The 51,053-nt window shown below is 52.6% G+C and overlaps 3 protein-coding genes across 6 annotated transcripts; 1 reads left to right on the top strand and 2 right to left on the bottom strand.

Annotated features, from left to right (window-relative positions):
* Positions 1–2,392: 2,392 nt before the first annotated feature.
* Positions 2,393–29,284, bottom strand: INTS1 (integrator complex subunit 1). Its single transcript, XM_065732889.1, has 47 exons — positions 29,227–29,284; positions 28,849–29,139; positions 27,868–28,064; positions 27,453–27,590; positions 26,606–26,765; positions 26,278–26,383; positions 25,833–26,019; positions 25,561–25,706; positions 25,126–25,267; positions 24,658–24,834; positions 24,287–24,395; positions 23,649–23,769; positions 23,339–23,416; positions 22,699–22,856; positions 21,490–21,586; positions 20,996–21,087; positions 20,667–20,727; positions 20,147–20,344; positions 19,821–19,950; positions 19,454–19,633; positions 19,212–19,361; positions 18,495–18,674; positions 18,217–18,321; positions 17,145–17,312; positions 16,682–16,793; positions 16,111–16,272; positions 15,445–15,591; positions 14,942–15,040; positions 14,537–14,661; positions 13,581–13,835; positions 12,751–12,910; positions 12,141–12,281; positions 11,651–11,831; positions 11,450–11,573; positions 10,818–10,936; positions 9,715–9,802; positions 9,004–9,230; positions 7,927–8,050; positions 7,314–7,447; positions 6,728–6,920; positions 6,345–6,472; positions 5,500–5,612; positions 4,863–4,976; positions 3,979–4,049; positions 3,380–3,471; positions 3,158–3,267; positions 2,393–2,755 (listed from the first exon to the last, which is right to left on the bottom strand). Exons 1-47 carry the CDS (start codon positions 29,282–29,284, stop codon positions 2,640–2,642), a joined length of 6,564 nt encoding a protein of 2,187 aa, XP_065588961.1. The 3' UTR covers positions 2,393–2,639.
* A 498-nt stretch (positions 29,285–29,782) lies between these two features.
* Positions 29,783–42,425, bottom strand: LOC136046349 (lysosomal alpha-glucosidase-like). 2 transcript variants are annotated; one of them, XM_065732895.1, is made up of 20 exons: positions 42,332–42,425; positions 37,649–38,201; positions 37,325–37,470; positions 36,257–36,422; positions 35,820–35,916; positions 34,908–35,027; positions 34,632–34,750; positions 34,432–34,563; positions 33,583–33,693; positions 32,815–32,928; positions 32,575–32,659; positions 32,167–32,284; positions 31,747–31,880; positions 31,467–31,618; positions 31,165–31,313; positions 30,930–31,071; positions 30,655–30,753; positions 30,341–30,505; positions 30,126–30,272; positions 29,783–29,953 (listed from the first exon to the last, which is right to left on the bottom strand). In XM_065732895.1, exons 2-20 carry the CDS (start codon positions 38,189–38,191, stop codon positions 29,891–29,893), a joined length of 2,802 nt encoding a protein of 933 aa, XP_065588967.1. In that variant the 5' UTR covers positions 38,192–38,201; positions 42,332–42,425; the 3' UTR covers positions 29,783–29,890. The 2 variants fall into 2 exon arrangements, with proteins under 2 accessions (XP_065588967.1, XP_065588966.1); XM_065732894.1 differs by lacking the exon at positions 42,332–42,425 and adding an exon at positions 40,327–40,401.
* On the top strand, positions 41,215–49,271 carry MAFK (MAF bZIP transcription factor K). Of its 3 annotated transcripts, none has more exons than XM_065732932.1 (3): positions 41,215–41,296; positions 47,621–47,700; positions 48,788–49,271. In XM_065732932.1, exons 2-3 carry the CDS (start codon positions 47,665–47,667, stop codon positions 49,220–49,222), a joined length of 471 nt encoding a protein of 156 aa, XP_065589004.1. In that variant the 5' UTR covers positions 41,215–41,296; positions 47,621–47,664; the 3' UTR covers positions 49,223–49,271. The 3 variants fall into 3 exon arrangements, with proteins under 3 accessions (XP_065589004.1, XP_065589005.1, XP_065589002.1); XM_065732933.1 differs by lacking the exon at positions 41,215–41,296 and adding an exon at positions 46,009–46,105; XM_065732930.1 differs by lacking the exon at positions 41,215–41,296 and adding an exon at positions 47,164–47,292.
* The last annotated feature ends 1,782 nt before the right edge of the window (positions 49,272–51,053 follow it).

The following is a 51,053-nucleotide window of genomic DNA, read 5'->3' as shown; positions in this document are numbered from 1 at the left end:
GAAGCTCTCACCTGCAGTGGCCTGTGGCAGAGGAGCATCCAAATGATCTTGCACTTCGGGACATGCCTTCTGGCAGGCAGGCAGCAGCAGCGACTTCCACTGGGTGAGTTTTGTGAGCTCCCCTGGGCTCGGATAGGAGCAATGCTGCAAACATCCTCCTCACTCCTCTTCCGAGTGAGTTAACATCTCTCAAAGTCACAGAACGTGGCCCCAGCCCCCAGGAGGAGCCCAGCAGACCTGCTAAGGATAATGCTGTCAGCTCAGTAGGGATGGGAGGAGAGAAGGTGCTCAGCCAGGCAGAGATGAAAGTTACAGAGCGCTGATTAAAAGGCAGGCAAGTGTCAGAGCATCTGCAATGCTGTCGCTAACCATTTCAGAGCTGTCACAGCTGCTAAGGATGGGCTCCCACAGCACTCCTGCCCTGAGCTGTCTCCTCACATCCAGGCACCCCTCAGCTGCCCCTTCTCAGCCATGATCTGGTTTCAGTGGCATACTCCAAGCCAAGGCGGCCTGCTCAGCTCCACTGCATTCAAGCAGAGGATGATAGCAGAGCAAATGCGTAGCAGGAACTTTCACTTTATCAGAAAACAGGCAGGGATACAAGTAAGAGAGGACACTTTTTCTATTGGGAGATTAGTAGAGATACCCTGCTCTACAGTGCAGCTTCTACTCTCTCTCAAACGAGCTCTTGATGATGCTGTTTCTACCTTCTCCAGCACACCTTGTTCCCCACTGCTCTGCAAAGCTCAGCTACCCTGCAGCAAGAGGTGGTTAAACAGTTCTGCCACCCCCCCCCCCCCGACAGCCCTCTGCTCCTCCAAACTTGGCCTCAGGCAGACACCACAGAGCTTGAGGCCAGCCACACCATTCCTTTTTACCCATAAACGTTTGTAGTTAAAGCCCTGGAGTAGGATATCTGGAAAGCCCCAACCAGAGGGAGGCTCTTCAGCAAAGAACTACTACTCCAATTCTGAGTCCTCGCTGTGATAACACTCCTGCAACATTTTTATTTCTCCTTAACTCCAAGTCCCATGAAAATACCTTTCCCAGCCAGTCCCATAAGTTCCCAGGGGCTCTGGGCACAGAGCAGCACCAAGAGAAATACTTCCCTGCTCTGACAAACTGAGCAGTGTTTTAATGATGTCTGATAAGAGACTACAGCGAGAGGAGCCAGTAATCTCACTGGGAACCCTTTAGACAGGCGTTAATCCTGCTGTCACTGAGCCCCTCAGGAAAACCATTTCACTGACTTGATCTTCTTCAGCTGTTCCTCCACATAATTTATATCTAGCTAATTGCCACAGTGGTGGCTCTGGATACGAAGCAGATGCTGCTGAGGAAGAAAGCATGTTGCATCCTTAAGCAATAGCTCTAATCTATTTAAAGGCAAGGCGAGGCTACTTAACAGTGGTTGGGAAGTTCATCTCTCCCTTTTCTCCTCCAATTCTCCACAAAGCAAGCAATCCATACAGCATAAACGTTCACTCATAGCATTTCTTGTTTGCAAGAATGGACAATACATCTCCATCTGGCCACCCACGAGGTTACAACTGTCTCCAGCAAGGATATAGATTTATTTACAGCTGTCCATGAAATTCCTCCAGGACCTTTGCACTTAGGATACTATTCTCTACTAGCAAGTGCAGTGTGAGAGGAAAAGAGACAAGCGATGTGAAAGCAAGCCAGTGAATAGAATAAGACTATGAAATGAGCAGTGAATTCACTCAGCAGAGGGATGGAAGCCACCGTCTTTTACTGCCAGCTGCCACGGGAGAGCAGAAACAATCACACTGATCAGCAGACAAGGACCAGGAGAAGACTCACAGGGAGAAACTGGCAGATGCCAAAGAGGAAGACCAGCTGCTCACTCAAATTCAGCTGCTGTGACAGATGTTTGCAGATGTACCAAAGTTCACTTTAATTGTTTTTATAGAAAAAGTTTTCTGAGAAACCTCTTACAAGGTCCCGTCAGCAGTCAGTGCTACCAAGACCCAATCATCAAATCCATCTCCCTTGTGCCACTGATCCTTCTAAACTTCCTTCACTATAAACTGTAAAAGGCCACGAGGGCTCTGTGTGCATTTGGCCACAGAGGCAGGTCTTCCAGAGAAGCTGTGTCTAGAACAATACAATGAAGAACAAGGAGAGAAGGATGTCAAGCTACACTAATGGCAGTGTGAAGCAGAAGGAACAATGGAAACGAAGATAATTTTAATTAGAGACAAAAAAAAACCCAAAACTACTTTGCCCCCTGAAAAAAGTCTCTCCCCCTGCACATATCCACATCTTCTTCCAACATAAAGTGCAGAGACTTCAGCTGAAAGGCCAATGCTCTCTTCTGCTCTCCCAGCAGCTCTGCCCTCTTGGAATTAGAAAACACTCCGACAAAGTAAATGTCAGCCACTGCCCTAACACTCCATGACAAAACTGGTCCCTGTTTGGCACAGCATTCAGGAGATTTTTCTCCTACAGTAGTGGCAGCACAGCCAGATAGATCTGTCCTTCCCATTCCTGATCTCCGTCTGGCCTGCTGCATCATCTCTTTGATCCTCCAGGACGTTGGCTGAAATACAGTGCCTTCCTCCAGGGTTCAGTGCAGCTGCTGAGTCCATGGAAGCGGAGCTCCCAGAACCACGTGTTCAGACTGTGGCCTCCATGTGCAGGACCTTCAAGGCCTCTGAGATTTGAGAGCTGGTGTCAATCTGGCTATACATCCCCACCAGGAAGGCCCTGTGCAGTAACACTGCAGCGTGCTCTGTGGAAGAGAAAGACAGCATGAGAGCAGCAGCCTGCCAGCAAACACCTGGATGAATGTCTGTAGCCATAGACCTCCTTCTGGTATGCCTCGACAGGGCACAATTCACCCTCCAACACTCCTGAGGGTATGTGATTATATGAGGGATCACAACTCAGAGAGGAAAATCGTAAAGGAGCAAATCTATTTCACGGAAGCCTCCCTTATCTCTACGTCAAGTCTCCCCTGTGATGCTCAGACCGAAGCTGCTGCTGATACAGATGACCTGCGTGTTTGACAGACTACTCCAGGCAACACTGACTCTTAGCAACTTCCCAGGGAGGCTGCTTTCATCCCAGGAGCTCAGTGCTGACCTCTGCAAGGCCGCCAAGCACGAAGCAGAGGAGGCAGGTACTGACATACCTTGGCAAAGGAGGGTGTACTCGGGCAGGTTCCTCAGTGCTGTCTGCACCACCTCGAAGTCTCGGCTGCCAAGGCAGTACATGAAGGTAGGAAGGAAGTCTGCAGCAATGCTGGAAATGAAGCATCACTGCATCAGTACAGCCTGGTTCACCATCAACAGGCACAGCGGGCAGTCAGCGGCCCTCAGGGACTCACAAGTTCCTGAGTCCCCACTGTCCTCACCTGGGGTTGTTCTGAATGGAGCGCAAAGCCAGGCTAAAGGCCAGGTTTCGGCAGGACTCCTCTGATGAGCTCATCAGCTTCTGTAGGTTTGTCTGAGAGAAGATGCACAAATAAGGATCACAGGGCCATATAAGGATCCGAACTGTGCAGACTTGCACCACTGCTCCTCCAGCATCAATCCAGCAGGTACTGGCTGAGACAGGAAATCCCTGAGTAATAAGGATTGTCCTGTTTCCGAATGCTTTAAAGCACCCTTCTGCAATCTTACATGTATGGGACAGCTGAATTCTCCCTGCATTCCTATGGCTTTGATGGAGCTTTTCTGCTCTCTCCTTGCCCCATTAATGTAAAGGGGACAGTTACTACTTCCTCGGATGTTAAGAGAAGTTTAAGGGGATGATGGAACTACTATACACTGGAGAGAAGACAGCAGGAAGGTATGCACTGCCTGCTGTCAGAAGGCCTAATGGGAAGTGCTGCATCTTAGGGAAAAGAAAAATACCACTTTCCCCCTGAAAAAAACAGAACAGCATTTAAGCTGGCTGTGCAACACACTCTAGTGAACACAATTTCAGTGGCATTTAGAGAATCATACTCACAGCAAAAAAGGAAAGAATTTCTGGCCTCCGTCTGGACATCTCATCAATGTCTGTGAGCACCTCCAAAATGTCTGGTGGGGGACACACGTTAATTAAAAGAAGTGACTGAAATTCACTGATTCAGCAAAGGACCTACAAAGCCAGCCTCCCAAACAGTCAAGTTTTCCTATTTTCACACAAAGCTAGAGTAATAAAGGCAGTTCCTCAAAAAGGGTGAGAACAGGCAGCTCACTTACTAGATCAGCGTATCTCAAAGTGCCCAAGGAGAGGCCACCAGCACTGTCACAGCATGAGCAGGGGAAGGAGTAGAGTGGGGCATAAGGTTTCAACTCCGGAGTGCTCTTTCCTTCCCCCAGTTTCTAGGGTGGAAGGATAACTGTCACCCCAATACCACAACTTTTGTCTGATGTGAACACTGCACATTCATGATTTCAGAACACTTCTGGAGAAGCAGCACGCCGCTGCCACATGCCATGTTAACATGATTTTCCTTCGTGAAAATAAATGGGATTTCAAATAAAATCATGCTTCTCATCAGTTTGGTATTTTTACTGCCTTAAAAAATGGCACTCCTATTGGTACTCCAGAACAGAGTCCCTGGATCAGTGCTGGCTGAACATGGACTGGAACACTCTGTGAGTTACTCATGCAAATTCCCAGAGCACCTTCAAGATAACCTAAAGAAGAGGTAGTTGCAGTACTGCTGCATTAAGTGACAACAGCATCATAGAAAGCCTCTCCACAGAACCACAGCAAGCCCATCAGAAACCAAACCAAGTTCTAATGCTGGAGACTACCAAAGTGAACAGAAAATATGCCTGTAGCTGAGAGCTGGGTAACAAGGTTGGCACGTGGCTGCATTTGCCCTATGTTCTTGCACTTACCCTCAACTGTTTGGCCTCGAGAGAGCCTCTTCATGTATGGGGCCATTTCAGCTGGTGTGAGAGGAGTGAAGAGAGACACGCTGACAAGAGGGAGTGAACCAGCTGCTGCTTCATCTGGTACAGAACGAGAACAGGTCACATTTGACAGCCTGCACAGTTTTAACAGGGACACAAATCCAGTGCTCCCTACCAACCATCAGCTGAGCAGCAATGCTTCCCAGCTCTCACAGCAACCTCCTGGAAGCCCTCAGCTGATGCAAAGAAAACAAACCTTCCCAACACGATTTAAGACTGAATAGTTATCACGTGCAAGTTGCAAAGAGAAGAGAATGTACCCGAGGGTCTCCTGACAGACTGATCCTGAAGCAAGGCTTCAGAAGTTAAAATCCACAGAAATGAAAATCACTCTATGAGCTGTTCTTCTGCACCAGCAGTGGTACCACTGACTGCAAAACAAGCTAACCCACTCCAGACACTGATTTCAAACAGCTCAGCATACAAGTGCCATTCTCCATTCTAAATGCCACTTCTCACTGTGCTGTCACTAGGAGAAACACTGCAGACAGTGCACAAAAACATCTGCACTTTAATGCAGGTTCACCAGCCAGAATTACTCTTGCATAATAGTCAGGCTCACCGTCCTTCTCCTCCTCAGAGCCCCTGTCCAGGATGCTGCTCCTACTAGGCAGACTCAGCCCAGCCAGGAGGGACTTCAGCATTGCTAGGTCACTGTTGTCTGATGACAGGTCACTAGAGGAACAGATGGCATGTTCAAACAGAAGATGTGAAGACAACTAAGAGCACATAAATTAAGCAGAGTAGAAACGGTTTCTTGGGAGAAAGATTTTCCCACTCAACTACAAGGGCTGCTCCAAAATTAATGCCTCCTGCTTTATTATGTTGGCCTACAACGTCAGGGTAGATGTTGGTGCTATGGCAGAAAGTTAAATCTCTAGTGCCAATTTTCTGTCACATGTTGCTGCCACGTGACAGATAGCAGAGGAGCAGTCTGACAAAATGCCATCTGACATGGAAGTGCATATGAAGCAAAGGGGAGGAACTGAATCCCCCCACCATTAATTGATGATTTCTGAACATTTATGACCAAACAGTGGATGTATGCAGAAATAAACAGGAAGCATTACTTGCAGAATGATCTATTAGAACTCAAATAACTTTGTCCCTATATCTGCAGCTGTGATCCTGCTGTTATTTGCTGGCTCTCTGGAAATGACTGCAGAGCACTAGAATACCTTATCAGGGCACTTAAGTCATTATGTGAGTTCAGATTATCACCCAACTATGTCAGGTTCAGTTTTCACCTATAAAAAGGGATATGCAGCTCATCTCAATAGACATTTAAGCAAGTTAAGGATGAAAAAGTGCCACGTTAACAACTACTGTCACATTGTCTTTCTGTCCCCTCCCTGTGCAAGCCCTCCATGAACTAACCCATGTGCTAACTGGAGTAAGAAAGCTTACTGTAGAGGATCTGAGTGCTTCTGTAAGAAGGAGACAGCTGCTTGTGCATTGCACGTGATGTACTTCTGGATAAACTGGACATATTTGCTGATGAAGGCAGCCAGGTGTCGTGAGGATTTCCTGTAGTTCTGAGAAGGGGAAGGCATGATGAGTTAACAAAAACAGCAACGATGCATTGCTCCATCCCACACCTCCGGGGCCCAGGAATTAGATTACTGATCGCTGGCCGCCCCTATGATCTTTCCAAGCTCTCTCTCTTTTGGCTCTTAAGATACACAACGGCTCTCCCTTCGTATAGCACCGCAGTGCTGCCCCTGTGCTACGTCGGCTTCTCCCTCTAGCGGCTGGCAGCCGCACACAACGCCGGCAGTGACGGTGCCTACCAACAGCAGACGGATGAAGGAGAGCAGACAGTCCCACAGTGCCGCCTGGTGCTCATTCTGGAAGACCTGTGGCTGAAGCAGCTCCAGGATCCCCAGGACGTGTATGAAGAAAGTCAAGTGGTTCTGCTGCCTGAACTCCTGGAAATTGAGGTGAACACGGCCATGCAGCAGAGCTGCAATCATCGGCAAGTGCCTGAAACACCAAACAAAAGAAGATCCAGCTCCAGCTTCCTCCTGGACAGTTACATGTTACACCTCAGAGGCTTTAAGCATCCCTCAAACTCTCTCAGGGTTTTGGGTTTGACCCCAGAATCCACGGAATCAGCAGTCACCATTTCCCACCCATTTTCTGCTCTGCAGGCTGCAGTTCTACGAGGATTGTTTTCTGACAAACGTGGAGCAGACAAAAATAGTGCTGCCTCCTTATAAAAGATACGGCTACACTGCCCTTTCTTTTAAGATTCATATATGAACACAGATCCTGCACAATTTACACGACTGCTCTGAGCTTGCTCCCCTTCTGTGGGGGAGGCCGATGCTTTTCAGTAAACTGAGTCACATGGATGGTGAAAGCAGAGAGCTGTACCTAAGAAGAAGGATAGGATGAGCCACAGCTAGCTTCCTGCACGCCATGTTGGCATCCCACACACGGCTTTCTGATGACTTGGAGTCACTGGTGTCTGCAAGGAGGTTAATGAATCTGTGAACCAGGGCATCGAGCTAGAAAGAAAAGCAGTGAGTAAACAGTTAAGTTTAAAGCACAAGCAAGCCTGTGGCTCTTCAGCAGCATTTCTCAAATACTTTCCAACTAAAGATGAGGTTAACAGAAATGATTCCCAGGTAGAACCTGCAAGCAGATGCAGCATTCCAGCTGGCACAGGATCTGAAGTCCACAGTCCCTACAGACATCAAAGCAGGATCAGACGCCTGCACACTTGTGCTTTACAGAAGCCTTTGGCACTCATAAATGTATGTAATCAGAGCTTCAAGTATTTTATGAAGAGACAATGCAAAATAAATCATACCTAAACTCTGCTCCTGAAAGTGAAGGCAGGGAAGGGGAAACTGAAGGGCAAGGTTAAGAAACCAAAATGACTCAACCAGCACTCTCCAGTCCTCTCCTTTTAGTCTGAGCATCAACATAGCATTCACTTGAGGTACACAACTGGAAAGGGGCTTTTCTGCACTTCTAAATTTACCTTGCAAGTGCTGCTGTCTCTGGCTCCTTCACTGGTGAGAAGCATCTCAGGCAGAGGCACAAGTTGCTCAGGTAGCTGCAGGTATATCTGAAGCAGAAGGTCCTGGCAGCATTTCCCCACAGAGCTGAAAGAAAAAGGGAGAGGTCAGCCTCTGGTTACTGCTTTAGTTCAACCAGTAAGCATCACAGACCATCAGATTAGTAACAGCTTTCTTGCATGTGACAAACAACTTTGTAAGGAAGCCACAACTAATCTGAACAGTGTCTACTCAGTCTGTGCTTCTTTTTGAACTACTCTCTCAAAACGTCCCAGGGATCCAAGCATGATCTATAGGGATCCACCATGAGGGCATTTCTAATGCTGGAGTTAGAAAACTGGTTACACAGATACCCCTGGATATAGGAGAAGAAAGCTTGTCTTCCATCTGCAGGGAGCAGAATTCCTCTGTGAAGTACTCATGGTCATCAACATGTCAATTGGAAAAGTAGTCAGCAGTACAAATACTCAGATTAGCCCGCTCACAATTAGCACACCTGCCTGAGATGCATTACCACACAACAGCAACTGGAATTACTAAGCATCTTTTCTATCACCATAAATGAGGTTAAAATTAGGTCAGTTTGCTCCACTGACACAAAGACACCATCTCCTGCTTTCCCAACAGTGCTAACACAGCTGTTAGAAAACAATCATCATGATCAGCACAGGGTGCACGATAAGCAATGATTCAAGGGATGAGTAGACAAGAAATTCTGCATTAGGAACTGGTAATTAAGAACCGCTGACTTAGGGAAAAAAAAAAAAGGAATGTTGAGCATTTTGTGCCAAAATTCCTGAAAGAAAACATGCCCTGCAATTTCACTTCTAAGATCACCTTCCTGGTTCCAGGAACACTTAAGAGTGATGTTTTATGCTCCTAAAACTTTTGGGAAGACGATGTGTGGTAAGCACTTGTTATATATGGGCTCTAGAGCACTCCCTAATGAAGACATGCTGTCAAGTCTCAGCATTATCTGGCTGCCTGTGCCCAAGTAACTACAATTACAGTAGGCAGTGCTTTCCATTTGCAACCCCCACCTGCTACCCCACTGCTGGATGCAGCTGGTCAAATACTCTGTTACTTTCTTCATGCTCTCAAGGTCCCCATGAGAACAACTGAGCAACAGAGGCAGTCGAGACTGGATGAGCGTGCAGGAAGCCTCTTCTGTGTTCTGGTATCTGGTTTCTGCTTCAGCCAGGATCAACTCCACCATGCTGATCAATTCTGATGCCTTCAGGTGGAGCACAAATTCCTCACGGCGCTTCTGTAATGCAGAAGAACACAAAATCCATCCCAGCTGAATCCCTAGATCCTTAGTTCTAGTCACACTTCCCCCAAACAGACAGGAGCACCTCTTGAGACTTAAAAACTGTGGAAACTCAAAAATGATTAAACTTAAATTTTCGTGGCAAAGTGGGAATTATCCCACACTGGGTTTCAGTTTGCTCACTGCTGCAGCCTTTTGACTAGATTTTTAATAGATACTGTGGCAACTCTGCAGGAGCTGCAGAGGAAATGTCAAGGAGGCAAACTTATGTGTGTTCACGTGAGCTTTTTGAACCCAAAATTGCCATTCTAATATATAATAGAGTAGAGCAGCTAAGTAACCAGCTGAGGTACAGGCAGCACATTTGGCACGATGCACCCGCATCACTCCAGTCATCTCTTGGCCACAAAAAGTCATGCAATGTGAAAGTATCACCTCTCACTCCATCCAGACAGGAAACTTGGAAGAACTGAACCACTACCTGAGGAGTTCTTTGGTCCCTTCCCTGCCAGATCCGAGGGATGTGAATACAGGCCCACAAGAAATCCAAGGAAGCAGTTGGATCAAACCTGCCAGAAGACAAAAGAAGACAGATTTGCAATTAGAGTCAACACAGCCCTCAGGCAGCACACAAACACAGTACAGTCTCTAAACATCACAAGTACTGTGAAGGAAAAACATCTGCAAAATGTAAAAATAGGATCCATTAAGTCCCAAGAAGGGGTTTGGTTCTGTTCCCAGATTATGACTAAATATTCGTTGCAAGTAAGCACAACACAGGTATGGTGCCCAACAAATGGCATTCAGCAACAGTATGGTGGCTGCACAGTCATGCTCCACAAGGCCAAAAGTCTGTCACAAACACAGACAGTTGATACAAGCAGACAGTGATCTTCATGTTGCACTGTGCAGAACATGCTGCCTGTTATCCCGGATTGCAGAAATTAAATTGTTAGTGAGCAAATCAATAAAGAAACTGAAGGAAACAAATATTGCTAGCTTTAGAAATACTGTTAGTTTAGCCATGCCCTGCCTTGCTACTATTGGGCATAAGTGCATTCTTGTCTACAAGAGTAAGAAATTTAAGCAAGACACTACTACTACAGCAGAACTCCAGTATCTGAGAGCTGGGGCTGCTCCCAAGATCAGAACTAGGCTGGAAAAAGACTGGTAACAGAGTTTAGTACAAGCAATAGATCCAGCAGAGCCTGCCTGGGTACACAGGTTCCCATCAGTTTGCTATCCAAGCCATCTTTCAATCCCCATGTTCGTAAAGATTATCAACAAGGGCAATGCTAGATGGATTACCTAAATGATTAGTACTTCCTATTTAAAACACAGCCAAATCTTTATGGGCTCTTTCCATCAAACAGCAGGTAATATTTATATCAAGGTACACAAATCAGCATGACTGAAATCAGCATCCTTCTCACAAAGCCTGTTTTTGGCTGAGCTGCATCGCTTGGCACACGCACCGTGGAACTCAGCAGCTCCACTTCGCAGCCTCTGATTGTTCTCTCTCAGAGAGCAGACTGCCCAACTCAAAACTCTGTGTTAGGCTTAAAAAGCACCACCAAGACTCACCTCTGTTCTCGGTTTCTGCAGAGCAGAAGCTTGATGCACTGGTGCAGCGTGGTCCAGCTGGACTGATGAGTGAGAAGAGCCAAGAGATAGGGACGGAAGGAGGGCACCTGGGATCCTGCCTGAGAGAACCAAAAGTTGAGATGTATCAACAGATTCTTGCTGTGAGGTGGACATAGGAGATACCACGCATTTTACATAATGATGACAATCCAAGAAAGCAGACAGCACAGAAGGGAACACGTGGATTTAGGGTTTGAACTGCAGTACTGTTTAAAACGTGGCAGAAGTCATGACATTCAGCTTTAGCCTTAGCTTTGGTATAGCACTCGTGGGCAGGCTACTTATCTGACTTCAGAAATATAAATGAAAACAGAGGGCTAGGCTATTATGGGACTACATTGTGTCCATAATGCTCTTTGAAGTCCTGAAAACAGGGTTGAAGAAATACAAAGACAAAACATGTGCTTTGTACTGAGGACGCACCAGAATCGCTCATAGACTGGGCTGCTTTGGAACTGGTACAGTAAAACGTGGCAAAACACAGAACTCCCCCATGCCCTGTTTCCAGGGGTAGGTCAGCACCCCATAAAGGGGGTTTCAGCACAGCAGTCTCTCCACATAACAAATCTTACCTTGTTCCAGGAGAACAGTAGTTTCTGCTGGAGATCAGGGCAACTGCTTATCACCTCTGGGTCCAACATCTCCAGCCAGTCATTCAAAAGGCCAGAGGATGGCCCCAGCCAAGCAGCTTCAGTACTGAAAACAAAGCCAGTATCAGATATAATGCCACGAAACCAGGCCTCCCATTGAGCTCCCATCATTGCCTAGGCTACCTGCAGCTATCCGGCTCTTTCTTCACTGTTGTGTCTTCTTTTTCCTGAAGCAACAAGGAGCTCACCACAGCTATTGGTTTCACGGCAGGAAATCTGGCAGTGGTCTCAACAGTAGCTGAGAAGAGGACTGTGAGAAGCTCCTCCAAGTACGGAGAGTGAGTTTCAATCAGACCCTGAAGGACTAGCAGAGGTAAAAAGATGTCACTAACCTCAATGCATGGTGAAAACTATGAAACATTTTAAGTGCACGATGAAGGCAGTCAGTCCAGAGTTCCCTAGAGAACAGTTCAGTAAGGAAGAGAGAAACTGCCTCTGAGATAGAAGACTTCTATTTCTTATTAAGTAAGCAGAAACCAACAGTTTGCTGCGAGACAATCCCATGCCTAGGTCACAGTTCACAAACCCACATACCAGCACACAGGAAGGAAGTGACACAAGATAGGCCACATTTAGATCAGTTTACATTTTCTGATCCACAAAGCAGCTTTACCTTTGCTGATGAGCTCTGGCTCCACGTTACCCTTCTCTCCTGATTTTAGGGTTGCAATAATGGCACGTACTGTGGAGCTGATCAAGTCAGGGTCATGGTGGAAAGTCAGAGCTTCTGTGAGGTGCAAGAATCCACCTCGAACTGCAAAGAAATCACAGCACTGGCATCTGAGGGACAAGCTACACCAGGTCTCTCTTCTACAGAGACACCATGTTGCTGCGGGACACAAATACTGAAACATGCACACCCACAACATCCCACTGTCATTTCACTCCCACTGCAGCTCTTTACAGCTCTCAGGGACAACGTGGATTAAGAGAATACTCTATAACCACAAATCACTTTCCACAGTGAAGCTCTTGGTGATAGTCTGCTCCCAAGAGATGGCAGATGACAATAACTACAAGTCATGACATGGTCACGTTCCGTGAGCATTTCTTGCACGTTCCAGGTCTACAGCCAGCACGGAACTCCTTACATGAGCAAATGGAAGTCTTCCCTGAGATCTGCTCTGCTGAGATGCTAACAAATGTCTACTGCAAACTAGTTTGTTTTGTTCTGTCCCTTTCTTAACCCACTTGGTCCACACAGAACCCCACAATGGCAGTACCGTCACTGATCCTGTGCCTTGAGGAGTACTGCACAGCAAAAGCCTTCAGCTGAGCACGCAGAGGACCATCTTCCACTGCAGGGTTGTCCAACCACTGCAGTATTTGCATGAGGACTTTGAAGAAGAGGGAGGAAAAGGCAGTGTCTTGTGGCATGCAGCGCTGGGGAGAGCAGCAGAAGACACCTGCTTATACACACTTCAAGAATACAACAAAGATAGCAGAAGGGGCAGACAGCAGCACATACTGTCATGAATACACAGAGTACACCTACTCTGCTGCACCATACCCCACTGAAATCAAGGCAGCAGTCTCTGATGTTGAAATGCAAGGCAGAAAACATCAGTCACAAACAAAATACCCCTCCAAGCACAATTAAGGATAGCTTTGTGCCTTCTTCCATTGAGATGAAAGGAATGAGATATTTTACTGGATAACTCTTAGCCTGCTCTGAAGTTCTCTCTAAGGAATTACAGATATCCTCTCTCAAACTGTCTGCAGATGCTCTGGCTCACAAGACATGTCCACGCTACAAAACAGCACAGACTGGAGATTCCAAAACAAGGAATTCACAGCTGCAACCCACAGTGCCACAGTAACCAGACTGGCTGAGGTTCACCTAGCCCTGAAGGTAAGCCCTAACTCTCAGCAGTGCTAGGTTAATGTTGCCAGCATGCATTCAGTTGTCTTATGTTCAGACAACTCAAGTCCCTTTGTATCGTGCTCCCCAGGCTGTGTTTCTAGCATGACCCAGGTAGGAAGTCTGCACACAGCAGAGTGGATGCACATCAGATTTTGTTTCCTACAGAGATTCTTGTCCTACCCCACTCACCTGATACTGGTAGAGCTGGCGCATCAGTGGGCAGGAGATGAAGTGGTTACGATGCATAGCCATCACCAAAGCACCGCTGTGTGGTGAGTTCATCAGTGCAGCTACTGCCTGGAGAAGCTGTGCTGTGATCCCAGACACCTGTGTGTTTCCTTGGCGGATGTGAGCCAGCTCCTGCCCCAGGGCCTGCTGCAATGCCAGGGCAAGTGGGCGCAGGCTCGAATTCTGCCACCGTGGGTCTGGATTTAGTGGGAAAAGCTGGCAGGATACAGAACAGAATAAGTCTGTGAGGAAGCAAATGAAAGGACTTGCTATACCATAAAGAGCCCCAAGGCAGAGGACAGATTTACCTCGTACAATCATACTGACTGTGAGCTAACTAGAACCTCGATAACAGCTTTTTCAGAACTCTAGTGCCCGGTATAGGAACAGCATCCATGCAATACCAACCCGACTGTCAATACTGACACCATGGGGGATCACCCCACTACCCAAGAGCAGGCAATCAACTTGTCCAATTCACTCCCTGAAGGTTAGTTTTGAAGTCAACAGAGAGGGAGGCTCTGCTAGCAGACATGCCAAAGCACAAAGGCTGTTTACACACAGCTTTGTCACCAGGGCCCTGGGAGCATTTCACAAATCCTCCAAGCACTGCTGAGACCAAAGGCACTAAACACAGAACAAACAAGGTGCAGAGATGGTAACATGCTAGTAGGCACTGACAGTAGTAGGCACGATCAAAAGCCACATCATGTTCAAACTACATGAAGAAAATCCATCCACTATCAACTCTGCCAGACTGTAATAGCACGGCCTTACTTTATGCAGGGCTTTCCTACTCACTGCCTACAAACAGAGCAGGAGGAATGGAGCAAAAGATGCAAATGAGCAATACGGATTTTTCAAAGGTACTGCAGGAAAGCAGAGGATGGACAATCAGCCTGAGGTTATACCAGTACCTGCAGGAAGATGCCTGCTAGGTCATCTTCTGGGCCCAGAACTCGAACCTGGCTTAAGGCCCGGATTCGGCTCTGGCCTTGACTGCTCTCAGGGCTAGATTTTGACTTCGCAGTCTCAGTGCTGTCTGCAATAAGAATAAAAGAAAAGAAAGAAAAATACTGTTACAGTAAGTAGTATCTGGAGCCCCAATGCTGGATCACCTTCTGCTTTACAGTCTCTAACTACTGAGAAATCCAGTAGCTTTTTCATCAAGAAAAAGCAATACCTACTTTTCTGCACTACTCAGGACAAACAATTACAGAAGAACTCCCAATAATACTGGAATCCCTCCCCTTCAGCAGCAGAGAAAAGACATTTAAAAGATGACTTTGATATTCTGAAGATTAAGCAATCCTGGACAGTACCTCGGCGGGCTGGTAAGGAGGCCGTGAGCAGGGAGTGGAAAGTCTGGCCTCCTGTCGCTCCTCTTTCATGCTGAACCTCCACAAGGTGAGCCATGTAGTCTGAAAAAAGGACAAGATGTGAAGAGATCTCCTCTCCTTCTTCAGTAAAGGAGTACAGAATCGGTTGCTGTTTGATAGCTACCACAGTGAAGAATATCTGCTGTTCATTGGGACTTTGTAAATATGATGCAAATGAGCCCTGCTTCTTTTACAGTTTAGCCTCCAGATTGTTTATAGTCTTTGTAAAATCCAATCCAGAAAAATCCTTCTCCTCTTCAGCAAAAACAGTCAAGGGTCACCTAGACAAGAACTAGGGAGGTCTCTACAGAGATGAGCCACCAAAGCGGCTGGTGCAGAGTACAGTGAACTAGCTCGGATTTTACACAAGAAAGTCCCAGGATGTATTCACAATGACTGTTTAAGACAAAGTAAAACATCTAGCCCATCTCATACAAAGCTCTTACTCTTATCCATAATGTTCTGCTCCAGTGTCTGTGGGTCATGAGATACAGCCTGATCCAGGTACTGCAGAAGTTTGCTCATGCTGGAAACTGGGATTCCAAAGGACTGAACAAAGAGAAGCAGCTGCTGTGGCTCCAGGTCCTGCAGGGCTGAAATACAAAAACTCTGAGTTCTCAGACCACCAAATTGCTTACAGAGGGTCATCTCCCTTACCTGGTATGGTGCTTTTGGATGGACCAAGCGACATATTAATGACAGGACTGCAGAGAGCCTAAAGCCACAAGTCTGACAGCTGCCCACACTGCTCTGCAAATCACTGCCTTCTTATTGCATCTTTCAGTTAATTCACTTGCTGACTAATTTGATCTTCTGTTTAATTTGATCAAAACCTCAGGAACTCAATCATCCATATTAAAGAACAACTTCCACCCTATCTGTTGATGGCTGCAGGCAGGAATTATTGAAAATTCAATCACTGGCTATAGAGAGCTGTCATTTAATTAGTAAGAAAGGGACAAAGCTCTGAACACCAGGAAGACAGACAGCACCGACAAGCTGTGCAAGGACAGAAGAAGCTGCAGATACAGCTTACACTCTGCAGCCACTGTTTTCTAGCCTACCTTCCTACAGGGGGGTCTGAAACACCACCAGACATCCCACAAGCTCACCTGCATCCACGAGCCGTGGGACCTCGGAGCGGATCATGCGCAGCTTTAGCCAGTCAGGGAGCAGCAGGGCCTCCTCCGAGGTGTCAACCAGAAAAGCAGTAGGAAGGGGCTTCTTCTCCGGGAACCAGATGTCCAATAATGTGTAAAAATCACCGTCCCCTGCTTAAGAGCAGACACAAAAACCTTTCTTATGAACGTAAGGACCTAGAATATTCTATCCTTCTCTGTACAAATCAATCCACCAGAACACTTCCTTGTTCAAAGGGTAGAAACAACTTAGGAATGAATGCTATCGAATGGAAATGTGAGCTACGTATTTGAGTGCCCAGCTCTCATCCCACAGCAGTCCTCAAAGTGCCTGTTTAGCAGGGAGGGATGCACTTGAATATTTTCTGCTCTCAGCAGAAGGCAGCAGATCCTTCACTCCATGCAGAAGTATTCTAATAGATACTACAGCTATTAGCACATGCTGCAAGGCACAAGTCTGGGTAGAAGAACCGACCCAACCTATTACATAAAGGCTATGTACAGCCCACAACCCCTTGAACAAATCTCAGTACACTTAACTAACCTTGAGGTGGCCCCAGTGTCAGGAGAATAACCATGGCATGCACCACAAGGATGTGCATCGTGGCTGTTTCACCACTAGTCCAACGAAGGAATACCTGATCCTGTGACTCTGACTGGGGAAAAAAGGAGAAAAAACAACCAAACAGATGAGCAGTGGTGGGGAGAGAACAGAAAACGAGTTCTGTGAGAGGCAGCTGAAAGGAGACTATAAGAATGGACAAGCTTATTCAGACCAAAGTTCAATCTAGTGCCAAAAAAACCCAAAATGATACAGAAGGAAAATAAAGTGATTTTTATGCACACACACACTTGGTTCTGATGCTTTGTCAACCTCCAGCCATTTTCAGATCAGGAAATTTTTGAACCAGACGTGGTTTCCACATTCTCAGTAGCCCTCGATGGGGATACCTTGTGTCAGCTCAACGTTTCTTTGATCTGCCCAAGAAGGGCAGGGAGGAACTCACCCATCTGTACACCTCCTCGCCCTCCTTACTCTGGCGCATGCATCTGATGTAGCGAGAAAAGATGGAGAGAAGAGCAACAAGCACTGCATCTGACTCAGCACTGTATGACAGCTTGGAGAAGAGGTGAGACATGATGGTAGAGCGCTCCACTATGAGCCGGGCAACATCCTGCAGGAAAAAAAGGAGGTCTGTGAGGTCTTTACAAAGCAACACAGACAGGAACTCCTGCCTTACTATGCCACATCCTCCAGTTTCCATCATCAGCCCAGTTAACACAATTCTGGAGACCAACACACAGAGTCAAGGTAGCCATTGTCAAATAAGGAAGGTCTCAAGTGACCTGCATGCATCTTGTGAAAACTTACGGTGTTCCAAGTTGTAGCACAGCTATTTTCTACCTCATCCCACAAAAAGGGGACATTTACCAGCATTTACATAGTAAGAACAGTGCTTCTTTAAATATTCAGCTACTCTCACATACTTAAAAGGATCTACACAAGCATAAAGAGCCCATGAATCTCTAGACCCATGCAACTGAACCTCAAGAAGACTGTTACAAAGGACTTAAAAGCAATGAAAAGAACATCCAGAGTGAGAACAATGAATAACCACTGTATACAAGCCAACCATTCCAAATCACAAGACTTCAACTAGAAAAAAAAAGTCAGAAATTCAATTTCAGTTACAGAAAAGTGAATATCTCACCACTAAGGTTCCTGACTTCCCATTCCCACTCCAGATACATGCAGGTTTAGCACCTGCTTACTTGAGAAATGCTACCAGATGGTGACATTTCTTATAATTCACTATCTGCTCTTGCATTCCCCATGCTATCTGAGATGGGCTGCTAGACCAGAGATCGTGATTCTGATATTCTGCTTGAATATGAAACCAAACACACAGGTTGCCCTCCAACACGTATCCAGAAACAAAACTACACAGTTATCAATTTCACACGCTCCCAAAAACCCCACTCTGCTGCTGCAGCAAGCTACTGCTGCCCTGGGCAACAAGTTCAACACATCAGGCCTCCCCTGTGCAATCCCTCTGTCTTTGCAACCCAGTCTCTCACCAGAGCAAGGTCATTATGCTGCCCCTGCTCCTCCACGGGGGCATGCTGGGAGAGGTACACCAGGTAAGCACTGATGGTCTGGGGATCTGTCTCCATGTGAATGGCCTAAAATGACACAAATCTTCTCATTAGATATCAGGAAGCGATGAAAACCACCACCAGCAGCAAGAATATAAACACGTCAGCCACACAGTTTGCTCAGATCTGTTGTAGCATAAGTAGGATGAAGAATCATTTGCCCAGGAGCTGGTCACTTATCCCTTCCAGGTGACACCTACCTGCTGCAAAGCAACAGCTGTAGTTGCTCTAACGCTGTCAAACAGTGGCAGCCTTGGGAGGTCCCTCAGCAGCCACTGGTAACCCTGCAGCAGTTCAGAATCACCAGAGTCTTCTTCCATAGGGTGATCCTTCTCTTCTCCATCCCGCAGTCCCCCTTCTGACAGCACCAAAGATAAGCCCTGCAGAAATCACACAGACACAGCCCATGCATACGAGGCCACAGCTGGACCCACCAGCTTCATACTAGTGCATAGAACAGACAAGCTTCAGACATCAGGGAGCAACCCAACTGCCACACACACAACCTGCAACAGGTTTCACAGCACATAACTCACTTGCTTGACAGCTACCCTGCTTAAAGTTTCAGTCCTCTGTAAGCACAATCTTGAACTCTGCAATTTTGCCTGTCTTGGCTATGCTCTAGAACACCAGGCATTTACTAATTTACATTTCCCCATGGAAAACAGCTGCTGCCAATTACTCATACTTCACAATCTGCTGAGTCTACACCTGAACTTCACAGGAAACAGCAAAATCCAGCTCTGTCTTAAGAAGGTAACTTGGCAGTTGAACAGAGAAGATTCTGAGCAGCAGGAAGCAGAAGTGCATTTGATGGGGCCTGGAGATTGAGTTAACAAATAAGGATGATACGAAATACTGCTCTCAACCCCTAGCTTCTGATAGGCCCTAGTCAAGAAGATTCTTCTTTTGCTCACCTTCATGGCCAGGACCCGTGAGGCCACCTGGGAGGAACTCAGGCGTCGCAGGAAATAGTCGAGCACCTCACAGGTCGTCTGCTCATCTGCCTTGGGACCCAAAAGTAAGTCCTGCAACCGTCCAAGCAGCTGCCTTTGCTTCTGTTGTCTCTGTGGAGTGAGAAGTTGGCCTTTTCAGCAAAACCAAATCCAGAAATACGCAGCAAGCAGGTAACAGAGCTGAGCCCCAGGAGACCGCTCACCTGGCGTTTCTTGGCACGCTGCTCTTTACTCTCACCCTCCTCCTCTTCTTCACCTGAGGTTGACTCATCAGCAGCATCGTGAAGCAAGAATTCACAAAGGCACTGCACAGGTAGGACATCCAGGGAGCCCTCGCTGGACTGAACCAGATCTGCCAGCCATGGCATTGATTGTGATGAGGCCTAGGAAGCAGGAGAATGACAATGCAGGATCAGCAGAACATAACTGTGGCACGTTAATTATTCAATTCCTGAACAATAAGCCACCTTCCCCTGCATCATACTCAGCTCCCTTCTGTCCCTCACTCCACTCAACTTCTAGAGAGGAGAGATGAGATCCTAACTACGCCAACCCATCAGTGGAGCTTACCTGTCTTTGAATGATGTTGAGAAGAAAGTCAGGATGACGACTTCGACACAGGAGGTGGCCCAAGCGAAGGGACTGGTTCAGGCTTTTCACCTGCTCCAGGACGTGGGGCGGAGGCCGGCGTGGAGGGCCCCTGTGAGAGAGGAGAAGTTAATCACAGACAAGGCACCCTTTCGTTGCAGTCATCAACCTGCTCAGCAGTGCGTGAAGGGCACATACAGGTTGCAACACACATCCTGCCCCCACCAACCTCCTTATTAGCAGCAGGAGTTCCTGACCAGGATTAAGTGGAATTTCCTAACACCACCAGACTGTACAGGGGTACTTACTGAGGGTCCAGACTTGTCAGCTGGGAAAGCAAGAGGCTGCTGCTCTCTGTTATGGTTTGCTTTGTGGATGCTGCAGCCAGGTGACCCTCAAATGCAAGAATCTCCTGTTTTTCTCTCTGAGAGATTTGAAGCTCACGATTTATCATCTCTGTGCGTGTCTCCTCATCCGTCAAGGTACACTGAGGATAGGAGTAATTACTGACAAAACAAGCAAAAAAAAAAAAGTTATCTTGTCCCATTCAAAATTTATGAAACATGCAATGTCCCCATGTTATCAGAGGGAAAGTAAAAAATAAGACAACTTCCCAGCACTGAGAGACCAAGAAACTTGCTGCAAATCTACATCACAGCCACCCCTCGCTGATGAGATTCCCTTGGGGGAAGACTCCTTTCCCACTCAAACTGCAGCACTACTGCCAGCCCACTTATTTTACATCAGCTCCACTAAAAATGAAGGATCCAATAGGCACAATCTGAACTAAGAAACACACCATTTATAGAGGGATCTAGACGTACTAACTTTGTCATGACCATTTCCATGAGCATCTTCAGAGAGGGGTACTCCTCCCAGGCAGCCAGACCTACAGCACAGAAGAGAAAGGTACTCAGGAAAAAAGCCAGAATCTCTGTAAAAGCTCTACCTCAATCCAAGTCGTGGAGACATAAGCGTCCTTTGGAATATCCCACCACATTCAGGGCACGGACACAGACTCCAGTTGCATGCCACTCCAAACATCTACACTGTTAATTTTTGCACACACAGAGGGAATACACAACACAACACGTCTTGCTAGCACCTCAACCAGTCTTTGTAGCAGAACTGGTACCCTGAAAAACGTTCACACTCACCAATGTTCTCAGGATTGAACGCAGCCACTACAAGCAGGAGAGGCCAGGCTTTCCAGTACAGGGTAGAGATAGCAAGATTTGGTGGCTGGTACCTACAAAAGCCATCAACAGATACAAGTGAGTTGGTTACTGGAAGCCATTCCAAGACTGCTCTTTTTAATCATGCACTGTTTGGATTCAGCAACACCGGGTTCAGTGTTTTTCAGGGAGAAACAAACAAACAATCTCTTGCAAATGGGACAGCAGAGTTCAGCTGAAGATTTCTAGAGCAAAAAGACCAGAGTTCTTGCAGAGAAAAGTTCATTCCATGACTCAGAACTATCCTTGCCTAGGAGAAATTCTCACCAGAACACAACATCGAGAAGATTTCCCTGGGATCTCATTACTAAAAATGGTAACTGGAAAAGCATCCTGAAGTCTGTGAACTAGAACTGCCAGTCGTAAGGTGGAAATGAACTAGATCACACTGAGATTATCTATGTGATAAGCCTTACCCTGGGGGTAACTGAATATTTTCTGGGTGGTGATAAGTGCACAGATTTAAGACAGCATCGATCAGCTGGATTCTCTCTACCCTGAGGACCTCAACATCTGGAGGAAAGGAAAAGACAAAGAAAGTTATTGACCAGTCTACCTTACCTTCAAGAACAACAAAATAAAAAAAAAAAATCAGCTTCAAGCAACTATGTTATTGTGGTCTTGTTCTCATGATATCACAGGATTAAAAATCCACAACTCAGAAAGCAGCAACACTTAAAACAAGCCACAAGGTATTGAGCTTTTTCAGCTGCAATTTGGTTTAAATTCTTCATAAATGGGAATCCAGTGTGGTACCCTCTTTCAAAACTCAAATGCATCCCTTCAGATAAGCTGCGAGTCTGCTCAGAAATTCTGGGGAACAGAGACACTGAAAATTCAATTCAACTTTGTTGCAAGTTTTCTGACTCACTGTCACTTAATGGAGTCTTCTAGCATTTGAAAGATGGTGCAGCATTTCAACACCGACAGAGAAACTGGATGCATTTTCACAGGATTCTCAACAGCAAAGCCTACCTCACTCCACTTGCACCAATCAGACCGGAATTGGGCTTAGCTGTTAAAACAGTCAGCATAAGAGTGCTTAAGGTGCTTTGGAATAAAACTCCAACAACTCTTAACACAAACAAATGCAGCTCATGTGAGCAAATGTACTCTTCAAGGATGAAGGAATTCAGGACCAAATGTTGAATGAGTTCATAAACTAAGAAAGAGTTAAGGCTCATTTAGAACTGCCATACTGTAATAATGTTTAAATAACATAAATGAGAAGCCCACAGAACACATGGATTAATTTCTTTCATTTCCGACACTTTCACTTTTGGATGGCCTGAAAATTTCTGTTTGTGTTATTGTCTGGATAAAGGAGTTTAGAAATGGTCGCTCAAATCTCTGCGTGGCACATCACAGCCTCTCAACAAAACCTGTATTTCCCACAGACACACAGCCCTTCGACAATTAGCAATGGGCAGAAACAGTAGGAGAAAATAAGAACCTTCTCCAGTGAGCAAGCAAAAGCAACAGCAATATACGTGTGGCTCTGAGCCAAGTGCTTAGCCATCGAGGATAAAGCATGCTCTGAGTGATGCAAAGGCTCTCTGCAGCACGGTAGGAGCAGACACACACAGAAGGAACCACTTGCTGGCTGAAGCTCTGGACAGTCTCACCATCTGCTTGCACAGCTGCAGCACGCTTCACCAAGTGGTCAGCGAGCTCCATGGCATCTGCAGGGCCAAGAGGAAGGTCCCGTGACAAACCGATCACGAGGATCCGCATCAGAGTGTCTTCCAGGATGGGCACCTCGGAGCAGAGGCGAAGGAAGAAGCTGCACGAGACAACAGACATCAATCATGCTTCCCTTGATGGCAGCACGAGGACTGCTGAAACCCTCCACAGATCCTACAGCTCACCTGAGCAGAAAATAAAGCACTGTTTAGCTTCCAACCATTTTCCTGGTCTCCAGGTCCAAATGCAACTATCTGAAATAAATTGCTCGCATTGCTTCGTACCTCTGCACTTCAGTCTGCACGAGTCTGAGCTCCCTAACATTATACCAGTGCAAGCCATACAGTACAGGGCTGTCCTCACCACTACAGCATTAAGGTACAGAACAGCTTGGCACAGGGAGAAAGAATCAAGGAAGAAGAACAGAGACTGGAGCAACAGGCACCAATTTTAGGCAGTGTAACGTGACAAAAAAGCAAGCACAGTTCCAAGCCTTTCCAACAGAAGCACCACAAAAACAGTTCCTTTGCCTCTAGTTACAGCTGTGCTCTGCACGCAGCTACACAGGGAGCACACACTCACTTGCGGTCGCTCTCAGGGGGCCAGTTGTCCCATTTGTAGTAGGTCTCTGGCTGTTCTGTGAAGAGCACCTTGTGGAGGCTGTCAGGATGAAGAGGACAGTAAACATAACCTGTCTGAGTCTCAAGAACACATTCAACAGTTCATTATCCACAATGAAAAGACACAACACAGAAGCATAACAAGGGGTCCACAGGAATCATTTGTGATCAGGTAACTCCCTTTGGAACCAGAAGAGCACATTGCAACATGCCACACACTGTTGGGAAAGGGATGGGATATGCACAGTAGGTTCCCAAGCTGACTCTCTTACCAGTGCACGTAGTCCTTCGGAGCCAGCTTGCTGATGGATGGAACGACAGTATGAAGCCACCACACAGCATCTCGTTGGATGGCAGCAATTTGGTTCTGGAAAGAGCGCAGCACTTCCAAGTCTGAAAGACAGTCAGGTTACAAACTACACACAAACAAGAATTCCACCCAGAGCGAAGCAGGAGGTGGCAATCATTTCAAGACCAGGTAATAAGCAAGGCTCTGAACATTAAGTAAACATTAACTAAACTGAGAAGTCAGGCAGCCTTTAGCATCCCAACACTGACAGCACACATGCTTCACTTTCTGATGCATGCTGCAACAAAATCCTAAAATGTAGTACAGACAAATTAGGACTGTGAGAAGATATCTGAGCAACCACTTCAGTGCTACCCCAAAAGCTCTGCCATCTCAGAAACACGTACAGTGCCCACCTTTTCAGGCAGCATGCAGATGCCACATCTACGTACAATTCCATTGGTCGTGGGATAGCAGCATACAACCCCCATACCTCTATCCAGAACAGTGGCATGCACTTCTTCCTAATCCTAGCTGTAACGTTCACTCAGTCCCAGGACTGCCAGGAGACACCAAACAAAACCACCCATCTTCAGAGAAAACCTTGGTTTTTATGCTTACTCTTTTTCTCTCCTTTGTCCCAAGCAATTCCAGCCTCCTTCACCTGGGCTGTGATACCAAGCATCATGGAGACAGCTAGAAGATCAGTTATGTGGATGACAAATCGCTCCTGAAAACAAAAGTGCATCAAATTACAGCCACCTTCTGGAGAAGTGTTTCATCATAAAAAGAACAGTCACAACTGTCTGGAAACGGAACGTAGAAGATCTGCTATGAACTGCAAGACACAAAGACTGAATCACCCAGACAACAAAAGGGAAAAAGAAGTATCTGTCAGGAAAAACAAACAAACCAACCAACCAAACAGATGCAGAAAAGCCCAGCACACCACTGGTCCCACTCAGCAACACGTGGATCAAACAAAGCACTACCTTGAACTCCATTTCTGCATACTGGGCCTCCTTTCGTTCCTGCATAAGGCCCAGGCAGAAGGCCTGGAAGTTGATCTCATGTTTTGTTTGTTTGATGATCTCTCGCAGCAGTGCCCGTGAAGCCCTCAGGTAATCATCTTTAGTAGTCAGAAGATCCTGGAACACCATTGCTAGGTACTGAGGGAAAACAGAACTCTCAGTGCACTGTAAATATCTGCGTTCACAGAATGAAAAGCATGCTGTTTATTATTCAGAACCCAGGGAGCTACAAGACACGTTTCTAATGAGATTTCATTACCACAAGGTTGGTCACTCTGATCTGTAACAAGTTAAACCGTGTGATTTCAAAACACTACGATACATACTGCACAGCTGCCTGTGGAAAGGTCTCACGTGAGCCACAGCTCAGCTAAAACTGTCAGGCAGGGATCCAGGCCCACCTGCAGTCACACAACACACTACACCTACCTTTGGTGCTTGCTCTGAGCTGTGCTGAAGAACAGTATACAGGATCTGCATGTTATTGGGATTTCTTGCATTTGACAGTTCATTGAAAATCACAAACTTAATCGTAGTTCCCAGGTTATCCCTGTGTGCGTTCAGCAGCTCTCTGCAAGGGAACACCAGAGGTTTGAAAGCTGAAATTTCAGGTGTGAAAGCTGAGATTTCAGCTACTTTCACATTCTGATTTTCCTTTGAAGTGTTTAAAGCACAAAAAGGAAGGAGGCAGAACAGTGGGTTTGTTCAGAGATGCCAAAGGATTACTGAAAGACTTCCAGACCAACAAAATTGATTTAAATTAGAATCTCCCAAGGCCAAAGCAGATACTTAACAAGTCCAACCAGAGCCAAGGCCCCGGGCACATCTTCCCTCTGCTCATCACAGATGGGGTCACTCGCTCACCTCACACACAGCATGTAGTGGTTGAGAAGGACCTTTGGCTTGAGACGAATTTTGATCAGGTTGGAGATAACCTCCATGTCCTCCGAGCTGTGGGTATTGCAGTTCATACAGACAGACATCAGCAAGTCCTGCGCTGGCTTAGTCAACTGCAGAGGAAGGAGAGGAAGACTGCAGCCACTGGCCAGTACAGATCAGAAACGTAACTCACCTTCCTGGCTGAATTTCAGACCAGGTGCAAAAAAAATTTAAGGTCCAGCAGACTCCATCCTCACCTTTGGATTCTGCAGCCACATCTCCAGCCTCTGCACGGCCATCTGTCGCACCTCTTTGTAGCCACAGGTTGCTGTCAGCAGACGAAGGAGGTTTCTGGACACGTTATCCATGGGCTGGCGCCGGTTGAGCTGATCCCGCAGCATGTCCAGAACATACTCCTCCACACTCTCTGCAAGGTCATCGTACCTGAGCCACACAAACTGCATTTTATTCACATCCTCTCAAGACAGCTCTTTCACATTTCACTGTGTCCAGGCACCAGCATTCTTTCTTGCTCATGATAAACCCTACAGAAACCTACTCATTTCTCATGATATACAACATTTTCTAGCAAGTGCCTTGGGACAGCCCATGCAGGGAGAGCTCTCTGCCACAGCACTGCAGGAGTGGGTGAGCACAGACGGATCTGTCACCAGGCTGCACCAGGAAAGGAAGGCACTTCACCTGGGCATGAGCTGGCCCTCCTGCTCTGGGCTCATTTTCTCCTCGGCAATCAGCAGCTCACTCTGGCTGTCTTCCTCCTCTGTCATGGATGGGTGTGGGCTACTTCCTGTGAGGGATCAGCACAAAGCACACATCATGAGACAACTCCAATCGCTTACACCTCCTCACATATCACATACAAGCATATTATTCGAGTCTTTCTGCTGCTTGCCCTCAAAATGAAGGGAAAAGCAATGCCAGAGACCCAATACCTGCCCTAGAGGAGTCCATCAAGTAACACACTGCTCACATCTGACCCCTTGTTACCCTTTTTTAAACACCTACTTACCAGCACTAATGTCCCCACCACTACGACCGACTTCCCCATGCAAGAGCATGCTCTTGGGAGGCATCTTTGTGTTAAAAGCTGTTTGGATGTTATCCACAAATGTCTTGCAGTGAGGGCTGTCCACCCAGATGCGCTCTCCAAGGGAGTCCTCAATGTAAACCTACAGAAGAGAAAGCAGCAGAGAGCACAGACAACACTCAAGCTTCGTTGTACAGTTTGATTACACAAATATTTGTGAGTGCCCCAAGTTATTTATTTCAGAACACAATCGTGAAGCAGGAAACTGCCATTACTATGGATGAAAACCTGAGACCTTATGACCATTGGCAAGTCATAAAACAAGCCATCATATTCCAACCCTGTGGGCACTAACTCCCTCCAGAAGGAAGCCGATCATGCTCTAATAGAAAAGTTACAAAACCTTCATCTCCAAGATAGAGAAGCTTGTCTTTTGAAAACATGCTGTTTGCAGATCAGCAAGTTAAATCTTAATTCTTACAGATAACCCAAAAGGTGAAGCTTCTGAGACACTTGTATTAGCAAATATCATAAGCATCTCAGGAAAGAGGAAAGATAGCAAAGGCCACACTACTTCAATAGGCTAAGGTGAAAACAAAGATTTCCTCTTCCCTTGCCAACACAGCATGAGCCCACTCCCCATGTTCTGCTTCCTCCAGCTGCCCCCAAGCTACATGACAGGTTGCTGGATATCTGCTTTCTGTACAGCAGGAAAAATGCTCTGCTGTTATCCTGCCCCTGGCACAAGCATATTTTCCAACCCTGGCTGGTTTTACCCAGGTTGCCCACCACTGTCTCAGCCCAGCAAAAGCATCCTTTGTTCAACAACCTTGACAAAGATCTCTGGCCAGTTCTCATCCTCTTCATAAGCTGCCATGAGAAGGTTGCAGGCCAAGACAGACACAAGGCTATTCCCTTTAGCTTTGAAATTGATAGAGGCATCTCTTCGGAGCAAGCTACACAATGCCTGGAAGATTATATAAAAAAAAAAAAGAAGAAAAAAAATCAAAAAAATGCAAATCACATAGCCAAAAATAATACAGAAATGCTTAAGAAAATGAGCAACAAATCTCAGTAACTTGTCACACAACTGCAGTACTCACAAAGGGATGCTAACTATGTTCTGGCCAGACAGCAGCTGCAACTGTGCTCCTGATGCAGCAGGAACCCCAGAATTACACTCCAGAAACATACAGTGAGATATTCCGAGAAGCCCAGGAGCCCCCACGTGACACAGCCCTTACCTCAATTACTCCTTCAGTGGCAAATATATTTGGTTTGATTTTGGCCAGGTACATGAGGCTCAGGTACAGCGTGGTATCTGGTTTGGCTCGGTTCATTTTCAGCTGCTTCGCGGCTCCACACAGCACTCCCTCAATGCGGTCATCGTTACCTTCTGCCTCTGCTGCCTCAATTTCATCCAGCAGCACCGTGGGGACAACTGCAACAACCAACACACAGGCACCAGTTTTTACTCTCACACAAAACCACCTGCCCTGAGGTGCTGCCTCCACGGATCCACTCCTCCTATACTGTGCTCAGTTTTGGGCCATCCCCTCCTTCCCTTCACTGGTGGGATGTGACAGGATCCCTCAATATAAGAACGACATTGAGGCTCTAGAGCATGCCTTAAAAAGGGCAAGGAAGCTGGGGAAGGGTCTGCAGCACAAGTCTTACTGGGAAGCAACTGAGGGAACTGGGATTGTTCAGTCTGGAGGAGGCTCAGGGGAAGCCTCAGTGCTCTCTACAACTGCCTAAATGGAGGCTGAGACAGATGTCAGCCTCTGCTTGCAGGTAGCAGCAATGGGATGAGAGCTGATGGCCTTATGTTGCTCCAGGGGAGGGCCAGGTTGGATATCAGCAAAAAAATCTCTTAGAGCAGTGAGGTGAGCACAGTCTGCCCAGGGAGGCAGTGGAGTCACCATGCCTGGAGATATTTCAGAAACACACACATGTGCACTGAGGGATGTGGCCTGGTGTCATGGTGGGGATGAGACAACAGCTAGACTTAGATGGTCCTAGCAATCTTATCCAACATTAATGATTCTGACTCCACGGTCCGCATACCTTTAGCCCCTCAAGGGTGTTTTTCCTATTAAAATCCTATTAAAAGCCGTGTCAGGACAGCACATAAAAGCACCGACCGGGCTAAGAGAAAGTCTCCCGGCAAGCTGGACCCGGAGCCAAGGCCGCGCCCGCCGGCACAGCACACGGACAGCCCTTACCTTCGATGGGGATGACGGACGGCTCCTTGATGGAGGGCGAGATGGCGCGCTTCTCCGCCACGGCCGCCTCGGCCAGGCGTCCCAGGGCGCTGAGGGGCGGCGTGGCGGACAGCTTGGGCCGCTTGCTCAGCCCGCCCAGCCCCGCGGGACCCGACAGGGCGGCGGCCGCGTCCCGCTTGCGCTCGGAGGGCAGCCCGGCGGGCGCCGGCTTCAGCAGAGTGACGGCGGCCTTGCCATCGCCGCTCTGCCCCTTGGAGCCCAACGCGATGAAGTCTCCCGGCGGAGGGTGAGCTGCAACGGACGACAACCGTGACGGGGACCGCGACGGCAGACGGGACAGCCCCCGCCCCGGCCTCTCGGCCGCGGCCTCAGACTCACCGGAGGGTTTGGGCGCGGCGCTGGGCCGCCGCACGGCCGCCGCTTTCGGACGGTTCATGGCTCCGCCGAGCGCGGACACCGCCGCCCCGCCACCCGGAAGCGGAAGCCTCTCCGCCCCCCTCCCGGTTCACCCCTGAAGGCGGAAGTGAAGCGGCGCGCTCTCGCTGCCCCTCCCGCCCCGCCCTGGGTGACACTGCGCCCCCCGGTGGTGGGAGGCCGCGGAGCGGGTGCCGGTGGGGGGGGATTGGCGCCGCCTTGCGGGCTGGAGTGGAACTGCAGCTCTGGGGCCATGGGGCTGTGAAGCGGGAAACATGGGGGGAATGGGAGGGTTCGGGGAATACGGGAAACTGTGGGACACGAGGGTGAGTTGGGGAACATAAAGCATTGGGGAGCATGGGGGAGAATGGCAGGACGTGAGGACAGAGGGACGCCAAGGAGCCAAGCTCTCCTCGTGCCTTTATTGCAGACGGGGCACCGTCTCTCCACACTGATGACGTAGCATGGGGACCCCACTCCATCCCCACATCCCCCACCCCCATCTGCAGCAGCTGATGAAAGCAGGTGACAGTCCCTGATGCTGTGTTGCCATCCTGGCCTTGAGAACTGCAGCAGGAGCGTGCACCGTAGGTCATGGCAAGGCAGGGGCAGCCCCGTGCCCCCCAGCTCACAGCCACTGCAGGGAGAAGCCCTGGCTGAGCCCGAGGCTGAGGCCGCTGACGGTGAGGACCTGCAGGACATGAGGGGACAGCGTGGCTGAGCTCCTCCAGCTCTTCTGCTGTGACCTCAACCCTTCACACGGCACAGAAGCACCGTCGTTGCCCTCCTGCCCCTCACCAGAGAGGGTTGGGAGAGGAGGGATGGGCACCCCGAGGACAGAGCACCCCAAGGTGAGCCCATACCTGGTTGTCCAGGTAGGAGAAGGGCTTCTCTTGCCCATCCAGGAGGACCTTGCTGGGTGGCTCCTGCACCCCGTAGAAGCTCACTGCATCAATGGTGACATAGGCAGCCTCGCTGCTGGCATGGAGGACATTGGAGGTGAAGATGTTCTGCAGGAGGAGACGATGTGAGCATGAGACGGCCTGGACACCCCCCTGCCCTCCCAACCACATCCCACCTCTGTGGCATTGAACACCAGGTAGGAGTAGTCGCCCCGCTCAAAGGTGTCCAGGCTCTCCCCATCATCCCAGAAGAGGTCCCCCCAGGCAGTGGCACGTGAGGACAGGGCCACAATGAGGCGCAGTGGGTTCCCTCGGGTCGCCTTGCTGGTGGTCCCAGGTTTCTGGATTTCAAAGTGAGGTGTGGGGCTGTGTGCCCGGTGTGGGGTGGGGAGGGCTATGACATGCTGAGGACTGAGGAGGGACACATCATGGAGCAGGGGACTCCTCTGAGACTGCTCCCAGCCTGGGGAGGTGGCAGCAGGGAGCTCACCTGCGTGGGCAGGATGGAACCCTCCCGGAGATGCAGGTTGAGGTGGTCCAGGGGGGCTGACAGCTTCAACATCTCCCCACTGCTGTTCACAGAGGAGCCCTGGGCAGGGGAAAAGGACAAATGGGGATCAGGGACACAGGGACACAGTGATGGGCTCAGGCATGGAGCCAGAGAGCAGCCCCTTGGGTACCAGGCCCCACAGCTGGTGATGCTCCAACCCTTCACCATCCCCTGAGAGCCTCATCCAAATGATCCAAAACTATAATGCTCCTCACCGTGTAGAAGTCGTACCACACGCCCTGGGGGAAATAGCCCAACACCGAATCTGCTCCGGGCTCCAGCACTGGTGTCACCAGCAGGCTCTGACCCCACAGGAACTGCCTGTCCAGCCCATACGTGGCCACATCCCAGGGGAACCTGCAGTGGGATGAAGATAATGCTGCTATCAGCTGCTCCTGCACCACCCAACCACAGCCAGCATCTCACCAGCTCCCGTCGGGATGCTCTTACTCAAAGAACAAGGGTCGGGCGACGGTTTCCCCTTGCAGGTGGGCACGGTGGAAAAGTGTGTAGAGGAAGGGCAGGAGGGAGTAGCGGGTGAGCAGTACGTCCTTCATGGCCGTCCTCGCCGAGGGGCTGAAAGCTGTGGGGTCCTGGGCCTGGAGGATACACAGGGAGTCAGCAACTGCCCCATCCCCACCCGCATCCCCATCTCCCCTGCATTCTACCTTCTACATCCCACATCTCGTACTCTAAATCCAGCATCCAACATTCCAAATCCCGCATCCCATATCCCATATCCCGCCCAGGACCTTCTCGTTCTGGGTGTTGTGGTTGCGAGAGAAGGGGTAGAAGGCCCCGAGCTGCATCCAGCGGGTGCACAGCTCCTCCGAGGTGCTGCTGGAGAAGCCACAGATGTCAGCCCCCACCAGCGGGATCCCAAACAGGCTGAAGCTCAGCATCCCTGCAGACAGGGGGACAGAGATGGGGAGATTTGCAGTCTCCACCTCCCAAATGCAGGATGCAAGGGCTGCTGTTGGGGGACGGGGTGCTTTCTGGGAAAGGACAGGGCTGTGAGACCGTAGCACTCACCTGGGATGGAGTAATACATGTCCTTCCACTGGCTCCTGTTGTCACCCAGCCAGTGTCCCGAGTAGCGGCCCTGGCTGGGGAAGGTGGAGCGGGAGATGACAAAGGGACGCTTTCCTCGGATCTGGATCAAGGCTCTGGAAGGCAATGGGGAGACCCAAGAGCAGGAGGTGAGAGCAGCCCTGAGGAGTCTCCATACCCCTTCAATATCCATGGACAGCTCTGGCAGTATGAGTAGCACGGTCCCTGAGCTTGGAACAGGACCGGCCTCATCCTCCCTCCTCTCCTCATTCCTCTGCATGACGCTGTGAGCAGCCACAGCATCTCCCTTTGGCTCAGGCACTCAAACCCCACATCTTTCCCTACACTGACATGCCTGAGCAGCACGGTTTCACCCATCCTATCCCCGGGGTGCTCGGGTACCTCGCCGTCGCTTCGGCTTCCTTCAGCCCGTAGAGGTTGTGCAGGTTGTAGTGCACTGAGGCGTTCTGCTTTGCCGAGGCACACACCGTCTTGGCGGACAGGGAATCGCCCAGCACGGCTGCCGGGAGGGACAGCCGCCATTGGCATTTGGTGGGGAGGGTGAGGGGTACAGATCCCCCAGTGCTGCAGACTGAGCTCTCCCAGCAGCTCCCATCCCTGGTACAGCCACAAGCGTGCAATGCTCGGGTGTGCAGGTCGGCACGTGAGAGCAGGGATGGGCATGTTCAGGGTGAGGAACAGAGATGTGATGTTTTGGAAGAGTGGTTTTCTTCCACAGCACTGAGTTTTGAGCACGGTGAGAGCACGCGGTACCTACCAGCACAGCCTGCATCTCACTGCCCTCCTTACCCGGCGTGTACGGGGGGCTGTCGAGCTCTCCGGGTGGGCAGCCCTCCTCAGACCCATCCATGAAGTTGGACGGCTCGTTCATGTCCTATAAAAACCACAGAGCAGTGTGATGGGGTCCCAGCACACACACGGGTGGTCACAGACGTGGGGTGGTGCCCTGCCAAAACGCAACCAAGCCAGAAAAGCGGCTCCTGGGGGAATGGAGCAGGGAGATGGCACCAGCCAACAGGGAGCACTTACGATCCAGAGGCCGTCGAAGGGCACGTGGCTGTGGAAACGCTGCAGGTTCTCCAGCCACCACTGGTGTGTGTCCGTGTTGGAGAAGTCAGGGAAGGCGGTGTAGCCGGGCCAGACCTGCGGGGAAGGGACGTGTTGAGCAGGGCAGAACGCTGAGGGGAAGGGGATACCCGCAGACTGTGAGCGTGCTGAAGGAGCCAGGGATGAAACAGGCAATAAAACCAGTGGTAAAATCCAGGCTGTGCGCATCCAGGTTCCTGAGCACCGCAGGGTGAGCTGGAGAGCAGCGTCCACCTGCAGGCACCAAGGAATGGGGAAGAGCTGTGATTTCTATGTGCTTCACCTCGCTCCAGGAATTACAGGGTTGGGTCATTTTTCCCCTTTGTTTTAGGCTGCTAAGAGTTATAGTGGGAGAGCGAGAGCCAGGAGGAGCAAGAGGCTGCAAATGTGTAATAAACCATCTGTGGGTCCGGAGCAGATTGGAGGCACTTGAGCATCACAGACAACCTCTTCCCATCTCAAAAACAGGAAGGGAGAGGATCAGATGACCGGCCTCGGGCAGCACCACCAACCTCACTGCACTCATATGACTTGCCCCGGGCAGGAGCTGGCTCTGGAGGCGGGTGGAGATGCCACGAGGTGAAATGTGGAAAGCTGAGAGCAGGACTGAGCCCTGGCAGTCAGCCACCTTCCTCCTCCTCCTCCAGCAGGGGGGGAAGAAATCCCAGCCTGACTCCTGCAAAGCCCTCAGGATTTCCCCCAGCTCCTCACCTGCCCGATGAGTGGCTGCCCCTGCGTGGTGTTTAGGAACAATCCGCGTCTCAAGCCTTCATCAAAAGGCCAGTAGGAGCCCCGCGGGCTGGTGCTGCTGATGCCGGGGTCCTGGAGATGGAGCAGAGGGTCAGTGCCTCCCAGCCCCTTCCCCCCGCAACGCCACTGTGAGTCAGAGAGCACAGCCAAGGCAGGGGCAGCCAGAGCCCGCACGCGGCGACTGTTTCAACCAAGAGGAACAGAAACTTGCTTCAACACTTCCAGGCTCATTTTCTAAAATGTCACTTCTCCAAGTGCCGAGGACCCGTTACAGAGTTTTGGGGAGGAAGAGGGGGGTTAAATATAAGAAATCATGCGCTTATGCAAGAAGCATCAGGTCATGGCTTGGGCTACGAAGGGGACTTCAATCTGCCTGGGGGAACCCAACGTCCCCTCCCAGGGTCTGCTCCACCCCAGGAGCCCCGGTCGTTGCTGCCTGCAATGAGCAGAACCACATCCCATTTCCTGGCAGTGGGACATCACTGGGGTCACGAGAGCCCCAGCGCCGGTGGGGAAGTGGGGATTCCCGCATTGAGCACCCACGAGTTGAGGGTCACGGCCCCTCTGCCCACGAAGACGTGGAGCCCACCTCCCAACGCTCCCACAGCACAATAACGTGGAGCATAACTCAGCGCTCCAAGTCCTTACGGGGGATTTCCAATGGCAGACTGCAGATGCTGACAAAAAAAAAACCCATTCCTGGAGCTGGCTCACACCACGCAGGCCATGAGCTGCCCCCAATCCCTGCCTTGCAGCCACCGAGCCCAGCTCTGGAACAACGACAGCCCTGTGCACGAGTGAGCCAAGTACCAGGATCATCACATAGTGCTGCCCGTGCTTGTGGAGATCTTCCACCAGTGAGGGGAGGGAGGCGAATTTCTGGGGATCGAAGGTGAAGTCCCGGTACCCGTCCATGTAATCGATGTCGTTCCATTGCGCATCCTGCAGGGAACGGGCTCAGAGCAGGCAGCAGCAGCCAGCCCCCACCCCTCCCTCCTTCCATGGGGTACCTGTGGGATCTGGAAGTTCCTCATGGCCCTTGCAGTCTGCCAGGTCTCGTTGCTGGAGCCGTAGCCCCAGCGGCAGAGGTGGAAGCCGAGTGCCCACAGCGGTGGCATGGCCGGGAAACCTGCAGTGCGTCCGAAAGTGATGTCAGCATGGAAAGGGGTGGGAGAGGAAGGGAAAAGGGGAGACGGGAAGCGGGGTGACCTCGTGGTGTTCCTGGAGTGATGGGGATGGGGTGGAGTGACGCAGGCACGGCACTAAGGGGAGGAGCGGGTGCTTACCTATCACCTCCTGGTACTGCTGAATGACCATGTTGGGGTCAGGTCCCAGGAAGATGTAAAAGTCCAACACGCCTCCGATGGTCCTCCAGGTCAGGCCCGGGGCAGGCTGCAGGGCCACCTCTTCACAGAGTGGGCAGAAAAGCACAGTGAGAGCTGGGGAGCATCCCAGCACCACCACAATGATCAGGAAAGGAGAAAGCCCTGCAGGTGCCTGGGGCTTACAGCACCACAAAGTTGAAAGCTGTGCCTTCTGTTAGCCCCCACTTAAAGACCAAGTGCATGCCTTCCTTCACATCCCTCCTCAAACTTCCTTTCCCAGGTGAATGATGAATTGAGAGCTCCAGCACACAGGTCTCAGGGCAGCCCTGGATTTTTCACATGGCTGAGCCCTCAGACCTCAGCTGGGTGACACATTTCCCTGTGCTCTGCCACACACTCACCCCGGGAAGCAGAGATGCACTGAAGCCGAGCACAGCTGGAGCCCTGCTGCGAGCAGCACGGTCCCAGATGGATACTGGGGGGAATAGGTGGCTGCCAGTGCCATCCCTGGCAAAGCAGGACCCTGTGGGGCTACCAGCAGGAGGGTGCTGCAGGGCACAGGCGGCACAGCTGGGGACAGCACGGGAGACAGGTGGCATTCCCAGTGCGGGCAGGAATCACACCCTGAGAGCCTCAGGGAAAGGCTGCTTTGGGCAGATGGGAAATGGGCACAGAGCTGCATGTGAGGGACTCGCTTTTCTGACGGCAATTCAGCAGCTGGGCGTGTGGTTAAACTGCTCGGCAGTTGCTAAAGAGCCTCGCTTTAGCCAGGAAACAGATGGCTCAGCTCAATAACGGAGCCATCAGACCACATCTTTTCCCTTTTATGGCTTCCTCTTGCCCCAAGGTCCCGAACCGATGCCACACACCTACCCATGGCGTTGCTATTGAGGAGGAAAACCCCGTGGGCATCGCCGCCCTCCTCCATCAGCAGGTAGAAGGGGTGAGCGCCGTACAGGTTGAAGGATTCCTGCAAGCAGGGGTTGCCTGGTGAGAGAGCAGCTCCAGAGCAGAGCAGCTCAGCCCAGAGCCTTGAGACTTGGGCTAACCAACGTTCCCAAGTCACATCAGCTACCACCACCCAGCCGAGCATCTGTCACCCCATGGAGGTCCCGGCGGGGGGAGGGGGAGGACAGTTTTGGAGCTGGCAGCCACGGGAGCTGCTTCTCCCTTGCACACTGCTGAGCTGTGCCCAGGGCAGCTGCACCACAACCTGCTGCATGGACCAGAAAGCGCTCAGGGCCATCAGGACGCTTGTTTTGCAATTGCACCAAAATCCTCCCCGTGACCACTCCCTGTCCCAGGGGTACCGTGGGGGCCACGTCACGGGCCCAGAGGGTGAGGGTGCTCCAGTCGAGGCTGTGCAGCAGGGTGCTGCGGTGCTCCCCCAGCCCGTACAGGAACCTGGAGGGCAGCGCCGTGGAGATCTGCAGGAACTGGTCTGCGAAGATCAAAGGGGCCACGGTGGTGTTGAGCCTGCAGGGTGACACAGCAGGAGAGAGGGTCACCAGGGGACTGGGTCCTCTCACAGCGATGCGCCCTTCCCTCTGGAAGCGTCTCGATGGCAGCAAAGCAGTGCGTCCCATCCCGCTTCCACGCCCCGATGCCTTTGAGCTGGCAGGGCAGAGTGGGGTCTGGGTGGTGGCACAGCCTGACCCCTGCCAGCCCGACCCGGCTCAGCCGTTCATTTGACACCGGCAGTTTCCACTCCGGTTATAATTAACCACCGAGGCGATGCGGCTGCAGAGTTCTCCGCCTGCCCTCTCTGATAAGCAGCTCCTGAGGAAAGAACAGACCACAGGGCCCAGAGTGGGAGGGAGGAGGACAGGACACGACCCAGGGAGGTGCTGGGACGCCCTGCCCTGGGCTGAGCAGCTGCAGGTCCCCATGGCTCAGCATGGGCAGTGCCACGGAGGCGACTGGAGCAGCACAAGGAAGCCACTGGTGGTTCTTTCCCCAAAAGCCCTGACCCAGCACTTGCTGAGGAGTTCCCACACCATGGACAGCTCTCTGGAGAAACACAAAAGCGAGACCAAGCAGGCAGAGCTGCAGTCCTTTTCCCAAGCCTCCAGGTCCCTCTCTGGTGGCACACCGGGTCGTGCATCCCACAGCTGTGCCAAATTCGAGACACGCTCCATGACACTGATGAGGATCTGGGTGTACTGCACTGATCTGGGGACAGGTGCTGTCCCCACCCAGTCCTGCATGGCCACACGCTGCTGTGTCCCCATGTGAGCACCACAGTTTGCAGCAAGGATTGAAAGCACTGATAACTAATGGACTGCGATGCATAGGTGAGTTTTTTCCCTAAGGAAAGCCCTCGTGGGGCACACTGGATCCCACTGAGGGAAGGACACATAGAGGAGGTGGGCTCTTACAGCACTGTCCCCGTCCCTTGGCGCCGCAGCAGAACCCCAAAGGGGTCCTGGGAGAACTCCAGGCTGTAGATGGGGTTTTCTGCTCTCTTCATCACTTGGGGAACATCCAGGGGCACCTCATACCGGGGCTTGGCTGCATCAGTGATCTGGAAGTGGGAGTAAAGACACTATGAATACCAGCAAAGCAGGAGGACAAAGGGCTGGAGGTGCTCACTGAGGACATGTGTGTTCATGCTGGGAGCAAAGCCGCTGCCAGCCCTTCTGGTCACCTACAGACATGGGACAGAGTGCAGAGCTCTGGAAGAGAGCTGAAGGCGAGCTCACCTTGATGCGAAGCCGTGTGTTTGTCTGGAACTCCACGTCCATCCTCAGCACTGGGATGTCCCGGGGGTAATAGGCCTTCTCCCTGCGCACCAGCAGCCCCGCCATGCCCAGTGGTGTCTGGTTGAGGCTCTGCACCATGTAGCTGGGGAAGTCGGGTGGGTAGAAGCACCAGGGCACCCCTCGCTTGCCCCCCACTGCAGGGAGGGTCTCGATGAAGCAGCACCCCCGGCTCTCGCACAGCTCCTGGGTCACCACCATGCTCCTCTCGGGGTAGCAGTCGTAGCGGTGGCTCTCAGGGACCAGGTGGCATTGGGGGGGTGGTGCGGGGCCGTGCCAGCCCCCGGACACTTGTCGCAGCACCCAGACAGTGATGGTGCTCAGCAGCACAGCAGTGACCAGCAGCCCACTGCCCACCCACCACGGGGCCAGCTTGCTGTGGCCAGCAGGTGTTGGGGTGGCCACATTCTCCTCCTCCTCTTCCTCGTCCTGGCTCACTACCAGCTGTGGCACCACCACCGTCCTCAGCTTCTGGTATGACCTCATCGTCCTGGGGCTGAAGAGAGGGGAGAGAGATGAAGCGTGCATGGCTATGGCTGGAAGTTCATGCAAGGCTTCCCTGTGCCTGATGCAGAGCATTGTGCATTGGATGAGATGTGCTCTGCAAACTTGTGGCACTGAGGATGGCTCTGTCTGGAGCTGCCCATGCCCAACCCCACCACAGCACAGAGGCAGCCACAAGGTTCTGCTGCAGTACCAAGCACCACCAGGCCGAACTCCACCTGCTCTGGGGTGCTGGCAGTGTTCCTGCAACGAGTTTTGCCCAGCTCTGAATTTATGGGCTGCAGCATTTCCAGAAGATGGAAAGAAAAAGAGAGAGCCCACTGCCCACTGGGTCACAGTGCTGGGGGCTGTGAGGTGTGGAGCATCCTCTGCTCGTGCCCAAAGCCCTGAGTCAGACCTTTCAGCCTGGGGAGGGCTGGCTGAGGGACAGCAGGGAACACGCCATCAATGTTTGCCTCCTACTGATACCGTATGATTTCAGAAACTTCTCAGGCAAACATCTTCCAGACTGCGAGCAACCGAGAGCCCCCGCTCCTGCTGACTGCAGGGAGCAACCCCAGCGCTAGAAACAAGGACACAACTTCCTCCTCTCCATCTCCAGCCAAAGCGCCCAGACCTCACTGCCCTGCACGCCGCAATCTGCACAAGCTCAGCACAACGCTGGACAGATTTGATCCCCGTCGGCCCTCCCCCGGCCCCGCACCAAAAAAAAAAACAAACCGGCCCAGCACCCCGCAGCACCCATCCTGTGTAGCACCCATCCTGTGTAGCACCCATCCTGTGTAGCACCCATCCTGTGTAGCACCCATCCTGTGCCACGGGGCTGGTGGTGGGGACGGGACGCAGTGAGCATCCTCGCAGACCGCGGTCACCCCGGCACGCCAAGCCCAACCACGCCGGCATTTCACCGGCCCGGGCACACACGCTCACACATGCAAGGCCACCGCGATGCCGCAGGATGGGTGCAGGGCCCCCGGCCACGCCGGGCGCTTACATACACGTGTCTCCTCTCGCGCTGTGGCTGCGGGCGGGCGGCAGTGCGGGCGGCACAGCACAGCACAGCACAGGGCTCCCAACGCTGCAGCGCTGCCTGCTCCGCCGTAAAACACCGAGCAGCTGCCCGGCGCCTACCGCTGCTCTCTAATAGCAGCGCAGCACAACTCGGCTCTCAGCTGACTTCTCAGCTGCTCGCTCGTCTGCTCGGCTTTGCCGTGCGTCTGTATGCACAGATAGACCCACGCTCAGCGCTGCTCCGAAGCCCCATGCTGGAGAACACGGGCGCTGAACGGTTTCCTTCCGTTTCCCCACGCGCTGCGCATTCACAGTTCCAACCTTCCCCTGAAAAGGATCAGAGCACTTCAGGGCGAGCAGAGGGCAAAGAGACGTCTGCACTGAATGCTCCGTGGAGCCTGACCTGTCCTGAGCGCACAGCACGAGGGCTGCCCCACGGCTCCCCACGCCCCCAAAGCAAGGCCCCTCTTGTCCCCTTCTTTTTCACCAGGTGCTGTGTGCTCATGCTCTCCTGGCTAAGGAGGATCAGAGCTGCTCGTTGTTTGCCTTTGAAGGCCACTGCAGTCTAAAGGTCAGCAGCAAAGGACAACAGAACTTTGGAGCAGAGCTGCTTTCTCCAGGGAATGAAAATAAAAAGCCAGATCTGTTGTGAATGGCCAATCTGCCCAGAAGCTCAATTCCAGTAACCCCCCCGTCCCAAAGCCGTGCACAACACACTCAGCCCCATCCTTGCAAAGCTGGGGGACAACGTTCTGCTTTGGATCACCGCAGGGGGTGAGACACAGCCACCCCTCAGAGCCACCACCTCACCGAGGAGCCCTGGATGGGACCACGACCTCTGTGGCCATACCACACCCAAACAGAGATGATGCAAAACCCATCCAGAGCTCAGCAGGGAGCTCAGGGCTGGCTCGGACCTGCCCTTGAACCCCGAGCCCAGCACAGCACTCACAGCTGGATTTTAACCAGAGCCTGCAAACATGGAAGGGGTGAAACCAGCAGTGCTGCAGCTCCGTGTCACCGCGTGGAAGCTTTAACTCACTCTGTTAGCTCAGTCCCAGCCCGGGGGGGGGGGGGTTCCCGACAGCCTGCTTTGCCCCACTCACTCGTGCTTTGCCATACGTGGGGCACCCCACGTCTCACGTTGAGCAAAGGGAGCGGCGAAAGGTGAAACCTTACACCAAGTCCGACTGCGGCCCTCGGCTGCGGCTATTTGAGGAGGCTTGGCCCCGGGGCTGAAAAGAGCAAACTGCAAAGAGCCAGCACGAATGCAGCCGTAAATAGCCCTGCAACGGGAGCCCGGTTTCGACGGAGGCTGTCGGCTTTGCACCACCACCTGCGCTGACCTCAAACTGCAGCAGGGGAGGGTCAGCTTGGACGCTGGGAAAAGGCTCTGCTCCCGGGGAGCGCTGGGACCGCCGTCCCTGCGGCACTGAGACCGGCGGGCACAGCGGGGATGGGCTGCGGTGGGGCTCGGTGACCCCAGAGGTCTTTCCCAACCGTAACGACCGACCCCGCGATTCGATGACCTTTGGGGCGTTGTGCCCTCTGTTGGATGCTACCGAGACCCAAAACGCCATCGGGACGGCGCTGCGGGCGCGGCAACTCCTCAGAGAGCGGGGAGGACCCACGGCGGCCACGACCCGACCCCCGTCCCCACATCCCCGCGCCCGCCCCCACGCGTGGGGCACGGCGCTCAGCGCTACGCAGCGGCGACCGAGAAGGGGGCGTGGCTTCGTGACGTCACGACTCCCCGCCCCCTTTTCGCCCAACCATGAATGAACCGCGTGGGCGGGGCCGGCGGTGACGCGGCGGAGCGGCCGGGGCGGGGCGGGGCGGGGCGGGGCGGGGCGGGGGTGACGCGCGCGGTGACGCGCCATGCCGGAAGCGGCGGGGGCGCTGGTTGGTCGGCGGCGCGGCGGGGGGGAGGGGGCCGCCCCGCGCTTGTTGTTGTCCGCGGGACTGGCGCGCAGGGAGGCAGCGGAGCCCCAGCAGCGCCCCCGCCGCCGCCCCCCGCCGCACGCCGCCGCCCCCAACCGGCTCCGGGCGCGCGCGCGCGCTCCCGCCGGCACGCAGGTGAGCACCGGGCGCGGGCACGGCGGTGGGGTGGGGCCGGGTTGCGGGGGGGGGTGGGGGGGCGGCGCGCGCGCGCGGCGTTGCTTTCGCCGCCGCTTGCGTTTGGGGGGGGGGGGGGGGAGTGTGAGTGGAGGTATTGCGGGACCGGGGAAGGAAGGGGGGATCCGGCCGCATCGCGGAGCCGCCGGTGCCCGCTCGGTGCCGTCCGGGCGGGGTCGCGCCCGCGGAGACTGAGCGGAAAGTGCTGAGTCACCACCGCGCCGGCACGTGGGGCCGCCGCCCCGCGCGGGCCGCGCGGCACCGGGCCCGGCGGCACGTGGCGTGGGGGGGGGGGAAGGTGCGGTCCTTCTCCCGCGCCCCTCCGCCCGAAGAAAGTTGCCGCGAGTTGGGGACGCGCTGCACGCGCTCCGTGCCGCGTTTTGATCCCCGGGAGCCGCTTAAAATAGAGCGGGGTGAAGCTGCCGTGGCGGCGGACGGTTGGAAATACCGCGCCGCGCGAGGGACGTGGGAGCGCGACCCCGGCCCAAAGCCCACGGCCCCGCGTGTGGCTGCTGCCCGTGGCGTGGGGGGCACTGCCGCGTGCTCCTCGCGTGAGCCGCCTTTGCACGGGGCGGTCGGGGGTTTATTATGGCGATGGTGCTGATGACTGTTATTGCTCGGGCGTGGGGTTGGGGGAAAGCCCGTTCCGAGCTCCTCGTGGAGATAGGGTGAGAGCTGGAGAGCGGCGTGGGGCCGCCGGGGAGGGGAACCGAGAGCAGTGCTGCGGGAGGGCCGCCCTCCTCCCGCTGCCTCCCGCGGGGCTGTCCCAGAGCCGCGCCGAAAGCAGGCCACCAGGTCCCGAATCGGGAACGGGCCCGTTGGGCAGCGCTGTCACAGAAAGCTACGGGGCCTCTGTGCTGCTGTCACCTGCCCCTGTCACCTTGTGAGCGCAGCCGGCGGCCCCAGCGGGGCTGGGAGCAGGTGGGACGCGGCCGAGGGCAGCTGCGTGCTGTCGGTGCCATCGATGCTCCCCGGGCACTCCGTGGCATTCATTACCTGGCAGTGTCTGCTCGCAGCGCTGAGCGTCGGTGCTTTTCCCCTCTCCTTCCGCGTCCCCCAGCCCCGCGCAGCACAGCTCCTTCCCCGCGCAGTCACTTCCTCGCTGTGATGGACGCTGCCGCTGCCCAATGGCGCCGCGCAGGGCCGGGAGGCAGCGGAGTTAACTCTGCCTGCACCTGCCAGGGTGCTGGGTGCTAACTGATTGTCATCACAATCCCTACGAGGATGGGGCACGGCGGCTCTCCGTAGCCGACAGCTCACCTTGGTGTGTTACGTGGCTGTGCTAGTGCGAGCTCGCACCCCGCTTGGGTGGTATTTCTGAGCCAGGCAGCGCGTTGTCAGCTTCTTGCTCGCCCCTCGCTCTGGTTTGGTGCGTTTCATCCCGTTCCCCCTCAGCAATCTGTTGCAGCTCAGTGCTGTGTGAAAGGGAAAGCACGGGACGCTCCGCTGTGCGTCGGGGAGCGATGAACGGCGGTGTGGAAGTGGGCAGCGTGGGGCTCTGGCCGCGTTGGGGCAGTGGGAGGGGACGGCTGGGAGTGCTGGCCCACGGCACTCACTCGGGGTCCGTGGGCTGTGCTGTAACCATCCAGCTGTGAAGTGCTCGAGCGCTTTCCATTCTCAGGAAGTCTCCGGCTCAGCACCCTGTTGAGATGAGCCGGCGGTTTCCACTTCTGTCTGAGCTATTGTTTCAGGCTGTCTTCAAACCCCAGCGCAGAGCCTTCCAAGCGTGAAGCCGTGCAGCTCCACGGCCGTAAATGTGAGGGCTGGGGGAGAGCTGGGAGCTGTCCCCGTGCTGCTGAGCTCCTGAGCAGTGGGACGGTGGGCATAGCAAGTCCCTGTGGTGCTTGCAGGACCTGAGTGCCACTCTGCTGTGCAGCAGGTGTAGGTGTCTGACCTGATGGTTGGCCATGGCATGGGGACACTGGGAATCCCGACCCATCCTTGCATTGCTGTGTGTATGGGTGAGCTGGCTGCTGCTCGCAGGCTCAGCTTACCTGGGCTAGCGATGCTGAGACGTGACTCTAGTGTAGCACGATGGAAAATGTGCTGCATCCTGTGGTTGGTGAGCAGCAGTGCTTCCTGTGGCGTACCTGTCCCCTTCGGCCACCTCCTCCTGGAGGTCCCAGCTGTGATTGGTGCAGCGTGCCCTCCTGGTGCTCCTCTCGCTGACTGCAGGCTCTGCAGCATCTGACGAGGCTGTTTACCCAACCACCGAGGGCTGTCTGATCTCTGTCCAGGCTTCCCCAGAGAGTGCCTCAGAGAGCTGTGTCCTGGCAGCTCTCGCCTTTGCTCTGAAGGTTCGTGAAGCTCCTCTCTGCTGCTGGATGCTGGTTCCGATCCATAAGGGAAATGGAAAGCTGGCCAGCTGGGCGAGGGCTGCGCGGAGCTCCTCTAGAACAGTAAACAGTGACTCACCCCTCCTTGTGTCTTCTCTCTGTTCGTGTCAAGTATACTGCCTCGCATATGCTCCTGCTCTCTGATTCACGCCGGGAGCGTGGCCCTCCCCTCCCTCCTTACAAATGAGTGACAGGTGTCAGTCTGCCCCACAGGGCGCGTTGGAGCAGGGAAAGGGTTTCCACATGATGGCTGAGGGACGGGTATGCTGGGGATCCACGGAGGTGCAAAGATGAGAACAGGAGCTGCCTTCACCTGTTGGGTCTGGAGGTGCCCTCAGTGAGCACGTGTGGAGCTGAGGATAACCTGGGGATAAAGCTGGCATTTGAGCGCCTTGCTGGAGCAGCTGCCTAGCAATCCAGTCCCTGTGTTTGGGAATGAGAGGAGTATTCCCCGCATCACTCAGCTCTGTGCTGAGGTTTGATGGCAGAGATCCCTGCTGCTGCTCGAGCGCTTCGCTGTTTTTCTGCCCTCTGGAAGTCGTTGCTGGCCCGGCTGAAGGTGAGGGGTGCGTGTTTTCAGTTTGCTGTGCTTGTCTCAGGATGGAAGCTGAACACCAGCGGGGCTGCCTGCCAAGCCCTCGTGTTCTGGCCAGGGTTTTTTGTGCAGTGTAGAAAGAGCTTTAAAACTGGAGTTGGTCCGCAGCAGTTGGGTGTCGGCAGTGACTTGATGGTAATCCCTCAGTGCGTAACGTGCTCTGAGAGCTCCGTAGCGTGGAAAGTCTGAAGTTGCACTCTGGCATGTTTCCTTTCCCCTTAATTACAAACCTCACATGGAGAGCTGTGCCTCCCCACTGCTTTCTGCTGCCTTCCCCTTCAGGGCACAGTGATCGCAAGGTGCTCTGGGCTGAGATCCTTGGCATCGAGATGTTGGGGTGCTGTGTTTTGGGGGGGATGCTGCCGGTGGCACAGGAGCCTGAGAGAGGGCGAGGGCGTTGGCGAGGCTGCTGATGGACAACTTTATTGCAGAATTACAAGGGCTCTTTATGCAACCCACAGTCAAAACACTGGCTGTGGATCCAAGCATGGAGAGAGCCGTGGAAGCCTTTGCACACACCATTGGTGTATTACTACTCGCTGCTTTATTTATGGAGCGTCCTAAGTGTGTCACGCTGCTTACAGGAGAAAGATGTAATGCGGCCCTTGTTCCAAAAAGCTGAGCTCCTAATTTGAGACGTGATGCAGCGAATGCAATTAAGGAAAGATGGGCAGCAATAGGAGAAAGACTATAAGGGCTGTAGTAATCAGATTGCAGGTGGTGTCCCAGCAGACCCCGGAGCAGTGTGGTTGGGGGACATCACCTAGTGTCTGTGGGGTGATCTGCTGTTATCCTGGGGCTTTTGCTTCCTAACTCTGGGGATGCTGTGTCACTTGGAGCTGAGCAGCATGAGTGGTACTGGTGGACAGGGTCTGATCAGTGCAGGGGTTCAGTGCCAGGGCCTGGGGGAGTGGCGTGGATTGCCAGGGGAGGGGTCAGGGAAGGGCTGTGCTCCAGGGGGCAGTGGGCACGGCCAGAGCTCAGGGTGTGCTGGGACTCTGCTCCCAGACGTAGGGTTTGGGATTGGGTTTAGGTTTGGGAGTTTGGGAGCGTGGAGCCAGGGCTTGGACTCGGTGCTCCGTGTGGGTCCCTACAGCTCGGCGTGTCCCCTGCTTCCATGGCTCACCCAAGGCGATGTGGTGTTGGGAGTGCACCTGCAGCTCCACCTGCTGCAGATGGCACGTGGTCCTGTCCGTGTTTGAAGAGAGCCGTTCCCTGCAGAGCTCACCCGCCTTCCAGCCCCAGTGCTGGCAGCAGATCCGGCATGGCACAGCACAGCCTTCCAGAGGGCCGTCCCGTGATGGATGAGGCGCAGGACGAGGCCGTGGTGTCACAGCGTGGCAGGTGGCAGAAGGGCCATCCCAGCGCAGGGCTCCCACCTCTTCTGTTCTGTGATGCAATGCATCCCTCCATCACCTCACGGCCTGTTTGGTCCTTCCATTGGTGCTTTGAGGCCCCGCTGGGTGTGGATCAAAGGCCTTTCTGTGCAAAGACCTTCCCTTTTCCGGCCGCACCGCGCACCCCATCCTTGCAGGGCCGGGGGATGCCGAGGGAAGGAAGAGTTCCTGATGCTGTGGGAATGCGAGCTGAGCTCTGTAAACAGCTGGTGACTCACTGCATAACTATGGCACCAAGTGCCTGCGCAGCGTGCAGGGAGGGGGCTGCTGCCGGACGCTTCCTTTACGCACTGGCAGCGCTCAGCTCAGCTCCCCTCGGCCCGGCTGAGAGCTTTTCCTTCCTCCTCCGTGCCTGCCTGGACGGAGGGGTGGGCGGCGGAGGGGAAGCGATGAAGAGGAGGAGGAGGATGGCCGGAGGGTCTGAAGGCAGAGCCTGGCGCGGGTCAGTGGGTCGGCGGGCGATGGAGGGCTCTGCGGGGACTGGTGCCGTAAGGGAGGGGCTGCAGATGTGGGGAGGAGGGCAGAGCGGGGCTCGGGGAAGCACTGCTTGCTCTGAGCTCCATTCATCACGGCGGGGCTGGGGCACGCTGCTGTCCTTGGCCCTCCTCTGGCGGACGCGTGACACTGGGCTGTCTCGGGCTGAGCAGCAGAGGAGGAACCTGAAGGCACGTCCCGACATCGGGGTGCTGTCCTGCAGCCCACCTTGGCGCCCTGCTCCCTCCGCACCCCGTTCGTGGCTATGAATGAGTTTGTTTACTCTCCTCCGACTTGGTGATGTCTTTGCACAGACATGACCTGAAGTCATTATTGCTTTTGGGCTTCTCTGTTGCCATGACGACTGTCTCGGGGTTGGCTACTTTCCCAAGGTCACCATGGCAACTATCAGACGGGAATCATGCTTGGGATGCTTTGGCTGGATTTTTCATGAATGATTAGGATGTGTGACACGACGCAGACGTGGAAATGGGGAGGGTTTGGGCCCGACCGGGGTTTGGGGGGGGGGGGAAGAGGGAAGGAGAGGACTCCGGCAGACAGACGGTGCTGTGTGGGGGGGGGGACCGACGCGGCGTGGATCCCTCCCCGGCGGGGAGCGACGGGCGGAGGCGGTGATGGTGGCACGGCTGTGCCCGCCTCTCCCGGGGTAGGTACCGCTGCACCTCGGTGCTGGCGTGCTGGCGGGAGATGGTTTTAGGGGGGGACATTGCTGAGCTGCAGCTGGGTGTTGTCCTCGGCTAAGGTGAGCGTGAAGGGCAGCGTCTTGGCGGAGGATGCTGTCGGTGGACACGCGTCCGCCTCGCCAGACAGCATCGGGCCACAGGGCTGGCTGTGAGCATCATTGGGTGGTGGGAGAGCCGAGCTCCTGCCGTGCTTTGTCACTATGGGGGGGGGCTTTTGTTTCGTGGTGTTTGGGTTTTCTGGGAGCGCTGGGTGGGGACGGTGCTGGGAGCAGGTGACAAACCAGACAGCTTATTGCCGTCTTGCTGATTCAGTGTCAAGCTGGGTTAATAAGCATCGAAATGAGAATGGAGTTGGTGTCTTGTGGCTTTTCGGTGCCTTTTATGAGCAGTGGTAACTCTTCAATCGGTCCCTAATAGTGCGTCCAGAGTGTCCGGATGCCTCTGGAGGGAGGTGAGAGAGTGGGGCCTGGGCAGTGCATGGCTGCCAGCACGGCTGCGGCGTGAGCCACGTCCTTCCCTCCCTGCCCTGTCCTCACTGCGCTTAAAAACAAAATACAAGGGCTTGAGCATTAAAAAGCAACGTGACCATCAATACGAGTGTTTCCTTTTTACACCTATGCAGGGTGGACTGATCTCTGAATCCCTCCTCGTGTGGCTTTATTTCCTTTGGTGGGGTTTTGGAGTTGGGGTTTTGGACTGCGTGTTGGGTGTCTGTTCTGTTGACCTACCTTCGTGGCTGAGATTTGTGTAACCCAGAAATCTTGTGTTGTGTTTTCCAGTTGTGATTTCTGAGCGGTTTTGTCCAGAAGACTGTGCTCAGGTTATGACGACTAATCCCAAACCGAACAAGGCGTTAAAGGTAGGGAAGAGGCCGCGCTGGGGGGGCTGGGTGGTGGGGGAGGCTGCCCAGAGCCGTGCTGTCGTTCGTGGTCCATCTCTTCTTCTTCGGGGAGACTCCTACAAATGGGTGCTAATGTAATTTCCTATCATCTACAGAAAATTTCTCTAAGGAGGTAGGTAGATGAATATTGGTTGTACTTAGAAGTCTGAGCTCTCTGCAGGAATGTAGGGCCAGGCCGTCCCATGTGGTGCCTGAGAGACCTCTGGCTGTTGGCAGCATCCTGATAGCAGTGCTCCCAGGCCTGGCAGGGCAGCACTTCTCTCAGTGCTCAGATGCACTGAGGAGAGGAAGCTCCCACCTGTTTTCATGCAGATCCACAAGACAGTAAATGCTTTGGATATGCTTGGTTGTAAGGTGGACCACGCGTGCATTGTTCATGCTCTGCTGTGGTTTTTCTTGTGTCTTGGCTCTTCATTCCAAGTGCCTACAGTCTGAAGAGATGGAATAATAGTGCCTTAAAGGTTCTGGAAATAGCCGTGGTAGCAAACATGCTTGAGAGAAAAGCATGAGCCTTTGATATCTCTCTTGAGCACCTTCAGAGTCAGAAAAACCAAGTCAGACCAAGTAAACCAAGCGGGCTTGGTTCTGCTCGGTGCTCAGGTGAGCAGTCTTCAATGGAAAGCCACAAAATGTGGAATTGAGGCCCTGCACACGAGTGGATCTGCTTGTGAGACCACTGCACTAGCATCCCGGCACAGTGCTAATAAAAGGTGTCCCTGTTAGGGTTCAGTATGAATTCCTGACCAAGGAACGCAAAAGACTTCATCTCCTTTTATTTCCTTAAACGTCTCACTGTTCAGTTCAGAGTGGGTGTAAGGCTCACAGCTGTCCCTGGCTTGAGAGGGTGACCTGACCCCAGACAGGAGCAGCACTCACACCTCTGCCATGCATCACCCCACCACGGCAGTGTCTGAGCAGAGCACGAGCTCTGTGAAACGCTTCGGGGCGTTCCCAGTGGGGCTGGCCAGGTGCTGAGGGGAAGCCCTCTCTCCGCTGTCCCCGTCAGCCTCTCCTGCTGCTACCCCTGTGCCGTTGGTGTTTGCAGGTAAAGGAGGAGTCGGGAGAGAATGCCCCAGTGCTGAGCGATGATGAACTCGTGTCAATGTCCGTACGGGAGCTGAACCAGCACCTGCGGGGTCTCACCAAAGAGGAGGTCATCCGTCTGAAGCAGCGGAGGCGCACGCTGAAGAACCGGGGCTACGCCGCCAGCTGCCGCATCAAGCGCGTGACTCAGAAAGAGGAGCTGGAGAGGCAGCGGGTCGAGCTGCAGCAAGAGGTGGAGAAGCTGGCCAGAGAAAACAGCAGCATGAAGCTAGAGCTGGACGCCTTGCGCTCCAAGTACGAAGCACTCCAGACCTTTGCTCGTACTGTGGCGCGAGGGCCTATTACCCCGACCAAAGTTGCCACCACCAGTGTCATCACCATCGTGAAATCAGCCGAAATCTCATCCAGTTCCGTGCCGTTTTCAGCAGCGTCCTAGTGCCCTCGGAGCGGGAACTAGCAGCCTTTCAGAGGGGGAGGGTCGGGGGGGGGGGGGGAGGAGGAGGCTCTTATGCGTTGTTCCGGAGTCCTTGGTCACGTCCAGAATTGGCATCTTAACGACTCTCTTGCAAACAGAAAAAAACAAAACAACAAAAAAAAAGAAACACAAAAAAAAAGAAAAAAAAAAGAAAAAAAAGTGGAAAAAAAAAAAAAGGAAGAAAATAGAAAAGGAAAAAAAAAAATTCTACAAAGGGAACTTAACTGGCTGCTTCTCTCTGGGCTCGGTGGCTCCATCACCCCCTCGTGTCCAGGATTTGAGCTCTGTCTGCAGTACGAGTTGCAAGATTACTTCCTTGCCCCTGCCCCCCCCCCCGAGCCCCTCACAGCCGTGGGTGACGTTCCAGATGGGAGAAGATACCTGAGGAGCCTCCAGAGTCGTCGTGGACGATGCTCAAGAGCTGGGAAACAGATGGACCGTAGAAATCATCGTGTGAGATGAATACGTGGAAAAGAGTTTCCTTTAGTGGCATCCTACTCCTTGTCAGAAGGGTCTCCCCTTCCCTCCCCACTTCCATCTGCTGTTCCCAGGGCAGGGAAATAGGCATTTTGGTTTGAATTTCATCCTGCTACGAGTGGATGGGAGTGGGAGGATGGTGGAGACTAATGCTTGGGTCTGACCACACCCGTTAGGAATAACCTTTTGTTTTGGATCCATGCTGTTAAAATATGGAAAAATATATATTTTACATATTTTAATATGCCTCACTACCTGTGTGGCCTATGAAAAAGTACATTGCAGCCTCCTTTATTCCAAGCCCATGTTTCCCAATAGCTCCTTCCCCAAAGGTGTCCTGTGAATCGGGTATGTTCATACCATGTATTTCTTCCAAATGATCCGTGGTCTCGAAATAGCAGCTTATTTTGTTTGTTTTTTTCTGGATTCCCTGAAGCTTAAGGGAAGGAGGCACGGTAGATGCTGTGAAAGAGCAGTGTGGTGGGGAGGAGAAGGGGAGACGAGGAGGAAAGACGCTGGAAGCATTAGCAGGTGGAGGCAGAGATGACTGCAAGGCAGCAGGGCTGTTCTGCTGGGATCATGTGAGGAGGGGTTCGTGCAGAGTGCTGGGGAAAGGTGGTTTTGAAGCACTGAAGTGTAATTAGAAGGCCATTAGCACAGACAGGAGGAGTTGCAGCCTCCTCTTCTGGTGGGTTTGCAGGTGAGCAGGGAGCATCCCAGCTGCTGAGCTGGGCTCACTGGTCTCTGCTGGCCAGGGAAGGGCTATGGGGAGGTTGGCTGGGAGCTGTGTGAGTCCCTTCTTCAGTGTTCAGGCAACCTGTGTGAATGTGACCCTGAAACTTGACGCTTCCTCTTGGGAATCTGTGAACTACCCCCAGGAGACACGCGGAGGGCAGGATGGAAATCCGTGTGCGCAGGGATGGAAGAGTTGGGAGCGGGAAGTCGTGCGTGTGGCTCTGAGCAGTGGTTTGGGAGAGGGATTTCTGGCCCGGTGATGGGCAGGAAGTGGGAAGCCAAGAGGAGGAATTCTGCTGTCACACAGCAGCGCTGAAAAGATGAATGTTTCCAGGTCACTGTAAAAATAGCTATGTTGGTGTTTGTGTGTTCTTTTGGGTTTCTTTTTTTTTTATTATTTTTAATTTTCTGTTTGAAGTAGGAAAGAAAAAGGGACTGTGAGTTTTGCACAGGGCAGAGACTTGTAGAATGGACGATGCCTGTTGTCGTGCAGGTGAGACAAGAATGAGACTGCTGATGGGTGAGGTGAGGAGAAGTGCTTGGAGGACTTGAGCTCTGGAATAGAAACCAGAGATGGTGG

Source organism: Cyrtonyx montezumae, unplaced genomic scaffold (genome assembly GCF_038088225.1).
Source record: "Cyrtonyx montezumae isolate F1298 unplaced genomic scaffold, pur_monq_1.0 scaffold_16, whole genome shotgun sequence".
Classification (NCBI taxonomy): Eukaryota; Metazoa; Chordata; class Aves; order Galliformes; family Odontophoridae; genus Cyrtonyx; species Cyrtonyx montezumae.
This window is presented reverse-complemented; position numbering and strand designations above follow the sequence as displayed.

Coding starts and splice junctions, on each gene's coding strand:
- INTS1 (XM_065732889.1), bottom strand. CDS start 29,284: ATGAACCGTCCGAAAGCGGCGGCCGTGCGGCGGCCCAGCGCCGCGCCC. Junction 21,587..22,698: donor TGCAGCTGTGCAAGCAGATG/GTGAGACTGTCC, acceptor CCTTTCCTCCAG/ATGTTGAGGTCCTCAGGGTA. Junction 2,756..3,157: donor GTACACCCTCCTTTGCCAAG/GTATGTCAGTAC, acceptor TCTCTTCCACAG/AGCACGCTGCAGTGTTACTG.
- LOC136046349 (XM_065732894.1), bottom strand. Junction 33,694..34,431: donor AGCACTATGTGATGATCCTG/GTACTTGGCTCA, acceptor CTCCATCTCCAG/GACCCCGGCATCAGCAGCAC. Junction 30,506..30,654: donor GTTCCATCCTGCCCACGCAG/GTGAGCTCCCTG, acceptor TTTGAAATCCAG/AAACCTGGGACCACCAGCAA.
- MAFK (XM_065732930.1), top strand. Junction 47,701..48,787: donor AACCGAACAAGGCGTTAAAG/GTAGGGAAGAGG, acceptor TGGTGTTTGCAG/GTAAAGGAGGAGTCGGGAGA.